Below are 72089 nucleotides of genomic sequence, written 5' to 3' on the forward strand. Positions count from 1 at the left end.
AAAAAATAAAGTGACGAAAATCAATTAGAATAAACCATGTGTCACTGGATTATAGTTAAATTCATCACTATGAATATGTTTATCTAATGTCTATAGATAAGCTAGTACACATATAAATAGTAGTATGTGTATGTATGTATATACATATACAGAGGGCGCCAGAAAAATGTTTATGAATTTTAAGAAAGGAAAACTGTATTAAAATTGTAATACTCAATATATACTGATAACAAAAGGTGAATACAAGTCACGTTTTACTTCTGAAAATACAAGAGGTGCTCATACTGGTTACCATTAGCATCCAGACACGTCTTATTACGGCAAACTACTGCCTGAGCAACGTTGACCAAAGAGTCCTCTTGTATATGTATATATTTTTTGGCACCACCATTGTGTGTGAGCGCTTGCGTGTGTGTGTGTGTGTGTGTGTGTGAGTGTGTGTGTGTGTTTGTGTGTGTATGTATTCTCTATCACCGTCTTCTGAGGAGGCCTAGAAGAAGTGAGACATCAGTAGCAACAATTACTTCCTGTGTCTAGATCTTGTTTTCTAAATTCTATTTTCTAATAAAAATGCTACTATAAGGATCCCTGGAGAAATGATTTATTCTAGAGCTGGGGCTAGAAAAATACAAGATGAATCTGGAACATTTATATAGTCATACATTAAGTGATCAAAAAGTAAATAAAGGTCGGGATCACATAAAACAAACAACAAAATAACAAGAGGCAACCTGAACAGTTTCCAATGCAAACATCTGGAGCAGTTTGATAAATAAAATTAATATCTTAGTATTGAATTATAAGCCAAAGGATAAAATAAATATCCATGAGTTCATACTGATATAAATATATGATTAAATAATACATATCTACCAAAGAAGGAACACATCTTCTGTATAGAATATATCGACTAATTTCTAATTTACACAGACTTCTCCTTTTGGGAATCTATAACTTCAAGTGTGGAATGAGTTTTATGACTCATTTATGAGTTTTATGAGTTTAATGAGGTTTGAAAGAGTAGTATATGGAAAGGAAAACGCAGTGAAGAAACCTGGCATATACCATGTTTCCCCGAAAATAAGACCTAGCCGGACAATCAGCTTGAGTGCGTCTTTTGGAGCAAAAATTAATATAAGACCCAGTCATATAATATAACATAATATATTATAATATAGTATACTATAATATACTATCTGGTCTTATTTTACTACAATATAAGTCCAGGTCTTATAATCTAATCTAATCTAATATAATATTGAGTCATATTAATTTTTGCTCCAAAATATGCATTAGAGTTGATTGTCTGGCTAGGTCTTATTTTCGGGGAAACGGTACTACATTGACTGGGTGATCAAGGTTAATAATTAAAATGATAGGTCATGATGATAACATGTATCTCCTGAATTGATATGAATAGAAAATCATTTTTATGGTATTCTTTCTAAAATTATATACCTAGGTATAGTCATGAGAAAAATATTAGCCAAACTAAAAGAGAGAGACATCCTACAATTTTTCTATAAACTAGGGATAATGGGGAATTTTTTCACCTTGATAAATACTATCTATAAAAAACTTACAGCTGCATCATATTTAATGGTGAAAAAATAGAAGCTTTCCCCCTATAATCAAGTACAAGGCAAGGGTACACTGTCTCAGCACTCCTTTTTAATAGCATACTGGAAGTCCTTGATAATGCAATAAGACAAAATAATAATAATAATAATAATAATAATAATAATAAAAATATATACATAAAAGGAAGGGAGACATAAAAATGTCTTTGTTCACAGATGAGACAATTGTCTACATATAAAATCTGGGAGATGAAGGTAAGGGGGATCAAATATATGGTGATGGAAGGAGAACTGACTCCGGGTGGTGAACACACAATGGGATTTATAGATGATGTAATACAGAATTGTACACCTGAAATCTATGTAATTTTACTAACAATTGTCACCCCAATAAATTAAAAAAAAATCTGAAAGAATCAACAAACACTGGAGCTAATATGTGATTACAGGAAGGTTGTGGGTTACAAGATTTATATATGAGGTTAGACAATTAAGTTAGAGACTCATCCTAGAAAAAGTGCTATATACCTCATTGTTGAATATAACTATGTTCACCTTTGAAGTATTTCCATTGGGAAGCTATGCACTGATGCCAGCGCCTACTCCACCCTTCAAAGCAATTTTGAAACTTTTTCTGTAATGGCCATCAGAGCCATTGTCATATTAACCTTTATGCCCTGAATGGCTTCCTTTCAATATTTCCTTTATCTTTGGGTAAAGAAAGAAGTCACTGGGGGCCAGATCAGGTGAGTAGGGAGGGTGTTCCAATACAGTGATTAGTTTAAAGGTTAAAAACTCCCTCACAGACAGCGTAGTGTAAGCTAATGCATTGGTGTGATGAAAGAGCCATGAATTGTTGGTGAAAATTTCAGGTAGTCTAACTTTTTCCTGCAGCCTTTTCAGCACTTTCGAATAGTAAACTTGGTTAACTGTTTGTCCAGTTGGTACAAATTCATAATGAATAATCCCTCTGATGTCAAAAAAGGTTAGCAACATCATTGCAACAAGTTTGCAAACTTAACTTTGAGACCTCATACAAAAGTGAATTGCTTTCCATTTGTGAACAAGTGAAATTGAAATGAAGAACAAAATACCATTTACATTAAAATTCCAACAAAATAAAGTAGTTAGGTATAAAGCTAACAAAGTATGTACAAGATTTATATGAGTAAAACTACAAAACTCTGTTGAAAGAAATTGCATAAGAATTAAATAAATGAAGAGTATTCCATATGCATAAATAGGAAGACTAATGTTATCAAGATACCAGTTTTCCCCAATTAATTTATAAATTAAATGCAATAAAAATGCTAGCAAGTTATATTGTGGATCTAGACAAACTGATTCTACAGTTTATATGGAGAAGCAAAAGACCCAGGATAATAAACACAATATTAGAGAAAAACAAGGTTGGAGAACTGATTCTACCCAACTTCAAGATTTATTATACAGATACAATAATCAAGAGAGTGTAGAATTAACAGAATAGTAGAAAAATAGATGAATTGAACAGAATAGAAAACCTTGAAATAGACCCACCTGAAATAGTCAACTGATTTTTGACAAAAAAGCAAAGACAAACGATAGAGCAAAGATAGTCTTTTAAACAAGTGTTTCCAGAATAACTGAACATCTACATTCGAGAAAAATAATCGAGACCTGGATCTTATACACCTCAAAAATTCAATTCAAAATGGATACAGTCTTAAATATGAAATGCAAAAATACGACAGTCCTAGAAGAAAACATAGAATAAAATTGAGGTGACCTTAGGTTTAGCAATGACTTTTCAGATACAATAAAGTCATGAACCATGCAAGAAATAACTGATAAGCTTTACTTTAATAAAATTAAAGTAAGAGAACGAAAAGACCAATGAACAGACTGAGAAAAACAAACAAACAAACAAACAAAAAACACTTGCAAAAGAAGTATTTGATAAAGTCTATTTATAAAAACTCAAGAGCAGAGAGTGTTTTGATACTATAGATGGTGATATGCTAGTAGAATTCTCACGGAAGCTTCTCTTCACAAATATGAAGAAAAGTCTTCACTGGAGAAACTGTGTGTCTCTTTTCAATTTTCCAGGTGGAATGCTGACAGATGGCTTCCACTGGCTCAGTCATTTTATGAAAGTGAGGTAGGGAGCATGAGGAAAATTTCAACATACATTTTCAGACTACACGCCAGTGCACCAGCTGCCTTTCTCCAAAATTATTGTATTAGTTTAGTAAATGTGTTAGTTGGATTTTCTTTTATTTATAGTAAAATTCATTCTGTTTTAGAAGATGTATCAACCACAGGAAAAAAATTGATTATCAAGTCATCTGAAAATAAGTAGATATAAAAAGTTCATAAAACAGGGAAAAAAACAAAAGATAGAAAATGTATTTTATGGTAGCAAGTGAAAAAAAATCATAAATTTGAGTTATTGTTGTGTCTGTGCCACTTCGTAAACAGAAATGTTATGCTGAGTGATAAACATTGTTTAGAGTGAAGCTGGGAATATCGTACATGATTGACATTAAGTTGCCTTAAGTTATAACTGATTTTTTTCTTTCCTAATTTCCACAATTTAGAATGTTTTTGAAATTGCATAAAAGCTGATTGTCTTCCAATTTTCATAAAATTAAGAAGTATATCAAGAGCTAACATAGAAAAACACCAAAACTATTATGCTTTAGTAAATATGTTTGAGTAAAAGGATAGAATAAGAAACTTCAGAGTAATTCAAAATTTCTAGAGAAGTTTAAAACCCACTTTCCAGTTTAAGCTCTGATAAATGATTGAGCAATATCATTACAACAACACTGATAGAAAAAAATAAATAAATACAAATCAGAAGCGTTAACAAAGAAACTGGTGAATTGCAGAGGTAAGTTGAAAATGCAAGAAGTTCCTATATCCGTAAATTTTAATTGTTACTCTAATGAAATATAATGTGCAAGTTCATCATCATGAAATTAAGCCAACTTTTAGAGATTACATAAAATCACATCTCTGCACTTGAGCACTTGAAAACTATCAGTGATAACTACCCCTCCTCCAACATTTTTTGTTCAAGTCAGATAAAAAAAATATATTTAAGGTTTTAGTATGTCACGCATACATGATCTGCTTCAATTACATGCATATATAACAATAACAAAAGCATTTGTATAAAGCGGTGGGAACTTCAACCTCTGTTCTGCACAAATGACTTAACTGACTGTTCCTTTATAGTGTTACACCCCTAGTAAAGAGAGGGATATTTGTGTGATTGATCAAAAATCAGTTATTGGGCCATAGTGAGTACTGGGTACTGCTTCTTTTGCTTTAACAGGAGTGAAGTGGAAAGTAGCTATTTAGGAAGTTCTGAATCCAAATTATACCGGATCTTTGTTCTTTTAATTGCACTTTTTTCCTGATGCTTATTTAAAAGAGCAGTTGACCCTAAAACATTTGATAATGCTAGATCTTTGACTAAATAACTTTCAAAATATAACCAAGTCATTTCTTAGTATAGTTGACTCTTGAATAACATGGGAGTAGGGGTGCCAATCCTTGTGTTGCGAAAAATCTGCACATGAGTTTGGACTCCCCCCAAATTTTACTAGTAATAGCCTTTTGTTGACCACAAACTTTACTGATAACATAAACAGTCAATTAACACATATTTTGTATTATATATATATATATATATATATATATGTATATATATATATATATATTACATACTGTATTCTCACAGTATAGTTAACTATAGAAAATATTATTAAGAGAATCGTAAGGAAGAAAAAATCTATTTAAATATTTATTTTAAAAAGGCATGTAAGTGGATCTGTGTTGTTCAAACTGTGTTGTTCAAGGATGAACTATATTTATTTTTAGTCTCCAAGCATTTCGAATGCTGTCAAACAAATAATTAGAAATAAATTATATGTACTACAGAATAATTTCCAATGTTAAGATATACTATTATTTTAATAATACATCTTTAATAGTAATGCATCTTTAATCATAAGTAACCTTTATCCTGTGTACAGATAATAAATTTCTAACAAAAGCTATTCATAACTTACATAATTACAATATTTTTATGCCTATATGATCTATTATGAATTTGAGGTGACTTTGAGGTGAATATATAAGTGTGAACAACCAAACCACAAAACAGTGGAAAATAATTACACAACTAATCTTCACTTTTGTTGTTTAATGTTTAAGAATCTCATTTAGTTCTAAGCTTTCTGCAAATCAAGAAAAAAATGAAAATATGAAAATATGATAGTGTATGCATCTCATTTTTCTTAAAAACAAACAACATTATTTTGTCAAGAGATAACAGTGTTTGAGATATATATATATATATATATATATATATATATATATATATATATATATATATCAGGGGACAAAAACATGTATAGAAGTGGACACTTTGGTCAATGTTGCTCAAGCAATAGTTCACTGTAATCAGAAAAGTCTGGACACTGATGGTAACCACTTTGATCACTTCTCGTAATACAGAAGTCAAACGTGACTTGTATTCATTTTTTGTTATCGGTGTATATTATATATTGTTACAATTTTAATACAGTCTTCCTTTCTTAACATGTGTATGTATATTTTTGGCACCATCTGTATGTACTATAAAATGCGTTTCAAACATTCCAAGAAAAATTAAATACAATACAACAGACAGTTTTCACACTGATATTATGGAATATGTAGAAACATCCAAGTTAAGAGTATTTCTGAGGCCTTCAAGAAAAAGTCAAATATATGTTATGAAAAAAAGATAGTCATAACTCTTTGGGTATCTGTACTGACATTTGTGACTGTTATCTTCATAGTGGTAGGGAAAAAGATAGTAATGGTAAAAGAAATTAATGATTAATATTTTGCAGGCTGGCTATGTCTAGAGTTATTTATAAGATTTGATTTTAAACATTACACATTTATTTTACAATGACAGCATTAAATGTGGCAGCGGAATGTTTGAGCCTACTTTTCATTCCACTTGAACATTGATCTGTGAAAAAGCTGTAGCAGCAATGTTAATCAATGCATAAAGCTAGGACTACCATTCCATAATTCACCAGGATACAGACAAGAAATGGTGGACCCAGCGTTAATAGGTAGCTGCACTCATCTGGATTGCAGTCAGTTTAATTTAAGCAGAAGCTGAGTAGATCATTTATCAGGATTGAATGTATTACTGTAATTCATTGCAGTGATTGTAGGGAAACAGCACCAGTATAGATGTGTGGCTGTAACTCATAATGACACAACCTGGCTGGTTGCTTTCTATCGTGCTATTTTCAGCTGGAACCGTTTTTCTCTAAGAAATTTTAGTATGCCATTGACTTATTAAAAAAAAAAAAGTCAGATAAACAAAGCATCATCTTCCAGAACATACTAGACAAATTAAAAGTCTGTCAATTCATTTCAAAATTAAAGAAACAATGCATTATGCTTACCAATGATAAACCGCTAATCACTAAACCTCCTCCTTCTTCTAATACCATTATGTTTTCCATTCAAGGATGAAAAAAATAAACTTTTATATGGCTTATACATGTCTTAATATTTTTGTAGTTTCTTAGAGAAGTTAAACATTTGATCCAGGTGTGCCCATGATATTTAATATTGAAATCCTGAAGCCTAGGAATGACTTTTGTTGCATCAGGTTGAACTTCTCCTACCAGTTCAGTGGAAATAATTCAGTTATAAAAAAATGTTTTTCTTCCTAAATTAGAATTAAAACAATAATACAACACTAAATTCTGTAAGCAAGTCTCAGAAGCTCTTCAGTGGTTCTAAACACACCCTCAAGTGCATTACTTTTTTGTTTTTCTTTTCTGTTTAGTTCATTCGTCTATTCTTTTCTTTAGATTCCACATATAAGTGAGATCATATGGTACTTATCTTTCTCTGTCTGACTTATTTCACTTAGCATAATGTTCTCTAGGTCCATCCATATTGTTGCAAATGGTAAGATTTCATTCTTTTTTATGGCTGCATAATACTCCATTGTATAAATGTACCACAGTTTCTTAAACCAGTCGTCTATGATGGGCATTTCAGTTGTTTCCATGTCTTGGCTATTGTGTATAGTGCTGCAATAAACATAAAGGTGCATAAATTTTTTCAAATTAGAGTTTTAGATTTCTCCCGATAAATACCTAGAAGTGGAATTGCTGGTTCATAAGGTAATTCCATTTTCAGATTTTTGAGATACCTCCATACTGTTTTCCATAGTGGCTGCACCAACCTGCAATCCCACCAACAGTGCACAAGCGTTCCCTTTTCTCCACATCCTTGCCAGCACTTGTTGTTTGTTGATTTATTGAAGATGACCATTCTAACTGAGGTGAGGTGGTATCTCATTGTGGTTTTTATTTGCATTCCTTTAATGAATAGTGAGGTTGAGCATTTTTTTACATGTCTATTTGCCATATGTATGTCCTCTTTAGAAAAATGTCTTTTCATGTCCTCTGTAGGGCTTTACTTTTTAAATCACCTTGGTGCTCATATAAATAATAAATACAGGTACTTTACTAAGTTTAACTTAATTTGTGTTTTGTTTTGTTTTGTTTTTCATATTCTAACTCATATATTCATTAAAAGCTTTATTGAGAAGTGACCCTTGGCAAGCATATTTTTAAATTATATTTTAACACATATAGTAAAAAAGTACTATCTTAACCAATTTTAAGTGTCTAATTTAGAGGCATGAAGTGCATTTATGCTGTTTTGCAACTACAAATACATTTAAAATGATTAAGTTAATCAATTTAAAATTATTTTCATCTTTTTCTAACCTTTTTAACTATTAGCATCCATATGAATGTATAACCTTTCCATCTCACTAGTCTAAGTTCCTATTCTCCCTTAATTTGGATATTTATACCAAATTAGGTTTCTCTTTGTTTTCTTTTTTAATTTTTATTAAATTTATTGCAGTGACTTTGGTTGTACAACGATATAGGTTTCAAGTGTACAATTCTATAATACGTCATCTATATATTGCATCGTGTGTTTTGATGTGCTTTAAAAACAGCAACAATAACAACAACAACAACAAAAACCCTAAATTCTGCTGATAGGACTATCTGAAGAGTAGTAAGGGGAAAATGTCAGAAAGTTGGGCGGAGTTTCCCCTGTCTACAAGTTCACTACTCTTCAGATAGTCTTATCAGCAGAATGAAGTTTGTTTTTTGTTTTTGTTCTTATAATGAAAGCAGATCCAAGAAGGTGACAATTCTACTTTAAACTCTTTACATCCTGAAACTTACCATCCAAATTTCATGGTGCCCCCCATCTTTAGACTCTGGAATGATTTCTCAGTTTCATTGTCCATCCTTCTCCCACTCATATCTCACTTTTCACACACACTAACTATGCCTTACTGTTTCAGTATTCCTTGAATTTGCATAGGGTGTTCATGCTGCTGGAATAGTCATATACCTTCATTAAAACTTTTACTTAAATGCTGTATACTATCACCTTTAATTTAAGCACCTCTCTAATTGAATTATCTTCTGATTCCAGTGGAATTTTAGGTGACCATACAAATACAAGTGTATCTTCCATGGAATATATTTGTAATTATTTGCGGCCATGTCTATTCTGCTAACTAAACTCAATGTATTTAATTTCTAACTATTTATTCACTCATAATTTCTTCCTTCACTGAAACCACTTTTTTTTATCTGGTTACAAATAATATTGTAGGAACAAAGATAGAAAGCATACTCCATGCTTTCAAGGAGCTGCAAGTTTATTATTACATGTATGTATGTCTAACATATGACATATATGAATCCTAACTAAATATAAATTGAATGAATTCATGGATGAAGAATTTTAATCTTCTACATACCTGCTATTGATTCTTATGTAAGATAATTTGTATGCTTGTAATGATTAAATGAAATAATATATATATATGCACCCTAGTTATTTTCAATAAACATAACATTAAATATATATAATTTAATAAAATTAATAAAGTAATATATTAACAAAAAATATATCTGTAAATACTACATAGATAATATATCTATTTTCTGACATTATTTATATAAAATATTTTCCAACTGTAATAATTTAGCATAATAAGGAGACTCAAATTTGAAAGAATGACTGAGATATCAATTTTGAGATTCCATTAATATATATTGAAAGTATTTAATTTATAAATTCAGACATTGTATATAAATCATAATGAAGATGTATGTGCACAACTTGATTTTTAGAAGGTATAATATATAATTATATGTTATTCTTTCACTTATGAATACAGCCAAAAGATTACATCACAAGTCAAACTTTTGAAAAACTGCATGTAAAAACATGAATTTTGCTATTAAAATATATATTTCAGAAAATCTCATACTAAGTAAACAATTTTTTTAAATTTTTTTGTAATGTTCACTAATTGTATTTTTGCAGCAATGATATGCCTTTGAGTAATTTATAGAAAAAAGTATTCCATTAAATTAAGAGCAAGTGAAAACAAAAATAACTTAATATAAATGAATATTTTGTCTGAAAGTATGCTTTTAAACTTGATTTTATTTTTTAGATATAAAACATTTATTATATATCTTTCTATATATTTAAACAATGTTTTTTGTCAATACTATAGTTTCTTACAGATATTTTTGAATGAGAATTCTCATATAATCTAAATATAACATCAGAGATTGATGAAATATTAAGTCACACATATATTAAAAATTAAAATATTAACAAAAATAATGCAATAAATATGTTACTAATTGCTCTTTTGCACCAAATCCTATGAAATTTCTTCTTTGGTTTTTATTTGTCAATTCTGGAAATATGAATCTCCATTATGTCTCTGTAAAATAACCAACTGAATGGGAGTAGATATTTAAACACTTCCGATAAGGGGTTAATCAAAATATATAAAGAACTCATACAACTCAACAGCAAATAAACAATCCCAATAAAAAAAAAAAATGGGCAGAGGACCTGAACAGACACTTCTCCAAAAAGACAAACAAATGGTCAGCAGATATATCAAAAATGCTTAACTTCACTAGGTATTAAGGAAATGCAAACCGAACCACAATGAGATACCACCTCATACCTGTTAGAATGGCTATCATCAACAAGACAAATAATAAAAAGTGTTGGAGAGGTTGTAGGGAAAAAGAACTCTCGTGCATTGCTGGTCGGAATGTAAATCAGCAGCTACTATGGAAAACAATATGGAGGTTCCTCAAAAATATAAGAATAGAATTTCCTTGTGACTAGACAATCCCTCTTCTGGATATCTATAAAAAAATCTGAAAACATTTATATCTAAAGATATATGTACCCTTATGTTCACTGCAGCATTATTCATGGTGGTCAAGACGTGAAAACAACCCAAGTGTCCTTCAATAGATGATTGGATAAAGATCATGCATTACATATATACAGTAGAGTGATACTACTCAGCCATAAGAAAAGATGAAATACTGCCATTTGTGACAACATGGATGGATGTTGAGATTATTATGCTAAGTGAAATAACTCAAACAGAAAATGTCCAGAACCATATGATTTCACTGATATGTGGGATATAAAATTGAAAGCAACAAAGGAAGAAAACAAAGAAACAGGAACTCATAGACACAGACAGCGTTTTATTGGTTATCAGAGGGTAAGGAGCAAGGGGGAGATATAAGAGAGTAAAGGGGATCAAATATATGGTGGTGGAGGAGAACTGATTCTGGGTGGTGAACACACGTGATATATAGATGATGTATTATAGAAATGTACTCTTTAATCCTATATAATTTTAGTAACCGATGTCACCCCAACAAATTTAATAAAAAAATAAAGTGTAGATTTCTAGTAACAGTCTGTGCAAAATGATTTATGCTTCCTCTAAGATGATTTAGCATTTTAAAGCTTGTTTCTCACTTTCTCCTTAGCCTCCACGGGCAGCAACACTTCAGCATCATCTAACTAACACTTCGTTCAAGGCAATCTAAACTTTTATTATCATCTTTAATGTTTTTATTTAAAAAAATGTCCAGCCTCTACCACTGTCCCAACCAAAACCTTGGCACTTTTCACCATTTCTTACATCAGCATCCCAATTCCAGGTACCAAAATCTGTATATATTGTCTCTTGCTGTGCAACATTATTTTGACTAACTTGGCAGCTTGAAACAACACCATCTATTACATCACAGCTTCCATAATGGAGCATTCCATCACAGCATGATCAGATTCTCTGCTCTTTATCTCACACGGTTCAAATCAAGGCATTAGCTTGCCTGTTTCAATCTGGAGGATCTGGTGAAGAGTCCAATTTCAAGTTTATTCAGGCTGTTGGCCAAATTTTAATTTCTTGCTGTTCTAAGACTGAGGTCCTAGTTCCCCTGCTATCACATAGAGGCTACTGACAGCTCCTAGATGTCTCCAGCATTATTTTTTGTTCCATAATACTCCCTTCATTTTCAAAGCCAAATAGAGAATATCCCTATCATTGAATCCCTCTCACACTCTGAAATTCTATCTTTTGTCTTTGACCTAATTTTCCCAGACCCAATTTAAAAACATCAAGTTGTGAGTTTTTATCTGAGAATTATCAACCTACTTGATAATTTCTCTATCTTAAAATCTACTGATTTAGGACCTTAATTAGATAATCAAATTCCCTTCAAAACTGTACTAAAATTAAGTTTAATTAAAAAATCAAGAGAAAGTGAATGTATATCAAGATCCAAGAATCTTGGGAAGAAATCTTAAGTTCAACCTACCACAACTGCTATCAATGTGATATACCTAATGATATCCCAGTTTTTGCAAAACAGAAAATTATTATCCTTATTAAAGTCTCTTCTAATAAAATCTTAGGCAGCAATTCATAAACTGTTATTATCTTTAAGAAATTTAAAAATTATAAAACCAGATTTATTATGAAAACAAAATATTTAATTGTTTTCACAAAGTATATTATTTAGTATATTTTATAAAATCTATTTACTAGAATTATTAATAAATGCCTCCTACATAACCTGTAAATGTCAACACGCAACTTAAAACATTGCTCCTTTTCTGTGTTAAACTAAATTGTGCAGTTGGTAGATAATACATGACAATGTTGATATTTTCCTTACAAAATAGGGTAAATTATTTTCATATCAGAATAATATTTCTTTAATATTTTATTCTTTAAAATAAATTGCAAACCAAATATATCATTTTGCAATATCATATGTACACTGTTGGTAGAGTAGTACTATCTATTTAATAAACAATATAATAACTGGCAAAGTATACTTATCATGCAGCCAACCTGATATTTATGAGGCTTTTGTGTTGATGAATCTTTATTTCTATGGTATGAACCTTTATTTCTATAGTATGTGGCGAGCACCCATCCATCAAAACTACACATAAATAGCACTCATTTTATGATGTCAGCATACAAAATGTGATTCTTACATTTTCTAGTTTAATTTATACTGAGAGTCCATTAATTGCCCTAATTTGGAATCTATATCCATGGAATGCTCAACTTGAATTCCAATCAGAAAAACACATCTTCAAATGTGGATACTGCATTTGTTATTTTGTTTCTTGAATGTTAGGATTGTCAGAATAATTATGGTGAAAGTAGTGGCTGTGCATTGCAATCATGGATTTAGCAGATGGTTTTTCATTGGAAAAATTAGTGGTGTTTCAGGAAGATGTATTGGGTAATGTGTTTTAGAGACATTTTCTGTACTTGAGAAAACTAGATATAATAATCCACTGAAATCTATATTTTCTTTAAACTGACTCCTAAAACTTAAATATTAAAAGTTCCAGTAACTATTAATTAATTTGGAGTATTCAAACTATCTGATACACTCTATAGATTTTATTGAGTTCTACCCCTAATATAATCTTGTATTTTCCATAAAAAAAAGTTTCTAAAAAAATGTGATGCAGCAGAGAAATGGGACTTCACTGAGCTAAAATAATAATAATGTTTGCATAACATTTTGTCACTGCTTGCTAATTAAATTTAGCAGACTTTTTATCTGAAAACTTTCTATGATTTTACTCATTGGCTAAGTTAGGAGAGAATTAGAATATTTAATTTAGCTCTAATTGTTGGCAGTTACTATGCCTTATTAAGTAGTTCTTCATGACTAAACTGGTATGTTATTTACCACTATTCATGGTCTTTTTTAAACAAGTTGTTTTCTTATTTTATGGCTATATTTTCTAAGGAAAATATTCATTTCCTAAAATAGAACTAATAATTAATTATATAACTAACACAACATATGTTTAATTATATCTTGCTTCACAGCCCTTCCAAAATTTAGATGCCATTAATAATACAGAAGAAACAGTTCTAGGTTTAGAAAGTAGAAACTCAAGTGCTCATAGGTGACTTTAGATGAATAATTATTTCTTTCATTCATTAATTGGAAATATACTTATTAGAAAGCAGGTACATTGTACTCATGAAGGAAGTTATTAAATAAAAAATGACGAAGCAATGTACTACAAATTCTAAGAGAGTTTTAGGAAGAGTCTTGTTGCAAAATCATGAAGAGAAGGATTTGGTTTGTTTTAGAAATTGTAGATGATTTCATAAGCAAGAAAATCATATGAGTTAAACTTAGAACTATAAGTGAGAGTTGAGAAAGGGTTATAGAAAGGGTAAAGGTGAAAAAAAAGTAAATATACACAAATGAAAGCATACAGGCAAATCTGGGCACGCTTATAAATCCATACAATGCGTTTGAAATTGGTACTTTACCCTGTAAGGTGAATTTTATCATTTGAATTCTCCAGAGAAAGCTAGGAGTGCCAGGGTCATTTTTAGCCCAGGTTCTTTTTAGTTCAAGCTTATTGTTTCTTTGAGCTATCACCACTATCTCACAACTTTAGTTGGCTTCTTGTATTTAATTTGATTGCCATTAATTCCATGTGACAATAATCACAACTGTGTCTTGAGACATTTTTTGTATCTGTTACATTATTGCTTCTTTGCCTCTTTTCAAATAAAAGGGGAGATATCTTGGGGTTAAAGGCTTTGGTGGGAGAGCCTCATTCTTCATCTGATGTTTGCTATGTGTCATTGTAGAAGTGTTAACAATAGCTGTGAAAGACATGTCTTAATTTTATTGTTGCCACAGGCTGTAAACTGAACTTTGCATTTTAAGATGTTTTCAACTTTAAAGACTGTCAGCTTTTCCAATATAGCAACACCTCAAACTTCTGCAACTTTTCTATTACCATCATCTTCCCTTTCCAAATCAGACAGTTATTTTTGAGTGCCTTTTTTGTAATATCTTGTAAAATACAATCAATAACAACCAACACACTACATAATATTCTGTATTTGAATTTGTTCCCTTGAGCCACAAGTTAGTTAGATGTATAATCGATATCAAATAATAGTTCTTAAATTATGATATTGATTATATCAAACTGTAACTTAAATTGATTTAAAATTATGGCAAGTACATAAGATTATGGACAGGTAAATAAGATTATTTATTTAAAGAAATATGTTTTAAATGCCAAAATCATTAGCTTAAGAAAGTCACCAGTTATTGCTACATGGATGTATTCTGCTGGTTTTCATGTTAGGAGACTGCAACATAAAATTTCCAGAAACTGAATATTCAATTTCTACATTTAGGGATTCTAAGATTTAATATTCAAGGGCTCAAGTACTAATATTCATAAATATTCAGTGATTCAAGCTATGGGACTATAAAATCAAAAAGTTAACCAGTGCAATATATGGGCCCAATACATGGTTAAGATTTTACACTCTAGATTGATTTGGGAAAGATCATCTGTCATTCAGCGCAATGAGGGTTGTGGGGAGCGAGGAGGGCGGCACAGCGTTAAAAAAAGACAGCCATGAATAGAGTTTAAGCGGGGCCAAGGGACCTGCAGCCATAAGGACTGAGCACACCTAATCAGGCCTATGCATTGGCTTTTATTAGTTAGGTGAGGGTAAAGCTTGTCAATCTCAAGATCCATGAATCCTATACATCATAATAGGAAACTGATTCAAGCCAATCACCCTTGCCTGCAGGCAGCTAGACCTTAAGTCTCAGATGTTTGTACTTCCCAAGACACAAAACCTTTATGCATATGAATAAATGGAGAACACATCATTGAATCTCTTCCCTTGCAGGTTGTGGGAAGGAATGTAGCCGCAGAGGCAGAGGCTTTCCTTAGCCTAGGGAAGGTGGGGGCTGTGCCCACCTCTACAAATCCCGTGAGTTCTCCTATTGGTCCCCACTCGACTGCACCTGGCTTGAGTTGTCCCGCCCGTGGGGAATCTTACTCGTCATTGGCTGACCAGCCATCTTTCTGGGGCCAAACAGGGAGACATAAGATGCAAACACAAAGGTGAAGCAAAGTCCCTGAAAGGATGCATCTCACAGATTCTCCTTTCTTTGGGGGCAGGTACAAGGAGACAGACTGGTAGGCTGCTGCGTGGTCACAATCATCAAAAATAATTAATGCTGCAATTGACAAAAATGGAGTGAATTGTGTAGAATTAAGGAAATTACTTTGCAGTAATTCTTTCCTCAGAAATTAATGCTGAGTTATTACTAAGAATAGTTTGAATTCTTGTTTATGAAAGAAAAAAAAAAACTATTAAATAAAACCTATCTTTGGTATCATTAAAATGTACAGCAACATAAAAACAAAGGAAAGTGACAGATATCAATTTAAGGCCTACTATGAGCATAAAATATGTTAGTTGAAAGCAAATACTTATGGCAACTGTAAATCTAGAAAATAATCAGTACTTCTAAAAGAAGATTATTTAAGTTTCCACAATTATTTATAGTATTAAGTCCCTAAATGATATCATGCATGAAACAATAATGAAAGTACTCTAAATCTGCCACTTTTTAATTCATCACTCTCAAATCTGCTCATATACAAATTAATGCTTTTAATTGCTTCCATACCCAATTGAATTTGAAATATGTTTTAACAGATTTATTAATCTTCTGAGACCAACTACAGCTCTTTATTGCCTTTACTTCTTAGACAAATTTATATCTTTGCTGTGAAATTAACAAATAGCCTACAGCTAAAAGGGGAGTTTTACACTGATATAGTTATGATATAAATTAATAATGATGAATCATCACATTATTAATTTTTTTTTAACACCTGAAGCTGAAATGTTAACAAGTGGAGTAGAAATTATAAACTTGAGGGAAGAGAGGTCTTTAATTATAGTCTGGCCCAGCAGGTGGGTGTAGTTTCTACATATTTTCAAATCACCAAGAATACAGCTGGTATCAAAAGGGAGTTTAAATGGTTACTAAATTTTCTTACGGTGATAAGAAAAAAAAATCAGAAAAGGATTCAGTGTTACAAATAAAATTTTCAGAAAAATATCCTGTGATAACAGTCTAAGGAGAAATGGAAGAGGAAGAATCTAGTTTAGTAAGCTATAAACTAAAACTCTCGCAAATGTTACTGTTCACATTATTAAATATTCCAAATTTTCACATAGCAGATCTAATAATCCAGAACTGAAACTTGAAATAAGTTGGAACGTGTACATTTAAAAATTTAGAATGAAGATATGTGAAAGTTGGCATATCAAGAAGAAATCACCTTTCATCAAGTGTAGTACTCATGATTTTCCAAAAATACAAGTCTAGGATAATGTTCCTAGTTTATGGTAAAGAAATTGTCCCTAAAAAAATTAAAGCAATGATTCAACTATTCTCTCTTATTCTGATAGCCATTCTTTCTCAATTATAAGGTATCAAGTGGCACTTTACCTCTGGAGTTAAAAGTGTTGTTTAAAATCAAATCAGAAGACCAAATCTCTAAATAAATATACTAACTTCTAAGTTCATATGGACATCAACATTATTGATAGCTAACTCCTGTTGAGCTAGACATCAAGAGGTGGACATTTTATAACAGCTGTTCTCCAGCCACCAGATTTGTCCACCACCAGTGAGAGAGAGAGAGAGAGAGAGAGAGAGAGAGAGAGAGAGAGAGAGAGAGAGAGAGAGAGAGAGAGAGATCCTCTATCTTGAAATAAGTTGCTGAGTTTCCACACTAAACAACTTGTAAGTTTAGATTTATGAGGGAAAACGGGTTTTTAGAACCATCCAAATTCTATCTTCTACCTAGATACTGGTGGCATTTAATTAGGGAAATTTGGAGAGGCACAGAGACCTGAGAATACATAATGCTCCTGGGATGTGGAGAAAAAGAAAACCAAGCTATCGCAGCATTCCTTCTTGCTTCTTGTCATGCCATGTATAGAAATGGATACCTTGGAATATAGTAAGGATTAAAAACTTTGCTATTAACTACACTTTGCAGGAAGTTTTTCAGCTCAGCCAGGGATAGAGAAGAGATTATGTGTGGTTGGTTGGACCTGGAAAAGGTAGAAAGTGTTCTCAAAAGCAATGTGATGGTTTCACAGGATTCTAAACATCATGCTCTGTGCACATCAGAGCAAGGCGGCATTTGGGTTTTCAATGACTGAGGCCATTGAAGTCATTAGTCAAAGAAATAGTAAAAACTAATAGAGAACAGACTATCATTTACACTATTAGCAACATTTTATAGTAAGGTAAGGAGAACTTCTATATTTTTCCCATCTTTTCTCTTAGTATTTCTTTAAGAAAGGTCAAATTTGTTGAGAGTCAGACCACAGCCCATCTTTTTCTCGGTCTCCTATTCACAGCTTTAACCTTTACTAAGCCAGGGAAAATATTTGTTTTGAATTAGATGTGAAATAAATTTTGAAAGGAAATAAATGTATACAAATTGCACAAAATAAATGAAAATTTATAGAAATCTGATGAGGTGGTTATGTATGCATCACATGGTTGAGGGACAATTTTTGAAAAATAGTGTTGTTTTTTTTCTGATTTATACTATCATATTGAGATGTTTCAATAAAATATATGTGTACATAATAAGAGTGTACTAGGTATACTCTTCCAATCATTTTTGTTAATGATGCATGCTAATGGATTTTAAAAGTTACTAGACTTGATATTTCATTCTAACCTGAAGAAAACGTGAAGAAAAGATAACCCCTAATTTATGTAACATTATTATTGTTTATGGCAAACATAAACAGTTTTTAAAACCTCTAATTATTCAGGTGAATAATACAAGTTGGGGAAATATTCTGAAAGCAGAGAGATAATGCAGCTGGGCTGGGCTGGGGAGATTTACTTTTCAACCAATGTTTTGGCCTTTTCAAATTCATAGTAACTGTCTCACATTTTTTTTTTTTTTTTTAATTGGGGAATATTGGGAAACAGTGGCTTTTTCCAGGGCCCATGAGCTCCAGGTCATTGTCCTTCAATCTAGTTGTAGAGCGTGTGTTGTGGAAAAGTGGTGAGGACCGAGAGACTCAAGCAGCACACAGAGATCAGGGAGAACACAGCTTTATTATGCCAGCGGGATTGTTTCCAAAGACTGAGCACTTACCCAGGGTCGGGTGCTTTGTTTTATAGGGTTAGGCCTCCGGGTTTGGGGGGATTCGCGCCACTGCTATTGCAACGCTAGGGATTGGTTAAATCTGGCCGGAGTGCCAGGGAAGTCCGTCCCTAACAGCTGTGTCCCTCAACATTGTTTTGACGGGAAAGCTTCTAACTGCTGTGTTTGCAGAAAATTGCTCTGATATGTTATCAGAGGAGGAGGGGGATGGAAGCTCCTAGCGGTGCCCGCAGGAAAAAACGTCCCAACAGGTGCAGCTCAGCTCCAAATCCAGTCGCTGTTTTCAATCTTGAGTTGCAGGGGCGCAGCTCACCATCCCATGTGATAATTGAACTGGCAACCTTGTTGTTAAGAGCTCACACTCTAGCCAACTGAGCTATCTGGCTGCCCCTCACACATTTTTATCTCACAAATTTTTATTTGAATCATCTGCCAAATATTTCTAGGCTACCCATGTAACTGAATGATTCAGAAAATTCTCATTGATCATAGCATGATTGATTACTGCACTTTCAACTTTCTTGGATTTAAATATGGAACTTAAGATAGCCATCTTTATTTTCCCTTCATATTTATTACTGTAATAATCAGTGAACAGGCAATCTCATGCTTTGCCATCCATTTTCCACAGATAGCAATTTTCATAACTTTCAAAAACATGAAAATAGTTTCTTCCATGATCATTTATACTTAAATAACTTATTTAATAAAAGAGAAGAGCCAAATTAATCATAAGCTACATCTTCCTTATTATTTTTCAGTACTTCTGACAGTATAGAGTTTAGAGTGGTTTAGAAGGGGAAGTTTAGCCTGATTTTAAGTGAGAAATTATGGAGTATAAAAAAAGAAAATGATGTCTGAAGTAAAAATCAACATTTGAATGAAGCGTTTTGATTTTATTCTTCTTTTCAGATCCATAGGACTAAATCCACTATAAGTTTAAATCAGAGAGTATAATGTCTAATGTTAGTTTGCTCTTCCCAGATCATTTGTCATGTTCATTTATGTGAAAAAACATAAGCAAGAATCTTGAAATGCTGTTAACAATATTTTTAACAACCTGTTATTGCTCTCAAGCATTATTATCAATAATTACATACATATTTCACAGTCAAAGTAGGAACACTTTCATAATCTTGGAGCACTTGTTATTATTTGTATTTATCACCAAGAAATTGTAATAGTTCCATGTGAATCTATAAAATGAAGATTGGTATGTATAACTCGTTAGCATCATTGCATATTTATAATTTCATTTATAAAATACCCATAAAGAGTTGACTGCATATGAAAACAGTGCATATTTACAGGCCTAAATTTTCTCCTCATTTGAGCAAGTTATGTATTTGGATGATTGCTGAGCATATATTATTCTCACTGTTTTCAGCCAATGATAATAGAAAACATAGCTAGGTACATTCATTATTGCAAATGTACTGCCTATAGATTAGATGTATAAAACCATAGAGTCTTATTCTTTTTAGTCTCACTTCTGACATGGTCAAAATGCTGCATACACCAACAGGAACCAGCACAAATATAGTTTAACTCCAAGATCTAACTGTAATGACATCTACTAGATAGTTCTTTACCCAAAAATATGTCCTAAAAATATTCAGAAACTGATTGAACATATCTGTTCTTAAGATAAGTATATGATTAATTATATGAAAGTATATCATGGTATCTCTTTACTTTGAAAACTTACATTAATTAGGAAAGAGCTGCAAGATTAAAGAGTTCAAAATTCATTCCAAACAAAGACAAACAATCCTTCTAGTATCAAAATGTAAAATTATTTATACAATTTTATTGACAAAATTAACAATGATAATGTGGCTTTCTCTCTAACAATTGAGGGATTTTCTTAGTTGTAACACTTATTAAATTAACTAGAAAAAGAAAATAAGTATTTTTAGGGCTTCAGTTTTATTTTAGGAAATATTTGTTCAGAGTAAATTCAAGTACGCTACTATTTATTTTCCTACCCAATAACTCAAATTAGTTTATATTTATAATTATCTGCATTGAATTATTTCTCCTTTTCTGACTGATACTTGCTTTTCTGGCTCAAAAGTTAACTTTTAGCAATTGTGTCAAAATTATTCCTGATAAATGGCTCAAAATTGCTTATAATTTCAGTTATTTATAATCATTATAACAAATATATATTTTACTTTGAAATGAGTTTAATACTGTCATAGTTTTGTGTTTATTATAGATTAAATTAGATTAATCTAAGTAATAAGTCACTATGAAATACATGAGGTAAATACCATGTTCTCCTGAAAATAAGACCTAGCTGGACAATCAGCCCTAATGCATCTCTTGGAGCAAAAATCAATATAAGACCCGGTATTGTATTATATTATATTATATTATATTATATTATATCCAGTCTTATAGTAAAATAAGACTGGGTCTTATATTAATTTTTGCTCCAAAAGATGCATTAGAACTGATTGTCTGGTTAGGTCTTATTTTCAGGGAAACACGGTAGTCATAGTATATATGATGTTAATTTTTACTTGATACTTTCAAGTACTTCAGGTATATGTACTAAATGATAACTTTTCTGCAGTATTGGTTTTACATATTGTCAATAATAGTTTCCTAAACTGAAGCAAAATATCCTCGAAACAACAGCAATATGGCAAGAACTTAAAGTTAAATTATATTGTATAATCAAAGGTTTTTCCTCTTTGGAATTTCTTAGCCTTGTAATTCAAAGTACTTTGTCCTCATACATGCTAAAATGTATCTATAGAATTAATATATCATATAACAACAATTTATCGGCCACCTATTGTATTGATTTTGTATTGTTTCTGTAAAAATTACCAGAAACTTAGTAGCTTAAAATAACACAGATTTATTATCTAAAAATTTTGAAGTCAGGTGCCTGAAAAATGGATTTCCTAGACTTCAGTCAAGGAATGGGCAGAGTTGTGTTTGCTTTTGGAGTCTATTGGAGAGAATTCATTGCTTTCCTTTGATTTTAGAGGGTGGGTCCCATTTTCATATCTCTTTCTCTTACTCAGATTATCTGCCTCCCTCTTAAAAGGATGCTTGTGATTACATTGAGACCATCCACATATTCTAGAATAATTGACCCACCTCAAGATCCTAAATGTAAGCAAGTCTGCGTAGTCCCCTATGCCATGTAAAGTAACATATTAAAAATCCTAAAGATTAGTATGTGGATATCTTTGGACAGTCATTATGCTGTCTACCGCACCTACTATGAAAAATACTTGATAAGTAATCAAAAACAAAAGTGACGTGTTCCATGTTACTGTGAAACTTGAAGGCCAAAGGAAATGCAAATGTTGAAAAATGTGTTTACAATCAAAATTAGAGTAATGAAACACAAATAATGGATAAACTGACAGATAAAGCAGAGAAAACATACCCTAGGAATCACATGTCAATGGGCTACTAGTAATGACAGTAAGATATATGGGATACATTTCCAAATGTAGAGAAGATTCAGATCTTGATCGTCCTTTAAGTCACTTTTCTTTTTTTTTGAATTTTATCTTCAGGGCTATTTATGATCTTTGGAGAGAACCTTTAAATTTTTATGAACATCACCCTCATTGAAAAGTGGAGAATGGAGTTATCTCATGATGGAGCTCATACTGTTATAGTAATTATAGGTGGTTGCATTCTATATGCAAGCGTTAACCATAGTACAAACCAGCTAAGAACTTAGAAAGTAATAGTTGATACCTTTGTATAAGAAAGAAAAGAGCCATAAAATTTAACAAAACAAATTCAGAAAACAAGTCCAACAATGAAGTATTAACTTAGGTAACTGCTAAAGATAATGAAAGATGAGATGTTTCAATATAATGACTTAAACATAAAAGCACATTTAATAACCAGATGCAGAGATCAGCTTGTCTGTAAATGATAAAAATAGGGCATGGGTAATCGCTTCTGGAACACTGTAGTAAATGACAGAACACCTTGATTTCTGAAGGCAGAACTATGTAATGCACTTTGATGAAAGAGAAAATAAAGGGGGAATTGTACAAAATAGTCTTTAGCTACAAACAAAGAAACAAACAAACAAACAAACACGTATTGTCATAGCTGTGGAACAAAACATTAGCCAGGTTTGAAATCTGGGTCTTCTAAAATGCTTTTAGAATATGATCTTTTCCTAATCCAACTAGTTTTGCTGTAAACACTCAGCAAATTTTAAGTTGTTTATACCTGGTGATCCAACTGACGCATAGCTAGTATATTAAAAACAGTCAGAAAAGAGGGATTTTCAAGAGCATATAAAAATCTGTCTATGAAAACTGAAGAAACCTTACACTTGGCAGAATCATTACTCTGCATTGAAATTATCATCCAGAATGGTAGATCTCTATGGAGAATTTAAGCATCTTCCTCTCAAAATATCACTGTGACAACCATGAAAATCAATGCGAGAATTGAAGTGAAACAAATTTTACAAAATCTAATGACCAAGTAGATTGGGAAAGATATAGAAAACTAAGGGAAAAAATAATCCCAGTGTATGGGAGAACAGTATAATCTTTTCTTTTATTGGGCCTTCAACATTCTATGTTTGGAATAAGAAGAATATATTTTTTCACTGGCGTATTTTTCACTCTGTGTATGGCCACTAGTTCTTTTTTTTTTTTTTTTTTTAACATAAGGCTATGATTTTTTTTTTTTTTAATTTATTGGGGTGACAATTGTTAGTAAAATTACATAGATTTCAGGTGTGCAATTCTGTATCACATCATCCATAAATCACACTGTGTGTTCACCACCCAGAGTGGCCACTAGTTCTTGATACTGGGCTGTATGACGCACTGCAAATTAGGCAGACTGTTTCTCTGGTTACTTATATTAGTTCTGTCTAAAATGGCAGAGACACTTAAAGCTTTCCAGAAGGAAAAGGAACAGAAAATTATTGATCTCATTATTTTAAAAGATTGACTTTCATAACATGTTCTGCTTGACAATTTTGGGTTAAAAATTTATGAGGATGCAAAACATTATTTTATTCTGATTGTTGGCATAATTGACTATTGAAAAGTTGGATCATTGGAATACTGTAGTATGCAAACACTAGCATTTGTCTAAAGAGTTTTTAAAAATTGGAATTTCACACAGAACTTGCTTGTGACAAAAGCTATAAAAGATAATAGCTCTCATGTGAATTAAGAGTGAATGCTCATCTTAACAAAGAGCGTAGAGAAGGAATGTAACTCAACATAATAAAGGCCTTATATGACAATCCCACAGCCAACTTCCTATTCAATGGTGAAAAGCTGGGAGCTTTTCCTCTAAGATCAGAAACAAAACAAAGATGCCTATCCTCTCCATTTTTACTCAACATAGTATTGGAAGTTCTAGCCAGAACAAATAAATAAAAGGAATCCAAATCAGAAAGGAAGAAGTAAACCTGACATTATTTTCAGTTGGCCCCAAAATGGTTAGAATTAATGTACAAATTCAGTAATGTTGCAGAATACAAAAATCAATATAAAAAATGTGTTTCTATGCACTAATAATGAACTATCAGAAAGTGAAATTAAAAAAAAAAAATCCCATTTACAATTGCATCTAAAAGAATAAAATTCTTGGAATAAATGTAACCAAGATGGTGAAAGACCTATACCATGACAACTATAAGACACTGATGAAAGAAACTAAAGAAAACAAAAATAAATAGATATTTTGTGTTTGTGGTGAAATAATCAATATTTTTAAAATCCCCATACTAAATTCATTTTAAAAGTGAAAATCATTAACAGTGATCATTATATCATCTTATTTCCTGCTAAGATAAATGTAAATCCTATTTTATATTGGCTGTATATTATAATCTAAGATGAAATGCAATATGAAGTCTATAATATGAAATTATTATTTAAAAAAATGTAATTATTAATTTAGAACTAATAAAAAAACAAAATGTTCATACTAATCCAAGGAATATACATAATCACTCAATGCCAATTAAAATTCCAAATGGCATTTTCCACAAAATAGAACAATTCTAAAATTTGTTTGGAAAAGGAACAAAACCTGAAGAGCAAAAAGCAATACAGAAATAAAAGAACAAAGATGGAGGCATCATGCTTCCTGACTTCAAACATATTACAAAGTATGGTCATTAAAACAGTATGGTAGGTATTGGCATGAAAAGCAGACACATAGATCAATGGAACAGATTAGAGAGCACAGAAATAGCCCATGCATCTATGGTTAATTAATTTATGACAAAGGAGCTAAGACTATACAATGAGAAACGGACAGTCTCTTGCATAGAAAAATGAGACAAACAAGAAGGCAATAGCTGTCACTGGGAGAGAAAGGCATAGATACCCAAAAAAGAACAATGTAAAATTTTACCTTCCTCTCAACCAAACACAATTTGAGAGAGCTGATTCTGGTAAGAATTCTCACTCTTTACCAGCTTCTGCCAGTTTTCCCAGGGATCTGGAAAACAGGATCTGGAGCTAGTGGGGTTTAAAGTAGTAGTATAGCCTCAGTATCTAACAGAATTTGGAAAAAAATTCCACTAGTATTTTAGTTTCCCTTGGCTGTTTAAGGTAATAAGTAGAAGCAGTTTACTAGAGTTTCCCTCCAAATCCCATCATCCTTGTGAGGGGCGTAGACAGAGGGTAGATATGGCAGCATTTGAGTTGGTATAGAAAGATTTTCATACAACATTTCAGGACAATATTTTTTCCGGTGTCCCAGTTTATTGCAAATGAGACACTGATTTCTGTGCCAGTCTTTTCATGATGGATCTCTGAGAGGGTGCAGTATGGGAAGTACAGGTATTTTAGGTTTCTGGCCTTGGTGATGTTTTGTTTGTTTGTTTGTTTGTTTGTTTGTTTTGTTTTTTATGGTCTGTGGTTACTTCAGAATGGGAAAGCAACTCTGATGGAAAGTTAGCATAATGAGTACTCATGTAAAGGAGGATAGAGAGAACTAGTAGGCATCATGTCAGTTTTACAGTTTCTTGGTTTAGTCTCATGTGTTTTTATTGTTTCGTCAGCCTTTTGAATCTTTTAATGAACCTATTTTGGAATCTTAAAGCCTTTGGAAGCTTCTGCATGCCAATTAAAATACGTATCCCATTCTGTTTGTTTGATTCAGGAAACTTTTCTTTCAAGTGCCCTTCTTCAGTAAACAATCTTGTCTAATTGGAGAGTTCCCCATAACAGCCACTGTAATTCTACGTTGTCTAAGTATGATTTTGTCATTTTTGTAGCTGTCTACAGCTTCCATAACTGTAGCCATTAGACATAAAATTGGCAAGTGTGCCAGAGGGTGAAGTGCTCAATTCCTTGAAACTTGAGGATTCCATTTCTTTAGCTACACTTTTGGTCTCTTGAAGAAAAATTAATACCTAAGAGAGATGTGCTGCCGGGTTGGAGAATTTGTGCTGTTTTTTACAGTGTACTTTGTTACACAGAAATTTTCTTGGGTTGGTGGGTGACCTAATCTCTGTCTAACCTGTTCAATGATCAACTTATCCTATCTTGGGTATGTTAGACTTAGGTGGCAAGCACTCTAACAGCTTTTAAGTGTTTGACCCATGCCCTTCAATTTTGAAGCTCTGGCATCAGAGAGTCCCATTAGCAATAGATCTACAATTCCTTGCAGTGGATTTCTTTATGGTGGCAGACACCTTAATGGCTTTTAATAGTGTGACTTGTGCTTACTTATATTTTGATTTTGATAGAAAAACAATCTGAATTTCTTGACTTAATTTATTACCTCAAGTCTCTAGGCATTACAATGTGGACTTAGACTTTGAGGCTTTGTGAGTCCCCTGACAGCTGCCACCCATTGTGGACATTGGAATTCCTTCTTCTTGAATCCCCTAATTAACTGCTGTCACACATGTGGACCCCCAGTATAACTACCCTGGAATCTTTGTGGGACTTCAGAACCTTTCTGGGGACTTAACAAACCCCAGAACCTTTCCAGGACCCCAGAATCTTTCTGAGAACTTTAACATTTCTGGGGTAAACATAAATATAATATATATATATTTATTAAAGTTTGTTTCTATCAGAGAGCTGTATGCAAGGTAGGAGCTCAACTACCAGAGGGACTTGCCGAGGGTCTCCATAACAATGAGAGGAAGTGTAAACTCAAAGAGCTCAGCATATGCCTCACCTGTGCACATTGTGGTCCCACAGGCCTTCAGCAGTCAACTTCAGATCCTTTTCCTCATCACCAAACGCTGTTAAAAATTATTAAAGAAGACAATTTAGGTGTTACAAACTTATTTAACACTTCATGAAGAGAACAGCAAAATGGGACAGAAGGTAGGGCAGAAGATTTTATAGGATAATAATATACAACAAGGAAGAGAAAAATAGAAAATATCTGATTGGCTGGGGCCACACAACCAACCTTGTTTGGGGTGAGAACAAACAAGTAAGTAAGTACAGTTGGCCCTTGATCAATGTGTAGGCCAGGGGTGCCAACCCCCCGACCCCCACCCTCACTCCCCCTACAACCTTACACACAGAGAGTCAAAAATCTGAGTATACCTTTGACTCCTAAAAACTAAAGTGGCCTGGTAATTGAGAGCAGTATTTTCGAGCTGCTGTTGGCAATCAACTGTTGGGAATTTACAGTTGGAAAGTCACGATTGTGCATGCAAAACTACTGGTTTCAATCTGTGATTGGTTGAACCTGTAGATGTGAAACCCAGAGGTAAAAAGGGTGGGCTTTATTTATTGAAAGAAGTCTGTGTGTGAAGAAGAGACTTGCGCAGTTTAAACCTGTGCTGCTCAAGGGTCAATTGTATAGAGGACAGAGTTGTCTTGACGTTTGGTACTGGTTAACAGGCTATGCTATGCTGTATTTCTGATCAAGTGGAATATTTACAGGAACATGGAAAGCAGCTTGCTGAGGTGGCACCTGGGAAGGAGTGTCACCATCTTGGGACTCGAAATTTATTTCAACACTAGTAAGTACCTTTTGTGTGACAAAATATTTTCTATATAACAATGTATATGGAACCATGCTGATATCTCCTGTGATATATCCTACACAGCAAGTGTTTCAGCAATTCTTACCAGGGCTTTGCCACAGAGCCTGGTTAATCTCTGATCCCAAAGTCAGTTATTGCAGTAGTATAATGTTGGAAAGGCAAATCTGAGGTTGTAGTAGTTACTGGTACTGCACAATTATTACTGTTATAGTTACAGTACTGAGAGCATCACAGAAATAGAGGTACCGTTATCAGGTAAGAGGAAATTTTATGTAAATTTATAAGGCAAGGAATTTAGAAGAGTTTTGTCCCATGCATAATGCTCTTGTCAAATATAACAGTTGTTGTATCATTAAATGTAACAGGGTGCCTCCCACAAATGGAAGTGAGTGTATAATCATTTTATGTCCAGTATGGGACTTTACCACTGGTATTAACTTTCAACTTGTTGATTACATTGTTCTGTTTATTCCAAAACAGAAATTCAAAGATTAAGGGTAATAATCAAGTAATGTTAACATAATCAATTTAAAACAGCATATTATTTTCAAAATTTGAAAATGCTCTCAGAATTACAAGTTTTCTGCATTTTCACATAATGGTGTTTGGGGATTTTGTCACGCGGGGCGGCCTGCGGGGTCTCTGCTCCCGCTCCCCTCATAAGAACGCAGGATGTGGCTAGGCCAAAAAGGAACACCCACGGAGCCATAGGTAGGGGAGTCATACTACTATAGTCTCACTGGAGCCTGGATTCATGCGACATGCGACCTGCTGTCCGCTTTTTCTGCCAACCGACTGACGACTCTCCTCGACTCCGCTCCCCAGTGCAGCCATGGCAGTTATATCAGTGGCCAATGTCTCAAGAGTTACAGCTGACCACCAACTAGCCACAGCTGACGGCCATCTCATACCTGAGCCAGCATCCTTCCACGTGAGGCCGAGAGCCTGGAAACTGCTCTCTGGGGCTCTGTTCCCACAGATTTGCATCAAAATGGAAAGGAATAAAGCAGAATAAGCTACTTGGGGCACAATGAACTTTGGAAATCTAATGTATACACTTGTGTAAGTCAATACTTGTATATTTATATGAACCAAGCTTATTTTGGGCCACTCAGAGGTCTCATACAGTTTTTTTTGGGGAAAAAAACTATTTGAAGTGAGGAAAATAGTTTTTGTGCAGGAACCTGTACATCCTTCAGTGAGAAAGAACATTCTAACCAGCAAGAAAAAATTGGAAGACAATTTGATCATATGAGCAAATAATAAATATAACATATATACACATATGTAAGTCTATCTGTATACTTATATAAAGTTATATATACATAATCTATACATATGTAAGTAAATATATGTGTTTGTGTATTAATACATATGTATAAATATATATATATGTATATTTAATTCAGCAGTTTATCATTTTACCTAATAAATAGTTATTTCACTCAGGAATTTCTAATGTCTCCAAAATATTCTTAAACAGAAACTCATTATAAAATTGTAATTTGGTTGTATATTATTTTGTTTATTTCTAAATTGTTTCATTTTTGTCCATTCTAATTACATCACTGCAAAAGCATAAAGTTAATAGTTGGTTTGCATCTCATAATTTGAGAGGAGGTAGTTTTATTGTATATTTTCTTGAGGTTAAAAAGCAGTTGAAAGATATTTTGTCACTTTTAAATACTAAAGATTACCTTCAAGTTTACCCAAAAAGAGCCAGATCCTCTCCTCAATATGTCACCTTCCTTTGTGATGACTTTTGATTTTCTCTAAAATGTTCAAACTCCCATTGTTTCTTTCACCATATTTATATTCATGTGGCGACATTGTGACCAGACAAAACAGACTAGTCTTCTCAGTTGTTGGTTGGTTCAGGTAACTGTGTGTAGTATTGATGGATTTTTCTCAAATTCTAAAGTCTTGGCGTTCCCCTGTAGTGTGGATGGTTAGGAGTACATGGTGGGATCTTTAAAAAAAAATTAATGAATAAAATGTGTCTTGATCTTGAGAAAGGTCCCTTTGTTGTTTTGTAATCTGACCAATGTTACTTCAAATAGCTGATTTCAGAGGTTGTTGGTTGTGTCTGAGAAAGGCTTATAGACTGAGTTAAAAGAGCTTAACTCCTAGGGGCTTAAATCATAAGGGTGCAACAACGCACGTGGACTTTGCAATAGCATGAAACATTACCATAAGGGAGATGCATTGCTATTCGTTTAGCTTAATAGATGGGATGACAGTCATCTTGCTGCTTTCTGTTCTAAATTTGTATGCATTCCAAAAATTGCATTTATTAATGTATTGGCTTATTTATTTCTGTTTGGGACATTACAGGGCCAATAGAGTAAAGAAAATTTTTAAAGCCACTTAAGGTTTGCCTTTTCAACATGTTGGTCAATTGATTTTTAGGACCCATTTCTTTTTTTTTATTACTCCAGTAGTGTGGTAAAAATGGAAAATGTATAAGTGATTTCAATCTGGCATAACAGTGATATATCTTTACAGATTTCTTAATGGAATATGTAGACTCTACTTTTATAGAAGGAGGGATAGTCACATTTTAAAAAATCATGTGCTAATCATGAGAGGAAGATGGTATGTGGATAGACTGGATGTCAAATAATGACCGAAGTCTAAAAACACAAAATATTATAGCTGCAAATATTCACTGGTGAAAATTACATAGAAAATCTTTAATAAGAAATAGGATATATGAGCAGACAGCTGTTTGTTTGTTTGTTTGTTTTTAAACTGAATGTTGCATCATGGTTTGAATACCAAGATCCCTGACAAATTCAGAAGGGAAAGGAAATATAAGAAAAGGAAATCTATTTGACATATATTTGCTTTCTCCAGTAGCTATCAAAACCTCAGTTTTCTAACCTGCACTGGACAAAAATTAATCATTTGGATTTACAGATACAAGCATGACTAAAGATAAATTTGACTTCCTATAAGCTCTTCTAGTATGTTTGAAACAAGATCATTGCTGGATTTTGTAACAAATCCTTTATTAAGATTTAGAATGCTACATTTTCTAGAGTCCTTCCTGCTGAAAATAATGACCTATTTTGGAAGGATCTGAAAACTAGTTGTCTTTTTATCAGTTTGATTTGTTTTGCCCCTGTGTTGAATCAACTCTCCCTTGTCCTTAGATGCACCCGGTTCTCAGTAATTATTTTAGAAGGAATTCTGAACATGAACTTCTTCTATTTTGAGATGGCATTTATCATAGCATTTAGTTATTTCTGAAGGCTTGATCAGGATTTCTACTTCCCAGATAAGGCAACATTTTTGAAATACTCTTAAAATCAGAGAGAAGCAGAGGTACTGGAACCACAGAGCCTAGAACAAGACTTTACTACTTAGTAATATTTGCCTTGGTCTTTAGCCTGTTAGAATTGTTATGTTGTAAGTAGGGTAAGACTGATCCTGTGACTTTCCTGGTGCTAGAATAAGGAGAAAGGGAATCATGAAATTTAGGGGATGGGACAAGATAGTTCTTCTTTCCTTAAATTAAAGACACAACAGGGCAGTGGAAAGTGTAAGCTTTATTTCAAAGGCAAGTTTGCACACACTATTTTTTTTATAAACCTAAATTTATTTAATAATTAAGTTTAAAAGGTCTATAAAGAGTGGTTATTCTCATTAAAATACTGAGTTAATTCAATGTCTTAAAACACTTGTAAGTTATTCATTAACTCAATTCCATTTTAAGTATTTCAGTTTTCTGACTTAATAAACAAAACCTCCTGAGTACTACATACTGTTAATACATTTAATAAAATAGCCTTACAAATAAAGAAAACATTAAATCTCTTCACATATTTCAGTATGTTGAGGATAAATGTTGTAAGATTTCAAATTAAAATGCTTCTACATAAATAGTCTATTAAAAATTACAAATTCCTCACAGTGTTTTCACAGTAAATGAGTCAACTGCATGTACACATTCTAAGTAGATCAAATAAAAATATGCATAAGTACTTTTTCAATCAAAAATATTACTCTTCTAATTATTTTAAAATCTGGCATATCTTTAAGCCTCTGAGATCTCCTGTTGTTGGATATTGTACTACCAAAGTTTTGAATGAGATATGAAACTTTACTTAACACAGAGCCATTCTTCTCAACAGAAACTAAGGGAGATATTAATTATGGTATCTCTAGTAATTTGGAATTACCTTCTAAACTCTTTGTAGGGGAAAACTATAGGATAGGATACTGACTTCAGTGAATCTCCCACCAAATGGTTTAGTCTGGGGTTTTGATTATATACTAATTGATGTTTTTATTTTGAATTTTAGAGCTTGTTAATAGGTAAAAATTTTAAATGCTTGGAATGTGCCAGCTCTCAGTGTCTGGCCTGTTTTGGTGGTAACATTCAGTTACCAAAGGATGACACTCTGACAGTCTTCCTTGGAAGCTAGGGGAAAACTCTAGAAAGTCAGTGACCAAACGCTGTGTATAAGTTTAATTCTGACTATTTTTGACAACCTGTCACAAATGAATGATTAGGACCACAAAATTTATATTAAAATTTCTACTAGACAATTCTGTGTTATATTTAATTTCTAAAAATATTAGTACTCAAGATTTTTCTTCGATTCATATTATTTTAAATTCATTGAATCCTATTTTGTTTAGATTTACTTTTTTTCTTCTTTTTCCTGAGTTGGAAAGCTTGGTCTCTGATTTAAGATCATTCTTATTTAATAGAGGCAATAACAATTATAAATTTTCCTCTGATTATTGATTTTCATACATTTTATAATTTTTGCAATACTGTTTTTTGGTTTTATTCATCATAAATTATTTTTTTAATTCTCCTCATGATTTCTAATTAATATATTTTAATTTGAGTGGAATCTTTGACCTATATTGTTTCAGTAATAGAAAAGGTTCATTTACTATTTAATGTGCACAGTCTATTATTAACAGTGTATTTCAATGATCTTTTTTCATGTTTTCTCTCATTCTCTACCCAGAGATATGCTCAGAAAGTAAAAAAAAAAAAAAAAAAGGGATTTAATTTTTAAAATGGCATTCTAATTTATTAAACCACTTTTTCTTTCATGCAGAACATGTGCTTGACTTCAACTGTTAATCTTGTGGGTTTTTTTTTATTTTTGATTTTGTTTGTCAAGTTGAATATAATCATTAAAATCAAACTGAAAATCTGGAGCAAAAACATCTTTCAATAACAATAGTTATATGATACTTTGGCCTGCAGTTTGCTGATTATGCAAAAATATCTAATTAAAATTGAATTTGAATATTTTTTGATTTGTACTTATTATCTAACCAAAAAAGTAAATGACATATTTCACTGAACTCTTACATTTTTATTCTACATGCATGATAATAAGTTTCAAAATAAATAACTTCTGATTTGAATTTGTAAATGAATCCTCTGTTTGCACATTGTAATAAAAGAAGCTCTTCCAGAAATGTCTCCAGAGAAAACTTAAAGAATTTTAACCATGATTATAAACTCTATAATGTTTTGTATAAGCGTTGATGGGATGAGCCTGTCAACATAATTTTTAAATGGGTGATTGACTTCCCTTCAATTATCCTACATTTAGTAAAGTTTTATCATTTTATTTTTATTTGCCTCTTACTCATGCATTATAGGAATAATCCCTTAAGGAGCATGAGCTAATTATTTGGAATCTTCAGGGAGTAATCTAAAGTTTTCAGTTAAATTCTGATTAAAGACTAATTAGGAAGTCCTTTTTGTTTCCATGATCTGCAGAAAAAAGAATGTCTAAAACAGAACATTTTAATGGCTAAGGAAAATATGATTAATAAATTATTTACAATAATTGACTAAGTTATATTTCTGTGATCATTCTTTACATGACTTTTATAGACAGAAGAATATGTAAATAAAACTTACAGATATGAATGCATACACATTTATCAATAATTAACAAAAGCTGTTTGATTATAATATGTATTATATTAAAACAATCTTGAATGGACAATGCAGTTAATGCATATTTCATATAGCTAAATATTTCATTTAAATTTTCACCTTCTTAAAATAATTGTTTTAATGACCCTTTTGATTTTAGGTATATAATTGTTAATGAAAAGTAAACCTACAAATGTTAATTTAATGACCTACAGATTTCATAACTTAACATGTTAAATAGAGGTATATAAAATGCCAAAACTATTCTGTTGCATTATCATAAATTCAAAGCAACGTATTACTTTTGTCAATGTGGATCTGTGATTAAAAGCAGGTGGGTGAATTTATACAATCTATATATAAGAAAATACTCTTATTTATTAAAAAATATTATAGTAAAAGAAAAAGTATTCTGATTATATTGATAGAAAATCATTGAACAGTCATACATATTTTGATTAAATTAAAATAATACCCGTGGTTTACAGTGATTCTTCCTATCTGATATTTGCCCAATAAGATTATCTCACTTCCTCTCAATTTCTACACTACCTTCTTTGTGTTCCTCCAAACTTACAAACTAATATCCACCTTAAGTACATTGTACACTTTTTTCTTCATTGTTCAGGGATCTTCTTTCTTCCTTTTAAAAATATGTCAGCACAAATGTGATATCCTCAGAGAGGTAATTTTTTGACATAAAAATATGAAAGTTCCTTCATTCTGCCTGTTTATATCTATGCAGTTATCATATTTTATTTATTTATTTTTTTGTAATGCTTTTTCTTACCTGAAATAGCCTTAACAGTTACCAGTTTCTCACTAAAGGAGAAGCTTTACAATTGCTATTTCCTTAACTGGTTATTCAACTTTTTTATCCTCGGTGCCTAAAATAGCTCCTGACAAAATACATGTATGCTTTGATCTTCAGTTTTATGTGTCAACTCATCTAGGCTGGAGTAAACAGTTATTTAATCAAGCACTAATACAGATGTTCTGTAAAAGTATTTTATACATGTGATTAATAGCTAAAACCAGTTGATTTTAAAGAAAGGGAGATTATACTGAATAATCTGGATGGCCACAATCCAATCAGTTTAAATGCCATAAGAGCAGAACTGAGATTTCCTTGGAGAAGAAATTCTTGATCTGGAGTCTCATCTCACGCCTATTTCCAGCCAGCCTGTTTTGGTTATCTTCCAGATGTTATTCAGAATTACCTCGTTAGCTATAATCATATAACCCAATTCCTTGCAATAAATTAGTATCTCTCTTTTTCTGTCCTACTGGTTCTATTTTTCTGATGTATATACTGTTAATACATTTAATAAAATGTAACTCTGACTGATACACACGTGGTCTGACAATTAAATCCGTGACCTTGCCAACGGATGCTTACGTTGGCAGCACTGTACAAACAGCTCGGTAAGGTTTCATAACCTTGTTATATCAGTGTCCCACAGATATGTCTGTGTGGACGTATGGCGGTGTCTTGCTGAGTGGCATTCATTATTGTTGCAGGTTTTTCTGTGCCGTCGTGAGAATGTCTGAGGTTGAATTACAGTAATGAACAAACATTAATTTTCTTGTTAAACTTGGCAAAAGAGGAAGTGAAATCAGGGACATGTTAGTCCAAGTTTATGGGGATAATGCCATGAAGAAAACAGCAGGTTACAAATGGATTAAACATTTCCTGAGGGGAGAAACCGCATCACTGATGAAGAGAAGTCAGGGTAGCCAGTAATGAGCAGAACTGATGAAAACATTGCAAAAATTTGTCGAATTGTGGGTCAAAATCATCGGCTGACTGTGAGAAGCATAGCAGACCAACTAAACATCGAGAGAGAAACAGTTCAGAAAATCTTAACTAAAAATCTTGGCATGAGAAAGGTGTGTGCAGAAGTGGTCCTGAAGGAGCTCTTGCATCACGACAATACACCAGCTCACAGGGCACAGTCTGTGAGGGAGTTTTTAGCCAGTAAACAAATCACTGTATTGGAACACCCTCCCTATTTACCTGATCTGGCCCCCAGTGACTTCTTTCTTTACCTGAAGATAAAGGAACTATTAAAAGGAAGACATTTTGATGACATTCAGGACATCAAGGGTACTACGATAGTGTGCTGATGGCGATTCCGAAAAAGAGTTCCAAAATTGCTTTGAAGGGTGGACCAGGCACTGGCGTCAGTGCATAGCTTCCAAAGTGGAGTACTTCGAAGGTGACTGTAGTGATATTCTGCAATGAGGTATATAGCACTTTTTCTAGGATGAGCTCACAAACTTAATTGTCAGATTTCGTATGAATACATATAATTTACTAATTATGGAATCTATTCTATGTCTCAAAAGAAAACTACGTGGAATAAATTATAGAATGTTGGTAAGTACTATAAATTCTACTGTCATATACTATAGAATTGAAAGGAGGGTTTTATTCTTTTGTTTTCTTTTGTTTTTTTTAGAGAAATAAATATTTTTTCCCCTTGGCATTAAAACAAAAACATGAGTAAAATTAAGATGCAATTATAAGATAATTAAAAAAAAATTCTGATATCTTCTCTAAGGAAATAAACAGTACGAATATAAGAAAATGTGTAATAAAATAAAGTTTAGATAATAAAATATAGGGTGAAAAAATAAAGTAGATAAACAGAAAAATATAGTTGATAAAAGTTTTGTCAGGCACACAGTATTTCTATGCTGGCTGGTTTTCTTTCTAAGATTTTTATTAAAGTATGGCTAGCATACAATATTATATTAGTTTCAGGGGCACACCATAGTTATTCAACATTTATATATCTAAAGAAGTGATCACCATGATAAGTCCAGTAACCATCTGGCACTGTACCACGTTATCACAATATTATTGACTATATTCCCTATGCTGCACATTACATTCCCGTGACTTACTTGTTTTATGCCTGGATATCTGAACCTCTTATTCTCCTTTACCTTTTCCCCCATTTAAAATTTTTCAACTACAATTAACATTCAATATTATTTTATATTACTTTCAGATGTACAGCTTAGTGGTTAGACATTTATATAATTTAAGAACTGATATCCCTGACTAATCTAGTACCCACCTGGCACTATACATAGTTATTACCATATTTTTGACTGTATTCTCTATGCTTTACTTTCCATCCCCATGACTGTTTTGTAATGACTGATTTGTATTTCATAATCCCTTCAGCTTTTCACCCTGCCCTCCCACCCTCTTTCCCATCTATCACCCTGATAAATCTAGTGCCCGTCTGACACCATACATAGTTATTACAATATTATTGACTATATTTTGTGTGCTCTACCCTACATCCACAGGACTACCTTATAACAACCTATTTGTACTTAATCACTTCTCCTTTTTCACCTGCTCCTAACCCCCCTCCCATCTGGGAACCATCAAAATGTTCTTGTATCTATAAATTTCTGTTTTGATTGTTTGTTAATTATGTTTTTTAGATTCCACATATAAGCTAAATCACATTGCTTCTGCCTTTCTCTGTCTGACATACTTCACTCAGCACAATACCCTCCAGGCCCATCCATGCCACTGCAGATGGCAAGAACCCATTACCTTCCATGACTGAGCAATATTCCATTGTATGTATGCACCACCTCCTCTTTATCTATTGATCCATTGGTGGACACCCAGGCTGCCTCACATCTTGGCCATTGTAAACAATGCTGTAATGAACATATGGATGCACACATCCCCTCAAAGTAGCATTTGGGTTTCTTTGGATAAATACCCAGAATTGGAATTACTGGGTCCTTCTTTGTCTCTCGTTATAGTCTTTGTTTTAAAGTTTATTTTTTAGACTTTAAAATTTTCCCAAGATTTTCCTGTTTTTTTTTTTGTTATACCATGTCATTAAATATGTCTTTCCATTGCTTTACTCTCAGTCTGCATGTGTCTTTCAATCTGAAATGAGTCCCGTATAGGCAACATATATAAGGGTTTTGTTGGTCTTGTTTTCTTTTCCATTCAGCCACCCTATCTTTTTTTTTTTAATTTATTGGGGTGACAATTGTTAGTAGAATTACATAGATTTCAGTTGTGCAATTCTGAATCACATCATCCATAAATCACACTGTGTGTTCACCACCCAGAGTCAGCTCCCCTTCCATCACCGTACATTTGATCCCCCTCACCCTCATCCCCCACCCCCCAACCCCCTTACGCTCTCAGCCACCCTATCTTTGATTGGAGCATTTAATCCGTTTACATTTAAAGGAATTGTTGATAGATATGTCGCTTTTGCTATTTTATTCATAATTTTTATTTTTTTAATTTTTAATTTTTTTAATATATCTTTTGTCTCAAAGACGTTCCTTCAACATTTATTATAATACTGGTTTGGTGGTTATGAATTCCTTTAGCTTTTTCTCTTCTGGGAAGCTCTTTATCTGTCCTTTGATTTTAAATGATAGCCTTGATACATAGAGTAGTCTTGGTTATAGGTCCTTGCTTTTCATCACTTTGAAAATTTTGGCCTTATTCTGGCTGATTTTCAGAGAGAACAGATTATGTATTACACACACTAATACAAACATACATTGTGTTTGCATATGTGTAAGTATAGCCCCCTACACTTAATTAACTAAAATTAACATTAGAGAAAAAAAGTTAAATGATAAAAATTTTAAATCAAGTCTAGCAAGTTACCGATACAGATAATATGAGAATTACTTTCTTTCATCAATCCCTAAAAATACAGTAGCCTGGATTTAGTTTAATCAACATTTCATTATATTCTAGAAATTCTGTGAGAGAAAAGGTTGTGTTAAATGCATCTAAATTCAACAACTACATAGAGAATAAACAAAAAAGTAAAGACATAAGATAAAAGATAGCAATAAGATGAGTTGATAACTGAAGAAAGGAAAAAAAGTAAAAGAAATGCAAGATGAGATTTAAACTAATCTGAATATTTAATGCAAGGTTCTCCAAAGAGAAACAATCAATATGATGATTTCAAAGTATCTGGACCATTAGTACCGCTTCTTGAATTGAATTATTGTAGTTCTCCAATGACTTTAATCACAGGCCATGGTAATTTGCACACACTCTGCACCCCAGTCACCCTAGCCTAGCTTAGCTGGTCCCCAGATATGTAATCATATATGACTAAAGTTTTGGGGTTGTTCGTTATGTACCACATTATGGCAACATATTGCTGATTTAGCCAGCATATGTCTGGATGTAAACAGCAAAATTCTAAATGTGTGAGACTTTCTTACTATGTAGACATCGTTCAATTAAAATAATAAAAGATTTGGTACAACAAAGGAATACTGATCTAAATTTGCAGTTCAAGTACATTTTTTCAGAGCCTAAATGTATTTAAGGAAAACATTCAATTTTTGAAATGGGTAATTCTTCATGGGTAATTGATGACAAAAAACATAATTATTTTCTGTATAGATACTTAAAAATAAATACTTGTAATGCTCCCGAAATTTTTAGGAAGCAAGCCAGTGTAATTATTATTTGCAACATCAACAGGGTATAATACAGCAGGTCTTTGAATAATGTCGTTTTGTTATAAGATTGATGACCGAAAAAAAAAAGAATGATTCCTGGGAAGGGCCACTGTCTGTGTGGAGTTTGCATGTTCTCCCCTTGTCTGCGAGGGTTTTCTCTTAAGTCCTCCAGTTTCCTCCCACATCCCAAAGATGTGTACATTAGGTGAATTGATATAGCTAAATTGTCCCAATCTGAGTGAGTGTGGGTGTGTGAGTACACCCCTGTCATGGAAGGGTGGGCATCCAGGGTCAGTTCCCACCTTGTACCCTGATCTGCCAGAAGAAGCACTGGCCACCTGCAACTTGGAATTGGAATAAACAGTTTGGAAAATAATTATGTTACTGGCTTTAATCAATCTTTCTTAAATGTGTGGATAGCTCACATTTATTTCAATGTTTATAAGTGCTTTGGGTCTTCAGAAGTTTTGTGATTTGTCTGTGTGTGTATGTGAGATCAGAAATATGCTTTAGGTACTTTTATTTCTATCAGTCTATAGTAAAATTGGTTTGTTATACATTGTCTCTTAAAGTTGCAGTTTCCAAGAAATTATGGACCACTTTATGTTAAATGAGGACTTACTGTTATGTCTTTTTAATGTTGTCACTCCTTTCAACCTGGATCAGAGGAGAGAGAATACACACAAGTTTATTTTATTATAGTGCTTTTAAAAATGATATGCATATGTTTAATTATTTAAACTTCATGTTTTTAGTTTGCTTGTCTGTGTCAATTAATATAAATTTTAATGATCCAGAAAAAACACTACTCTGACAAGAATTTGGACAGTTGAAGTAATTAAATTTAGAAGTAGATTGAGGGAAATACATTAATAGATTTTCATATAGATCTTATACATAATTTAAAGCAGTTTTTTTATACAAAGCAAATTTCCATTTATAGAACCCGTTATTAAATAGCTGTACCAATGCTTTGGTCATGGAGTTTACTAAATCATAGGTCAACATGTTCTAATGTAAGTATCCTCACATTTTATACATTCATCTTTTTTAGACAGATGTTTTTTACTTGGATTAGTGAAAAAAGGATTTACTTAGCATTTGAAATATTTTATTGCCTGAAGTATCTTAAAAGAAAAGGGATTATAATGGTGACAGCACTGTGTTGGGAATAAATGATTAAATTCTCCATGACAGAGTTTATAGAAATACTATTAGTCAGACATCCAAAAATATAGAATCATTTCAGACAGTACGGAAGAACTCTTCTATTAGAGTTATGTAGATTTGGTAGAAATTATGCAGTAGAAATGAACCCTTACCCTTATTCTCACCATGAGCAAGGGATTCATTGTTTAGTTTCTTTCATTCTCATTTACATAAAACCGCTCCTAACAGTAAACCAGGTGCTGATGATCATTAATCTGAAAAAATGCTGAAGCATGGAAAAATAAGGAGACTAGAGGAACTCGTCTGTGGGAGTTCTAGTGGAGCTGCCTGCTTTGCAAATGTTTGGTGTGTGAGAGAGACATACTGTTTCTGAAAGTTATAGGGACACTAGTGCAGGTAAATTGGACTTCCATAGTCTTGCCTGAGGCTTCCAGACTCACGCTTCTGGTCACTGAGTGGGTCACACACCAGGCAGGTAAGCAGAGCCTGGATTCCAAAGGCAATGTAAGTGACCATGCACGACACTAAATAACTGACTCTGTGCTCACCTACACTAGCATCTGTGCATCCTGCAGCCCTCCGGAAATTGTCAACGCATCCTTATGTGACAGCCAGATTTTGTAAGCCTGTCGTTCAGAGAAAACAAATTCCCTACCAATGCTATACAGAAAAACTGCAGATCCGTTGATGATTATGGATAGCTACATTAGGAAAATAAACAATAAACACCTTTTTCTTTCAGTACAACTGAGGAGCAAGAAAAAGGGAGTAGTGATAAAGCATAATGCGTCTCTTTTACCCCATTCAGAGCTGTTGGGACCATATATCTAGTCTTTGTGGGAAGAATGAGAGAGATTAAGATATGTTGACATTTTAAATAGACATTAAGTCTTATTATAATAAACTAATATATCTTAATAATAAAAATGTTATAAGCACTATTGAAAGCAGACTGAGATATCAATAAAAGAGGCCTATTACTTATCAGAAAAAAAAGTGGTTTAACAGAGAGTAGTTGATAACTGTTATTAAAAAAAAATATGACCAAATCATATTTATATCACAACAAGAAGAGGTTTTGCAAAACATTTATTTTGCCGTGTGTGTGTGTGTGTATTTTAACCCTTTTTTTGCACCTTTTTGCTCCTTAAAATTTGCTATAGATATTAGGATATATAACAGAAATCTTAATTGATTTAATATATACAATGTTATACAATATTATGTATTTAATATATCATTAAATATGAACTTTTTGCATTGATATTCATGTGATGAAACTGTCAAAATAATTGTCCAGTATTCTGCTATTATTTCATTGTTACTTGCGTGAGGCATCACTCTCTCACATAGGACATCATCTCCTAATGTAGGACATGTTTAATCTTTCACACCACAGGCAAATTTGCCATGGGGACATCTGACCAAACTAAGGGTACAAAGTTCTAGAAGCTTTAAAAACACATTGACTTTGTCAGTTTTCTCATCATCCCCAAGGTCATAATTATTCAGAAACTTGACAAACACATTACCTATGGGATTGATAGAGTATCATATAGCCTACTCACTTAAATATTAAAAGGTTTACTTTTTTATTAAACTAAAAACTTTCACAAAGACTTAAATCAACAGAAGAGATATATTCAGGTGAAGTTACTAAAATTGCCCTACAGCCATCATCTGTAAGATTGGAGTCTGATGGGAATTAAATGTGTCACTTCATACTTTATCTCAGTGTTCACATTATCTGAATTTTTAATGTTAAAACAAAACCTAGCCTAAAACTTTACATTTGAATGTCAGTAGAAGACATTTTAAATCTTTTATAACACTGTGCAATTTCAGAAATTTATTTAAAGTGAGAAGAGCTTTCAAATAAAACAATTTTCAGCTAATTTATTGTTAAAATATTGCTTTAACCTGTTATGAAAGAGAAGCTACTTTGTTTTACATTAAATGATCATTATCCCTTAAATATATATATATATATATATAATATATCATTATATATATATATATATATATCTTTCTATCATGAATTTCTCCAACAGAGGTAGTGTAGGGAGCAACAGTGATGGAAATATATTATTTAGAAGTTATTTTCTTCTTAGTTCATTATCTCGTCTACAAGTATTTTTCTTCTTTTTTTTAATTAAAGTTTATGGGGTGACAATTGTTAGTAAAGTTACATAGATTTCAGGTGTACAATTCTGTAATACATTATCTGTATCTCACATTGTGTGTTCACAACCCAGAGTCAGTTCTCTTTCCATCACCATGTTTATCCCCCGTTTATCCTTTTCTAGAACCCTCCTTCCCCTTAACCCTCTGGTAACCCCTAAACTATTGGCTATCATTTTTTGTTCCTTCATTTGTTTGTCTTGTACTTTTTGATGTTTTCAGTTTTATATACCACATATCCATAAAATCATATGGTTCTCTACTTTTTCTGACTTTTTTCGCTTAACATTATAATCTCAAGATCCATCCATGTTGTCACAAATGGTACTATTTCATCTTTTCTTATGGCCAAATAATGTTCCATTGTGTATATATATACTACAACTTCTATTTTATTTTCAATTAAAGTTTATTGGGGTGACAATGGTTAGTAAAGTTGCATAGATTTCAGGTGTACAAGTCTGTATTACATCATCTGTACATCACATTGTGTGTTCACCACTCAGAGTCAGTTCTCCTTCCATCACCATGTATTTGATCCCCTTTACCCTCATCTACAACCCCCACGCCCCTTACCCTCTGGTAACCACTAAATTATTTTCTCTGTCTATGAGTTTTTGTTTCTCATTTGTTTGTCTTGTTCTTTTGTTGTTTTTGGTTTATTTATCACATATCAGTGAAATCATATGGTTCTCTGCTTTTTCTGTCTGACTTATTTAGCTTAGTATTATAATCTCAAGATCCATCCATGTTGTCACAAATGGTCCTTTTTCATCCTTTCTTACTGCTGAATAGTATTCCATTGTGTACATATACCACAACTTCTTTATCCATTCATCTATAAAAGGACATTTTGGTTGTTTCCATGTCTTAGCCACTGTAACTAAAGCTGAAATGAATATTGGAGCACATATGTCTTTATGGATAATGTTTTCAGATTTTTTGGGTAGATATCGAAGAGAGGGATTGCTGGGTCATATAGGTAATTCTAAATTTTTGGAGGAACCTCCTCACTGCCTTCCATAGAGGCTGCATCAGTCTGCATTCCCACCAACAGTATATGAGGATTCCTTTTCACCACAGCCTCTCTAAAACTTGTTACTATTTGTCTTGTTGATGATAACCATTCTAACCAGGGTGAGGTGATATCTAATTGTGGTTTTTATTTGCATTTCTCCGATGATTAGTGATGTAGAGCATTTTTTCATAGGTCTATTTGCCATTTGTATGTCCTCTTTGGAGAAATGTCGCTTCAGGTCCTCTGACTGTTTTTCAATTGGGTTGTTTGTTTTTTTTTGTTTATTTGTACGAGTTCCTTGTGCATTTTGGATATTAGCCCCTTATCGGAGGCACTGTTTGCAAAAATCTTCTCCCATTCAGTTGGTTTCCTTTGTTTTGTCAGTGGTTTCTTTGGCTGTGCAGAAGCTTTTATGTTTGATATAGTCCCATTGATTCATTTTAGCTTTTGCTTCCCTTGCTTTTGGAGTCAAATTCATAAAATACTCTTTGAACACAAGGTCCATAAGTTTAGTACCTATGTTTTCTTCCATGCAGTTTATTGTTTCAGGTCTTATGCTTAGGTATTTGATCATTTGAATTAATTTTGGTACATGGTGACATATTCATTCTTTTCTACGTGGTTTTCCAATTCTCTCAGCACAATTTATTGAAGAGGCTGTCTTTTCTCCATTGTATGTTTTTTGCTTCTTTCTCAAAAATTATCTGTCCATATTTATGTGCATTTATTTCTGCATTTTCAATTCTATTCCATCGGTCTGTGTGTCTGTTTTTCTGCCAATACCATGTTGTTTTGATTATTGTTGCCCTATAGTACAAGCAAAAGTCAGGGAGTATGACACCTCCAGCATTGTTCTTTTTATTTAGGATGGCTTTGGCTATTCAGGGTCTTTTGTTGTTCCATATAAATCTGGTGACTTTGTGTTCGCATTCTTTAAAAAATGCCATTGGGATTTTGATGGGGATTGCACTAAATCTGTATATTTCTTTGGGTAAACGACATTTTAACTATGTTGATTCTTCCAATCGATGAGCACGGAATGTCTTTCCATTTCTTTGTGTCTTCTTCAATTTCTTATAAAAATGTCTTATAGTTTTCAGTATATAGGTCTTTCACATCCTTGGTTAAGTTTATTCCTAGGTATTTTATTCTTTTGCAACTGCAAAAGGAATTGTTTTTTAATTTCTTTTTCTAAGATTTCATTGTTAGTGTATAGGAATGTAATGGACTTTTGTGTGTTGATTTTGTAGCTGGTAACTTTACTTTATTCGTTTATTGTTTCTAATAGCTTTTTGGTGGAGTCTTTAGGGTTTTCTATATATAGCATCATGTCATCTGCAAAGAGTGACAATTTATCTTCTTCATTCCCAATTTGGATGCCTTTTATTTCTTTCTCTTGCCTGATTGCTCTGGCAAGGACTTCCAACACTATGTTTAAAAGCAGAGTTGATAGGGGACAGCCCTGTCGTGTTCCTGAACGTAGAGCAAAGGGCTTCAGTTTTTCACCATTAATTATGAGATTAGCTGAGAGTTTGTCATATATGGCCTTTATTATGTTAAGGTATTTTCCTTCTGTACCTATTTTATTAAGTGTTTTAATCATAAATGGATGTTGTATCTTTCAAACGCTTTTTCTGCATCAATTGATATAATGATATGATTTTTGCCCTTTATTTTGTTTATGTGATGTATCACATTGATAGATTTGCACATGTTGAACCAGACTTGTTCCCCTGGGATGAACCCCAGTAGGTTGTGATGAATAATCCTTTTAATATATTATTGCATTCAATTTGCTAGAATTTTGTTTAGGATTTTTGCATCTGTATTCATCAGAGATATTGGTCAATAGTTTTTGTTTTTTGTGTTATCCTTAGTCATTTTTGGTATCAAGGTAATGTTGACCTCATAAAAAGAGTTAGGGAATATTGCCTCTTCTACAATTTTTTGGAAGAGTTTGAGTAGCACAGGTATTAGATCCTCTTTGAATGTTTGGTAGAATTCACTAGTGAAGCCATCTGGTCCCAGACTTTTGCTTTTGAGAAGGTTTTGGATGACTGATTCAATTTCTTTACCGGTGATCGGTCTATTTAGAATTTCCAGTTCTTCATGATTCAGCCTAGGAAGGCTATATGTTTCTAAGAACTTGTCCATTTCTTGTAGGTTATTGAATTTGGTGGCATATAGTCCTTCATAGTATTCTTGGATGATCCTTTGTGTTTCTGTGGCATCCATGATAATTTCCCCTTTCATCTCTGATTTTGTTCATTTGTGTCTTTTCTCTTTTTATCTTAGTGAGTCTAGCCAAACATTTGGCAATTTTATTAATCTTTTCAAAGAACCATCTCTTTGTCACATTAATTTTTTCTAGTATCTTTTTGTTCTCTATTTCATTTAGTTCTGCTCTGATTTTTATTATTTCCTTTCTTCCACTCACCTTGGTTTCATTTCTTCTTCTTTTTCTAGTTCTCTAAGGTATAACGTGAGGTTGTTTATCTGGAATTTTTCTTATGCTTTCACTGCGACCCCAAATTTTGCTAGGATGTATTTCCATTCTTATTTGTTTTTATGTATATTTTGATCTCCCTCTTATTTCTTCTTTGACCTGGTCATTCTTTAAAAGTATGTTGTTTAATCTCCACATATTTGCGGCTTTTCCTGTTTTTCTTTTGCAGTTGATATCCAATTTCAAAGGCTTGTGATCAAAGAATATCCTTGGTATGATTTCAGTCTTCTTAAATTTGCTGACTCTAGTTTTATGTCCCAGTATATGGTCTATCCTTAAGAATGTTCCATGTACACTAGAAAAAAATGTATAGTCTGATGTTTTAGGATGAAGTGCTCTATAACCGTCCATTATGTCCATTTCATCTAATGTGTCATTTAGGGCTGCTATTTCGTTATTTATTTTCTGTTTGGATGATCTATCCATAGCTGTCAACGATGTATTTAGGTCCCCTAGTATAATTGTGTTTTGGTCAATTTCTCCCTTTAGTTCTGTTAGTAGTTGCTTAGTACATCAGTGCTCCCTGATTAGGGGCATACATATTGATGACCGTTAGGTTTTTTTGTTGTATAGTCCCCTTTATCTTTATGAAGTGTCCATCTATGTCTCTTGTTACCTTTTTTTATTCTGAAGTCTGTTTCATCTGATATCATTATGGCTACACCTGATTTTCTCTGGATACCATTTGCTTGGAGTGTTAATTTCCACCCTTTCACTTAGAGTCTGTGTTTGTTCTTGTAGCTGAGATGTGTCTCTTGGAGGCAGCATATGGTTGGGTTTAGTTCTTTGATCCAATCTGCTACTTTTTGTCTTTTTATTGGTGAGTTTAGTCCATTTACATTTAGGGTGATTATTGGTATGTGAGGATTTCCTATCATTCTATCTTTGGTTGTCTGGTAAGACTGTGTCTCCATTGTTTCTTTGCCTTTTTGTTGTTGTCTATTATTTATGTGTGATGGTATTTTGTGATTTTTCCCCTCTGTTTCTTCTTTTATTATGTTATATATTTCAGTTCTGGATTTTATTTTATTCTATGTATTTATTTTGAGTGGTTACTATTAAGTTTATGTAAAGGAAAGTTTCATATTTAGAATATTCCATTTTCTTCAGCATGCTTACTTTCTCCATTCCCAAATTCCGGTTTTAGGCCTTTATTCTCCCCCCATTTATGTTTTGGATGTCACAAATTATTCCTATTTATGCTGGTTGAATAGCCTCCTTTAGTATTTCTTGTAGTGCATGTCATGTGTTAGAAAATTATCTCAGCTTCTGTATGTCTGGAAAGGTCTTTATTCTTCCTTCATCTCTAAAGGATATCTTTGCTAGATATATTATTCTTGGCTTATAATTTCTCTCTTTCAATAGTTTCAATATTATGATTCCCACTCCCTCCTGGCTTGTAAAATTTCTGCTGAAAAAATCTGATAATAATATATTGGGCTTTCCTTTGTAGGATATCATCTTTTCCCTGCTGCCTTGAAGCATCTTTTTTTGTCGTTAATTTTTAACAACTTCAATACAAGGGGTTGAGGTAATTAAGTGTTCTAATTTGCTTCTTGGCTTCGAGGATCCAGTTCTTTCCACAAGTTTGGGACGTTTTTGTCAATTATTTGTTTGAATATACTCTCTGTTCCTTTCTCTTTTCCTTCTCCTTCTGGTATGTCCATTATTCTTATATTGCTCTTTCTGGTGGCATCAGAAAGATCTTGTAGAGCTCTTTAATTTTTTTCAGACTCAAGTCTTTTTCTTATTCCATCCATGTCATGTCCAGATTTCTATCTTTGATGTCACTGATTCTATCCTCCACCTGGTCAACTCTACTACCTAAGCTGGCTATTTCATTCTTCATTTCTTTTATTGAGTTCTCAATCTCCAGAAGTTCTATTTGGTTCTTTTTTAAATTTTTCATCTCTTCAGTAAAATGTTTATTCTCTTCTTTGATTGTGTTTCTGAGTTCATTAAACTGCCTGTCTGTGTTTTCTTGCATCTCATTCAGTTTCTTCAGAACTGCAATCTTGAATTTTCTGTTATTTAAGTCACATATTTCCATATATTTAAGTTCATTTTTTGGAGACTTTTTATTTTCCTTCCGAGCTGTCTTGTCACCTTGGTTATTCATGGCAATTAATGATTTATTATTTCTCTTCTTAGACATCTACAGGAGTGGGTTATGCAACAGGTTGATAGAAAGAGGTCTTTCTTTTGTTTTTTAGTAGGTGTTGGTAGAACGTTTTATTTTCTCTCTGACTGCAGCCTTTTATTTTCTCTCACACTGCAGTGTTATACTTTCTCTGCACTATTCTGGCTTCTCACACAATGGGGGATTTCCCTGGAGGGAGGGCTTCTCCTCTGTGAACAGTTTGCATGGGTCATAGGGTAACACCTCTGTGGGGGGATGTGTAGAGCTTCTGAGGTTCCAAAGTTCTTCCTGCACCAGATTCAGAACCTGTGTGTTTCAGCAGCTCTGTTTTCTCCTGTAGGAATCTGCCCAGATGGGTGGGGACAGGGACAGAGTAGGTTGTGAGAGGTGGCTAAGAGCAATGGCTATGAGCACCACCACAGCCGGTCCTGCTTCCACGGCTCCCTCCCCTTTGCTGGAACAAATTGGGCTGCAAGTCTGTGTCTGTGGACTATAGTACTCAGAACTGAAAGTATTCTGTTTTTTGATCTGATCCTGCTACTGTTCTACTTCTAGCACTGTGCCGTTGGGGGTGGGGCGAGCTTTGAGAACGTAAGGAGGGGGCAGCTAGGTTCGGTGCCTAAGGTTTCTGTTCTCTGCTCAGCAGTGAGGACTTAAACCACCGTTTTCAGCCTTCTTCCCTCAGTCTTTGCTCCGAGGTCTCTGCCATGAGCATTGGGTTCAGCCGTGTTATATGCTGTCTCCTCAGCCCTGGGGCCATAATCGGAGCCCTAGCAGTCTGAGTTTTCCCTCTCCAGCAGCTATGGTTGTTCTGGAATGCGACCTCGGAGCTGATCTACATTTGCATCCTGTGCCCACGTGTCCCCGTCTCTGCACTTCTCCCTTCCCTCCTCCCCCACGCATGCAATTTGACCACCTTTAGATGAATTCAGTGGTGTGCCTCTTAGTCTTGCCTGTCTGCTGTGCAGGGAGTCCTTTGTGGAGTTATAGTTCTTCAATTTGTTGTAAATTCCAGGGGAGATTTCAAGAGGCTCACCTCACGCCTCCATTTTTATGATGTCTAACCAAGTATTTTTCTGAGTGTCCATTACTTTCAGGTACCACTCAAAGTGTTCTGAATGTGGCATTAGAAAAAAAAAATGTTACTACTTTGGTACATAGCTGGGGATAAAGTGATAATGTCCAAATACATGAATGACATGCTATGTCCCTTTAAGTGATATGGATATGACTAAACCAAATTAAGAGGCTAGAAAATTAGAAATGGTGGGGTGACGGTAAGACTAGGGCCAGTTTCATGGACATTTGACCTGTGCTATCACATATGGCTCCACATTCAGAAGGACCTTGTGTTCAGCTCTGCTTTCACAGTCTTGAAATTCTTAATGCTTTTTGAATAAGAGGACACATATTTTAATTTTGCTCTGAGCCTCACAGATTATGTAGCTAGTGCCAGGGGATATCATTTTAGGTCATGTGGCTCAGGTAAAGTATATCTTAGTAGAAACTAAGAAATATTGGAATATTTTTTGCAGCAGTACCCTCCCCCTTATCTATAGCAAGAACATTTCAGAAGGAATAACAAGTGAAACATCTTTTAAAAAGTAGAGGAATAGCAGAAAGGTTAGTAGGGGTGAAGGAGAGAGAACAATGATAGAGTCTTGGAAGCAGAGACTAATGGCGGATCTTAGCCGGGGAGTATGACCCTCCTGTTCAATGTAAGAACTTTGTGTTTTAGTTTGAATTTGATAAAAAAAACTTTTGAACGATTTTGAGGGGAGTAACATGATCTGAAATACTTTTGAGGATTTATTTAGTTGTGTAAGGAGACTATTTCACTAATCTAGACAGGAGTTGATGTATGGAAAGTAAACTGTAATGGGATAAATATGTAAACAAGAAGACAGGAGACTAACAACAACTGTCTAAGGAAAATGAAACAAATAGAATAGAGTTGAGCTTAGTTGAAGCTTAGTTTCTGCAGTTGTCCTATAGATAATTCCAGAACTGCCATTACACATCTAGTGGGAATATATGTGTGAATGATTTTGTTGTGTTTGGTGTGAGATGTAATGAAAGATAGAGCATAGGAAGAATGACCCATGAAGGGTCTTATACACTGTCCTTAGGATACTGGGTGAGAGCTTTCTCCCTAAATCATGTTGCTTTCTTGCCATTCTTGCCCGATGTCACTATCGAGGTAATGCTTTGACTAAGCCTCAGTTTACCCTCTCCCCCAAAAAAGGAGGGTTTTCTTATTAATACCACCTGTGAAGTAAACAATTCCAGATTTGGGAGCCTTAACTTTTCTTGGGATAGACTGTGGGAATTCATATATCTATAGAAAATATTTCCTGTGCTTCTTTTCTTTATACTAGAATTTCCTTGGAGACTTTTTTGATAATCAATAGGCCACATAAGTCAGGGTCTGTTTTTGGATGCTCTGGTCCATTTCGTTGATCTATGTGTCTTTCATTATGCCAACACCACATTGCCTTGATTGCTATAACTTTATAATAATTATTGAAATCAGTATGTCAAAATCATTCAAATTTGATCTTCATTTCTGAAATTGGTTTAGTTTTTTAAAATCATTTACCATTTCATAGAAATCTTAAAGTAAGCTTTTTAAGTTATTAAAAACCTTATTAGGATATTGATGGTATTGCATTACATATATAGAAAAACTTTGAGATTATTGATATCATAACAGTATTTAGTTCTCCTGTCCATAACCACAGTATATTTCTTATTTTTTTAGGACTTCTTTAAATATGACTGCAATATTTAATGCTTTTCATTGTACAGATTTTGCAAATCTCTTAAATTTATTCCAATATCTATTTTAATGATATTGTAAATGAAGCTTTCAAAAATATTTGTAATTATGCATTTCTTGTATATAGTTATACAATTGATGACTTTATATTGGCCTTAGGTCCTGCTATCTTGCTAAATTTATTGACTTACTTTGTAGATTTTTTGTGGACTCCTTAAGATTTTTATACACATAACCATGAAGATGGCAGGAGTGTTTTATTTTTTTCTGTACAATTTATATGACTTTTAATTATTTCTTTTGCCTTATTACACTGGGTAGATTCTTCAATATAATGTTATATACAAGGTGAGTTAAGAGCAGACATCTTTGCCTCTTCTCTGATGTTAGATAGAAAAAGTAGTGAATCTTTCACAAATGAATGTCATGCTAATAAATGATGTGCTAGTCAGCCTGTAAGATTCCCCATATGTTTAAGATTACAAAAAATTACAAAAAATAAATTGTGTTCAACTGAAACAATTATAATGATGGATACATTTTAAAGGGATTTAATCCAATAAAGAGGTGATGGTTTCTGGGATAATTTTATTTTTATCTTTTAATAAATCTGATATGGAAGTGTTCACCATTTCTCTTTAAACCTGAGATATTTATCATCTATTTTCCTTATTGTGAGTCATCAATCTAAATATCATATCAAGATATGAGTGAAAGTCCCTTACAGAAAAAGAGATATATTTGAAGAAATATTTAGGAAACAACACTGCAATGTTAATTCATATTGTGTATGCATTCACATACTGAGAATCCATAGGAATACAAAAGCTCTGATGATAAACTTGTAGAATCATATTTTGTGTGTGTGTAACAAAAAAATGTAGGACATTGGAACTATAGATAATTCAAGTTAATGATTTCTTTTATTAGCAACTGATTGTTTAGTAGTGTGAGGGTAAGGCGGGATTGAAGGGAGTCAAGGTTTTGCCACCCTGAGACTGTTTTTTGGGATATTGATTTTAAGTTGTTTATTAAGAACAACAACAAACAAAAACAACAAAAAACTCAGAGAGAAACTTTGATCCTCCCTCTTTACTACCCAAGAGATACAGAGAGAGAAACCTGCTTCAGGAAGGGAATCAGCATGTTGCTGTAGCCTAATTTGAATTAAGTACAGTAAATAGGAGGTCTTTAGGCAGGCGCCTGTTGGTGAAATACCCCCAGCATCCCAGTGTTTCTGAGATGCCCAGCAGGAATGTTCCTGCCACGTGTGTGCCACTTCCTCAACTCCCTATAAACGGCCCATGCTCACTTCTGAAATCTAATACCCTCCTCCATTTTCTCCTTTGTCCAAAATGTCTAATATGCCCGATATTGCTTCCAATACTGTCCTTGGAACTTTCATGCTATGTGAATTCCCTATATGCATGTATTAAAACTTTGATTTTCTCCTGTTAAAAAAAAGGCAAAAAATGGGAGCTTCAAAGGTTCTTTCTGAGACTTTTTTTTTTCTGAATAGAAACTTAAAATCAGTATCCCCGAAACCAGCTCTAGGGTGTCAAAACCTTGGCTCCCCTCAGTAGTATGCAATATTATTGAAACAAGAAATCAAGGCTGTGCCCCTGGGTAAACACTTCATGCAAATTGAAATTTGTTTGCCTGGTATGCAGAGGAGAAAGTAAATAAACACTGTATTTGATATTTCAGAACTAGAATGCAATAATTTAATGCAATCACTGAGTAGACTTTGTGGTTTGTGAACTGGGAAATGCAGCCATCTTCATTGAACATGTTGAATTTTGGATAGTATATAAAGTAATTCAAAATCATTATAAATGATACATGATATTCTCTAATATCTATGGTATATTACATAACATGCATGTATTTCTGAATGGAAATATTAATCACTTCGTAGCTTCCCTAATGGATTATGTTTCTCAAACCTTTTCTTTTGTATAGACTGAAACTTCTATAAAAGGTTCAGTCATACTGAACTACCTGACTTGGCTTTCTATCATTGAAAAAAAAAGAAAAACGAATGTTCCATTCTACTTTTATTCCTAAATTATTTGTTAGCATTACTTCATTTTTTTGAGTGAAGAATTGTGGGAAGGGAATGCTACTCACAGTATGAGATTTTTGTATACATATATTATAATATAGTATATTATAGCATATAAATAGAATGGATTACTATGTAATATTAATTTTGTCATATAGAAATTAATAACACATTTGTACTTGGTTTGTTTGTTGTTGTCTTTTGAAACATTTATTTATTCATTGTTTACTTATTGAGGTAACATCAGATAACAATATTATATAAATTTCAGGTATATGACATTATAATCCAATATCTGTGTACTCTATTAAGTTTAGTATCAGTTAATCACGATAGCTTTTTGTGTGCTGCTGAATTAAATTTACCAGGAAGAAGCAATTGAGCCTATGAGTGTTTGGTACTCATCCTCAGTGAAGCAAATGATCAAACCAAAGGATAACCAAAGTCATACAGTGAAGCTAATTAAAATATCAGCTCCTCAACTTTGTGTGTGTGTGTGTTTGTGTGTGCGTGTCTGTGTGTGTGTGTGTGTGTGTGTGACAGAGAGAGAGAGAGAGAGAGAGAGAGAGAGAGAGAGAGAGAGAGAGAGAGATATAAAGATGAGGGTACCTGAAATCCACTTTCTTAAAATATTTTCAGTATTCAATGCAGTACAATTAACTACAGTCATTATGTTATATATTAGATCTCTAACTTACTCATCCTTCATAACTGCAACAATGTACCCTTTGACCAACATCTTTCCATTTTCCTTACCTTGCTGCCCCTGGCAACCACCATTTGACACTTTTCTGCTATGTATTTGACAATTTAAGATTCCACATATAAGTGGGATAATGCTCTCAATTGCTGCATCGCCCACTTTATTTAGCATTAATGAACACCACATTATGTACTGGTGATTTTTAAAGAAAGATTACAATATAAAACTCAAATATTTGTAACGGATGTGGTCATCAAATTAATCAAGTGATTTTTTTTTTCAAAAGAAAATGTTTCATGCTCTCACATTTACCAAGTATTGCTGCATTCTGTTTGAAATAGACAGGTATGATATCCCCTGTGGATTTAATCAGAGCAATCTCTTACACAAGACAAACTTTTTGAAATTTGCAGTCATTTTTCTCATTAAATGACTGGTAATAGCTCAACAATAGCTGAGATGTTTACTTGTTAATAGTATTTTTTTTCTGGTTAATGAGTGTTTCCAACTATTCTTAGTATATTTCTCAATCATATCTTGAAAATTCAGGTCAAACCTATTTTCAGAAAAATGAATTTCTGAGCATAATTAAAAATTCATGATAAATGAATTTCTGAGCACAAGAAAAAAACCTGATGATAGAATTGGCTGGCATATGTGTCCAGATTCTGTAAAAACAATCCTTGCTCTAATTAATTCTGTATAGACTCTAGATCACCTAATGCTTGATTGAGCTGACAGAACAATTCAATTTTCACCTTTTGAGTGAATGGTCCTATAAAGTCATGCCAAACTGAATTAATTTCTTACAATTATGTATATTATAATTAACAATAGATAGCATAGATAACAATGAAACATATCCCCTATAATAGAAATACTGTGTAATGAATATCACTAATCCAAAGTATAGATAGAGTATAAATAATGAATATTTACAGTTTATACTTTTATACTCTGAGTATAAATAAGTATTACGCATTAGCACAGCTGACTAAACACACCTACCTCCAGATGTTTAACAGCAAAATGGGATGATTCTATGCTTTAGTGTATAGAATAGTAACTGATCCATACTAATAAGGCTTTAAATGAGATATTATTTTAGTTTGACTATAAATATATGAACTAATTTTTGTATTTTGTAAACTTAGAAATAATTTAACCCAATATAGGGAATATCAATTTACTGTAAATATTATATATATATATATATATACACACACACATATATATATATATACATACACACACACACACACACATATATATATATATATATATACAAACACATATACATATATACACATATACAGTGTGTGTGTGTGTGTGTGTGTATATATGGAATATATATATTTTCCTTAAGGTGTTTCTAGAGAACTTTGTTTCAAAATGTATAATACACACACACACACACACACACACACACACTCACATGCATATATATATATATATATATATATATGCACATAAGGACATTCACGAATGCATATGTATATCTGTATTTATTTGTGTATGGGGTATATGCATACATATATATGGTGCAGCATATATAAAATGTATGTGCGATGCAGTGCACAAGTTTCCCCTTATTCTACACTTTGATACAAAGTTCTTTAGAAGCATCTGCAGGGATTTACATTATGGATAGGAAATCATATACATGAGTCAAGTCAGTTTATATATATTCTGCTTCAAATGGGGCTAGTTCCACAATGATTTACATCCTCAATTGACATAGACTGACTTTGATCCAGTTATCCTGCTGCTTTAAAAATGTAAAACCAATATGTAGTATAGAAAAGAAAAGAAATATATTAAATTACCTTCCTGGGGTATCCATTCATTGTTCATATGCCTTAGAGAAAAGAAATTTGATAATCTGCTTATTTCTCCAGATTGTCTTGAACGATCAAATGTGTAATCACAGTTATCACTGAATTCCTCTCTTTCATTTACCATGTGTTCAATTGGTCACCATGTTGGTCATTTTTCTTCTTGAATATCTTTTTATGAATTATTTTCTTTCATTCTCTGTGCCACATGCTAACTAAGGTCCTCATTATTTTGCCAAATTATTCTAACAGTCTCTGAAAAATCTCCATAAATTAATGGTCCACAGTACTAAAATATATAAGGTGAAAATCTGGTCATACAAGTCTTCTATTTAAAATCTAAGACATCTCATTGATTACATCTGAATGATATTGTAAATAATATCATATGAAATAATGTCATTATTACATATGATATATGAAACTTTTCATTGTCTACTCCTTGAATATTTAACTTCAACTATGGCAATGCTTGAGGTTTGCTACATTAACCAAACATTTTAAATGACTGTGCTCCTTTAGGGTTACCTCCCTGAACATCATCCCTACACCCTTGTTTCTCATTTCCAATGAGCCGTCATTGACAGACCTCAAATGCCACTTGTTTATGACATCCCCCCAATTTTATATGCTGTTAGACTATGTCTACATTTTAGTCACATCTCTATTTTTTTATATTTAATCATAATAATTTTAATGTATACTAAGTACCCACTTATAGCCATCCCTTTCTGCTTAAGAACTTGGCCTGATTCATCCTTGAATGATTAGAACAGGGCAATGTTGCTTGCAAATTTTCTGTTGAAACTGTACATTTTAGTAAAGAAAAAGAGGTAATTAATTGTTGTAAATGTGCACGGATATTTAGAAAATGTAATTATATTTATCTAGGGAGTGTACCTTTCTACATATACATGCATATGTGTATGCCAATATGATTTTATTATATATTTAAAGATGAATTTTTAATACTTAAATGTGGTTTTTCTATCAAATGTCTTTCAATTTTCTTATAATGTCTGAGCTGCAGCATTTCTATTTTCCTTGTAATGGTCTTAGATATTAAAATGTTAATACTCATTATGTCTCCAGATAATGTCTTTTATTTGTGCATTATACTTAGAAAGACATTTACTTTTCTTATCAAATACTCCATTGCCAAGCTTTCACTTGCTTCCCAGTATTAAACTCATAATCATTTGCCTTTAAGAGATCTCTGAAATGCTTCAAATATGTTATCATGTACTTAGTACTTTCCATATTATGTATCTTTCAGTGATCATTTAAAGTAATGCAACTTTAAACCAAATTGACTCTTCTAACATAAAAAAAACACTGGTTGTATTATTGACTGATTAGACTAGAGGATATCTGTGACGTCACTTCATATATTATGAAATGTTAACTTGGACCTAATTAGAAAAATCCCATCTCCACTATAGAAACTGACATCGTAGATATTTATTTTTTTTTAAAGAGAGCTATGTAATGCAGTTTGAAAATATGATAGCAAATCATCAGCATAGAGTAAGCAAAAAGATTCTCCTTTCATTTCTCAAATGTTTATCTTATTAGAAAAACATATGCACATGCATAGTATGCCAAATTTATGCATTATATATGTATATGTACACACACACAAAGACACGCATATATACATATATATCTATATCTATGTCATCTATATGTATCTATCTATATATCTATATCTATATCTATATTTATATCTATATATGAGAGAGAGAAAGAGAGAGAGAGAGAGAATAAACCTACTAAAAGAAACATTTGGAGGGCAAAAGACATAATGCAAAATTTGAAATATTTCGTTAAGAAATAATGCAATATCTAAATAATACACATTTTAATTTATAGTTTATAATTGTTAAATTTAGTTTGTTTTATATTATACTGCATTGATAAATACAGTTTTTCATATGAATAAACAAACTGGCTGTATATTGAAAAAATTAGTTGTGTGAATTTATCATTAAACTGTTATAGGAAGAACCTCTTTGGGCTGTATTTATGCATTTATGGTAGATCCGTGGTTAGAATTCATTGAAGGGTGAGGTGTACACCATGCAAACCACAGTCTACCTTATGAGATATATTTACAAACCAACTCTTTAATAGCATATATGTTGTTATTACAAAGACCTTTGGTCGTCCATTTTACATAGAGAGGCCATGCATGACATCACAGACTAGGGTGTAGCAGCAGTTATTGCCATATCCTTTTGCTTTAATTCATAGCTGCCCTAGGCCATCTATGACAAAATAAATAAAAATCAATTATCAGAATTATGTCCAATGTGGTTATGTTGTTGTGGACAAATTATCATCTATGAATAAGATGTATTTGATAATGTCTACCCATATATTGGAGTCTTAATTTATATGGAATGTGGGTCATTCTTCAAATATATATTTAATAAATTGAAAAAATGTGTGAAGAATGAAAACCCATAAATTACCTTAATTTTAGATTATCTAGTGTGGTCTATGTGAACACAGGTATTTAACAAATGACTTAAATATCATAATACAACTGATTGTCACTGTTTAGGACTATTTTATTTGTTTAATTTTAGCTTTTAACAGTTACAAAAATGTCTATTAATAAATAAATACATTGAATTACTGATTTTTTGAAATTGATATGGTTTTCTGTTTAGCAATATAACCTGGAAGGATTTATATATATATATATATATAAAGTCTTATATATACATAAATTCTTATTATATATACATGAATTCTTATTATATATATAGACATTTATTTAATAAATATTTATGGAGCATCTATTATGAGTCAGGCATTTTCTAATACTTTGTATTTATGATAAGAATATAACACTTTCTCTTGATTTCAAAATGTTGCCTGACTATCAGGAGGTTAAAAGTTATACAAGATTTATTAATAATATAGTGTGGTATCTGTCATAAACCAGTGGTATAAATAATGTGCCATCAAAGCATTAAGAGTGGTTAATTCTGTTTCTTGGATGATTTAGGAAGGATTTGGTGTTCTTGAACTGGATTGTGAAGGATGAGAAGTACTTAGTCTAGAGGAAAAAGGGGGAACCAATTCAGGTAGGAAGGAAACATTATCAATTGTCAAGTGAAACAATAAGCTTCTTTAAATAATAACAATTGATCATTCTTTAAATATTTGTATACCACATGCACAATGAGGAAATATTAAATTTCTCCGATATTTAAATATATTGGAAATGTCAGAAGGGATCATTATAATCTTGCCTAAGATTGTTAATTCATGAAATGTTTTAAACCCTTTAAACATAAAAGCATATATACAATGTTACAATGAACATAAATCAGTAATCTTGAGATGATATCATTAACTGACTCTAACCATCATGGGTTTAATTAAATAAATATACTATTTTTTTCTTATTTTCATGGAGTTAAATGCATTTTGTAATATATATTTTTTGTATATCTAGTTTTTGATTCTTATAAATCAAAAATAAACAAAACCAAAGTATCAGACAGTGCAGAATCTGATTTATTCCTAGTAAGATCTTACTCCATTCCCAAGCACTTGCTTCTCAGTTCAAGGACTCTCCGAGGACCATGTCTCTTTTGTTGCAGAATTTTACTTGTTATAAAATGGGGCACTTTTATTCTATGATTAATATACTATCTGTCAAGGTATCTATCATCTGTCTATGTATCTATCTATCTATATATTGTTCATCTATCATTTATCTAACTTTATTTTAAAATATATCCTTTATTAAGAATTTATTGTAATTGATGGAGCTACCAGGAATTTTCATCTCTAATGAAATAAGGGGTTCAGTTTACATAGTTTCTTTTCTTTTAGGATATTTTGTTAATTCATCTTTAGTGAACATACTATTGCAATAATCTTTTTAATTGGACATAGCATACGACCTTATTGCTTTCTATATACTTATCATATGTGACCTTAAAACTGACTATCTTACTTACAAGTTTCATTTAACTGTTTTCTACTTATACAAAAAAACAAGAACATATTAAAACAATCATATATTTTACAAAGAAAACCAAATATCTCTATGCTAACATTTTATTACTTCATAAAATCAATAATTATATATATATATATATAATTATATATAATTGTGTGTGTATATATATATATATGATTATATTCAAACTCCTGCTTTGTAACTGCCTTATATCTGTACTATATGTTGACATTTATAATACAAAAAAACCCCAAATATCTCTATGCTAACATTATACTACTTCATAAAATCAATACATATATACGTGTGTGTGTGTGTGTATAATTATATTCAAACTCCTACATTGTTACTGCCTTATATCTATACTATATGTTGACATTTATAGTATATAAAATAATATTATGAATTCATGAGGTTTTACCAAGTTACTTTACTTGTTCTGATTGACTTCATCATCATTATTACGATTTAATGTTCCAAGTATTACAACCTACTAAACAAATGCCTTTAGCAGCATACATGATCTTACCATTGCCTTGTGATTTTCTTCAAAGCAAGACAGTATGTTTCATATCCATCATGATTTTTTGTTTGTTTGTTTGCACTAAGACACGAGGTCAGCTATCATCGAAGGATTCCTGGTTTCCTTAACAATTAATAATTTTAGGAATCACAATCTGAAAACTACTGGTTCTCCAGAGTTTGATGGTGAGCAATGTGTTTTTGCAGTTGCTATTTGTTCACCTTAACATTGATAGAATAAAAAAAGTACATCTTTTAAGGTAAGGTAGTGTCAATTTATTTATTTCCCATGTTGAACTCCTTTTCTTGAAGTATGTAGTTGCATAAACGAATAAGATTTCTTCTACTTTGACACTAAGAGTTTCTGAAGTTAATTTAAACTGAGATATGGATAAAAGTAGGAGTTAGATTTTCAAAAAAAAGGAGATTTCACAAAGCAGAATAGTACTTTTAAAGCATAGTGTATTTAAAGAAGCGTAGTATCAGTATTGCAGGACAAAATCGCATGAGATGAGGCTGATGTTGATAATGGTGTTAACATACAAGGTTTGACAATTAAGATCATGAACTCATCCTAGAAAAAGTGCTACACACCTCGCTGATGAATATCACTATGGTCACCTTCTAAGTACTCCCCTTGGGAAGCTATGCACTGATGGCAGTGTCTAGTCCACCCTTAAAAGCAATTTTGGAACTCTTTTTCTGGAATGGCCATCAAAACTGTCCTCGTATTACCGTTGATGTCTTGAATGTTGTCAAAATGTCTTCCTCTCAATATTTCCTTTAGCTTCGAGTAAAGAAAGAAGTTATTGGGGGCCAGGTCAGGTGAGAAGGGAGGATGTTCCAATGCAGTTATTTGTTGACAGGCCAAAAACTCCCTCACAGACAATGCCTTGTGAGCTGGTACATTGTCGTGATGCAAGAGCCATGGATTACTGGCGAAACGTTCCGGTCATATAACTTTTTCACAAAGCCTTTTCAGTACTTCCAAATAGTACACTGGGCTAACTGTGTGTCCAGTTGGTACAAATTAATAATGAATAATCCCTCTGATATCAAAAAAGGCTAGCAACATCGTTGCAATAGTTTGCGAACGTAATTTTCATACCTTCTATCGCCTTTTTGTTCATTTTTAAAATACTTGGTTTTCTTAGTATTGGTTGATTAGTTTTGTATGTTTAATTTTTTGTTTGTTCTGTTTCATTTTTTTTCTTGTTCTATTTTTTCTAGGAACAATCAGAATTGATAGGCAACTGACAAAAACAGGAATTGTTCAAAATTGACTGAGACTAGCAGACTGGCCAGTAACTAGGCAAGAAATGAAGGGTTATTACACTAGCACTGTTAAGGAGATGTGTTGACTTGGACCAGAGTGGTGACATTGTTATTATAGAAGCAAATAGATTCAAGAGATATTTAAAAGGAAAATGCAAAGTGATTTTGCATTGAATTGGACAAGTAGTCAGAAAAGGAAAAGTGAAAAAGATCAGTGTAAAATATAAATACCACATTTAAACCTTTTGAACTTGGTAGATTTTGATACATTCACTGAAACAGAAAAGACTAGAGAGGAGGAAGATGTTGTTTTATTTTTTTTATTAACATTGGTAACCTTCAGATATGTTTAAATTAGAATTGTCATTTTGAATGCTCATATAGAGGTACACTGTATTTACTATGTCTTCTTAAAAAAATGGAATCATAAAGGATAATAAACAGATGTTGATCAGAAGTGATAGGTTTGGACACTTTAAATGAAGGGAATATTATAGGCAAAGAGTGTAAAATGTAGTGTATTCATAAAGATTAGCAAATATTTTGTTTGTAGTGTATATTTCACAACTATAATATTACAAAATGCCTTTATAAATTACTCAGAAGCACAGAAATGCGTTTAATGTGATCAAAACAGATTTTTGTTAATAATATGTTTTAGAAATATTATATCTGTTATTTGTAAACATGGCATATTTAAGTCAGTGTGAGTAACAAAAATAAAGGCTTCCTTTAGTAATATTTTCATCCACTTGCATAAATAAAATGCTGAAATAGATAATATATTTTAACCACTGATATCCAATATCTTTTATTGAAATCAGTTTTATTTCTTTTACCAAGAGAAAAGCTGATGAAAGGATGTGTTACATACAAAGGAGATGTCAGGCAAGACAGGTGATCATCACCGAGAAAACAAATGGACATTTTCTTGTCAACTTTTGTCTCTTTTGTCAGAGAAATTCCTCTGAGTTTTCAGTCCTTCACAATATTTGACATACTATTTTAGAAATGTCTAACACTGTTTCAGAACTCTGTGTAAATATGTGAGATTTATTTCTAAGTTTCCAATTTGTGTATTTCATTATTACTTTTGCTCATTCAAAATACAAAGATTATTGCTTGACCTGAGTATTCCTCTCAATGATAGTTTTACCTTAAAAATTAGATACATCCTTTTTATTTAGTTCTCTGATTAAGTATAGCAAAGTTCTTGTTTCATTATAAAATGTATTTTATTTATTTTCTATGTTGTATGAATTATTTTGATTTTTTTAAAGTAATCTGATTACTCAATTTATATCATAAAATGAAATGTGCTGGGAAATTAGGTGGTTGTCGAGTCTTTTATGGTTTCTATGCCCATTATCATGCTTGCCATCTCTTTGTTGAAGTCCTCTCTGAGTTCCTTGAGCATCCTTATAATCATTGTTTAGAACTCTGTCTCTGGTGGGTTGCTTGCCTCCATTTTTTTTTCTGGAGTTTTTTTCCTGTTCTTCCATTTGGGACATATTTTTTTTTTTGTTTTCTCATTTTGGCTGCCTCTCTGTGTTTGTTTCTATGTGTTATGTAGATCTGTTACATTCCCCAGTCTTGGCTTGATGGCCTGATGTAGTAGGTGCCCTTTGGGGCCCTATCACAGTCTCCATGGTTATTTGTTCAGGGTCCTCCAAGAGTGTCCCTTTTGTGGATTGTGTATGCCTTCCTGTTATAGTTGATCCTCGATTGCTATTGGCACATCAGTGGGTGCAATTGACCCTCAGGCTGATTGGCCATGGTGTTTGGCCACATCCATAGCTATGGGCTGCTATGCAGGGATCTTACCCCAATGAGTGGGATTTGCTCCATCTGTCTTTGGGGCTTGTTGAAACCACCCTTTGTGCGTGCTGCTTGTGGGGCTAATTGGGTGGTGCTCTGTTGTGGCCCGAAGACAATCTCCAAGTATGTTGGTTTGGGGGCCTATTGCAAGGGGATCTTTGGCAGGCCCAAGTCACCCACTGCCTTTGACTAGCCAGGGACTACCTGGTAGGAACTACAAGAGATCCATAGTTGTTTGCTGCCTGTGCTAGAGGTGTGTAAGAGAGGCCACACTGTGATGTGAGGATGGCTGCCATGAGTACCGGGACTGGGGCAGCTCTGCAAAAAGCCAGGACACCCAGACGCTTTCTGCCACATGCTGCCTCCCTTAATGTTCAGCCACTGATGAAGCGTCATATGGTATGTACTTGGTTGAATCAGGATCTCAGGGAGTCACTAGATTGGGAAGTGTTTTACCAGCTTAATGTAGCTTCTGGTTTGGTGCCAGTGCTGAGCCTAGAGCCAATCAGCAAAAGTCTTAGAGCACACTGAGGCCAGTCACTTGCCCACCTAGAGCCCTAAGGCTCCAGTAGTTTTCCAAGAAAGAGTGCAATGCAGGCAGGACTGGCTGCTCACCCAGAAAGTTCCTCTAGCATTGGGGGTTGTTGGGTAGGGCTGGGTCCCAGTTTGTCAGCTAGAAATAGCAGTGGAGTGCATCAGACTAATTAGATTCAGATTTGGCCATGAAGGAGAGGGCTCAACACTGGAAAGATGGTAAATGCCTGCTGGCTGCATGGGAGCAGAACCCCATACAGGGAAATGCCAACTGTCCTCCAGCCCTCTCACGGTGACACACCTCAGTATGCTCTGCGTATGTCTCTGATGCCTCCCGAGTCACCATCCCTCGCTGGAGCCCTGGGTAAATGCCTTTGAACAAGTCAGTCTGTTATCAGGCTATTCAACAGGATGTCTGAGTTTCCCCACAGCCTTCTATCCACTGTTTTTAACAACCAATGGGGGCTCCTCTTCCTGGCACCAGTACTCCAGGCTGGGGAGCCCCTGTGGGGCTGGGATCCTTTACTCCTCTGGGGGGAACCTCTGTGGCCCAGATATCCTTTCTGATTCTCAATTGCCACATTGAGATTTGAGGCTAGCTATTTTTGCATCTCTGCCCCTCCTACCAATCTCAATGTGGCTTCTTCTTTATATCGTTAGTTATAAAACTCTGTTCAGTTAGACTTCAGATGGTTCTCCAGATTGATTTTTCTATAATTTAGTTGCAATTTTAATGTGTTCATGGGAGGAAGCAGGCACAGTGTTCTTCTACTCCACCATCCTGGGTCTCTCTCCCATGCTTATATAGCTTTAAAAACCTGTAGTGAGTTCTGATTATAAGACATAATTTGAACTAAGGTGGTTTATAATGTTTTAAAACATTTTAAATATGTGAGGAGTTCATAGTTTCCATTAAATAAACCCAAATTGAATAATTTAACATTTGAATTTTGCCATTGTACATTTGACTTTCTCATTCACCCAAATCAGAATACCGAAAAACAAATCAGGACAATTTCAGCTCTTATTCATAAAGAAATATTTGTATGTTTTCTTACAAAAATATTTTTAATGTTTAGATAAATTTGCCATTAAACTGTGATCAAAAATGAAATCCTATGGTTGTTTTTTCCCCTCATAATTCATGTTTATCTTATAAGGTTTAGTGTATGACTTTTACACCTATCTTTGTGGCCAGATATATGGTTAAGTGTCAGAAACTGAGTAATCTGTTCACAACCAAAATCTATGTATGGGAACTGTAAAATAACAGAACTATATTTCTGGAACAAAAATATTAACTAAAAACCACATTACAACAAACTCTAAAATATAAACAGTAAATAAAATTATAATTTAAAGCAGTTAAAATTGAAAATGATAGGACTTATACAGTGGCATCACAATGGAAACATCAAAATGCATGCACTGGCGAGTGTAAGAAGGTAGAGTAAATCCAGAACTGAGAGTTCCTTCTGAGAAAAATTAAGGAGTTGAGCAAACTAAAGTGACCAAAAAAATGAATAAGAAATATCACATTAGAAATAAAAGCTGTCATCAGATTAAAATGTGATAGCTAACAAATGTTTCCCATGATATGTAAAGCTTAGTGCATCTTGACATAGCTCTAAACTCTACAGTTTATAGAAACACAAAAGAGGTTAACAGAAAACTATATCTTGAAAATTTTATTATGCTTATTGTAAATGAGAAACAGTGTAAGCATTATGGAGAGGAGAAGGGGAAATTTAAAGGCATAGGAGACCTCTCATTAGCTTTTGGCTCAATAGAGATGAAAAGATCAGTATTTTGTGTTTGCCATCTGTGAGAAAAATAGCAGAATGATGAGAGAAGGATCATAGGGCTCCAAGTTAACTGAATTCTTAAATGGCAAGCACTTAACTGAAGTGCAAAACATGGATATGTGGATGGATGTGCAGATAGATAGATTATAAATGGATGGATGAATAGATAGATGATAGGTAGATAGATCGATAGCTAGCTAGCTAGATAGATAGAAAAAAAGACTTACTCACAAAACAGGCAATGGAGGACATAGAAGAACAAGAAACTAGTAAAGAAGCTACTGAGAGCCCCACCTCTGGTTTATTTTTCATAGGATGTGCCCCTAAATGAAGAAAAGGAGCCTGTACACACACACACACACACACACACACACACACACACCCTTCTTTTATAGTGGGAATAAAGGAATGGCCTGGGAATGCCTATTGTAGAGAGCTAAAATGCTGGCATGTATATTTGGAGGGGGATGTAAAAGTCTGGACAAAAGACGCTTCAACAATTGGAAAAAAAAAAAAGAAAAACACTTGTGACAGTGAAAATTAATATTTGTTGTAGGATCCGGAAAATGTGTGAAAATTGTTCACAATTATTGAGGAAGTATCACATCAAACTTGCTATTTTTCTCAAGTATAACTTTATTTCTTTACTAAATTTCTTCTTCACTAAAGAAATGAGGAGACTATTCACTAGCCAGAATCTAAGCATATCCTATTTCGTTTGTTGTTTTTTTTTTAATTTTGATTTTATTGAGATATAATGGACAATAAATTGTACATAGTTAACGCATCAAATCTAATAAATTTTGACATATGTTCACATCCATAAAACTTTCAACACAATTTAAAAAATGAAAATATCCATCATGCAATGTCTAGACACACATTTGGTTGTCACACTGAGGAGGGGACTCCACTGGCATGTATTGTGTAGAGGGATTCTGCTATACATCCTACAATATTCAGGACAGGCCCTCCTTACAAAGATTTTTATATATCAATAATGCCAAGGTTGAGAAATCAATCTATAACTCTATTTTATGTTTTTTTAGTGGTTGGTCTTAGGTTTATAGTATACATCTATATTAGTTTTAGTTTCTGCATAACAAGGTACCATGACCTAGAGACTTCACTAAGCAAACACCCATTTATTATCTTGCCATTTTTGCAAGTCAAATCCCAGATATGACATAATGGGGTATTCTGCTTGGGGTCTCAATAGGCTGAAAGTGAGGTGTCAGGAAGACTGTGTTCTCATCTTGAGTTTGGGGGTCTCTTTCAAGCTTATTCAAGTTGTTTGCAAAATTCAATTCCAAGAGACTGTAGGACTTGAAGTCTTGTTTTTTTTTTTTTTTGTTCATTCGTTTGTTTTTTTTTTTTTTTTTTTTTTCTCAGTCATCATTCAGACTTGTTCTCAACTACAAGAATCTGTCTTAACTACCAATCTGGATGGACCAGCAGGAGAATCATTCTATTCTGCTATGAAGAAGTCATAGATAACATCATGTTACTATTTCATCATTTTTGCCACTTAGATTTGGTCTATCCTCAAAATTCCTCTAGTCTATAGTCTCTGCTTGCTTCCCACTCCACTTAGATATTTTTAGATATTTGTAATGACAGCTTCCCACTTCAATATACCACAAACCTAACTGCTTAAAACAACACTAGTGTATTATCTTGTACTTTCTTTAATTTAGAAATCTGGATATGGTATAACTGGGTTCTCTGCTTAGTCACACGTGGTGGAGATTAAGTTGTTAACCATGCTGAATTCTTGTGTACACCTTAGGCTTTCTTCAAGCTCATTTAGATGTTTTTTGCAGAATTATGTTCCATTTACCTTTAGAACTGAGATCCCTGCTTTCTTGCTGGCTGGGTGTTTCTGTCACCACCTAGAGACTGCAACTTGGTTCTTAACCATCTGTTCCTCTTGCAATATGGAAGCTTTCTCTTTCAAAGCCAGTAGGGGGTCTTATTCCATTTTATTATAAAGAGTATCTAGTATAATGTAATCATGGGAGTGACAATCCTATAACCCATTCCATATAACGTAGCCTATTCAAGAAAAAAATATCCAGCATATTCACAGCTCCTGTCTATACTCAAAGGTAAGAGATTTTATAGGGTGCATACAACAAATGGTAGGAAACTTGGGTGCTATGTTAGAATTTCATCTACTAAAACATTTTAAACTTTTCAGTTTACTTTCAATTAATTGTACTATTTAACCTCAAGAAAAAGAACCTGACACCAGTGACTTATTTGTATTATTGTATTATTGGAGTATGCATGACAATACTGCATATATTATAAAGCCGCCAGTACACTGTATTAGTAATACTTTTATTTAAAACTGTCAATTATATTTTCAATATATTTAAACAATAAGAACAATAAATCTTTTATACTTTTCTATATATTTATCACTTTTGCCACACTTCATTTCTTTGTGTAGATCAGATATCTTTGGTATCATTTCTATTGCTAACTTTGCTTATAGTGCAGATCTTCTCTGAGTAATTCTTTCAAGATGTGTAGGCTTAAAAAGTCTTTACCTTTGTAGTTGAAAAAAATGTTATCTGTGGATATAGGATACAAGTTGTCTGCATTTTAGGTTTTTTTTGTTTTTCCTATCAATATTTTAAATATGTTGTGCTACTGTTTCCTGCCTTGCATTATTTCTGAGGAAAATTCTGCTTTTATTATTATTTTTGTTCCTTTGTATGTGATTTTATCTTTTTTTAATGACTTTTAAGGTATTCTATTCATCAGTATTTTAAGCAATTTGGTTATGAATTTGCCTTAGGGTAATATTCTTCACCCGGTTTTTGAGTTTTATTAATATTCTTGGATCTATGAATTTACAGTTGTCACCAATTTGGAGAATTCTCAGACACTATTCAAATATTTTTATGTTTTCCTTTCTCATCGCCATCCTTTAATGACTCCAATTATGTTTGAAATATTTAAGTACATTTAAGTATTTCAATCCGCTTTAAAAATTTCCAAATTATACTCGTGCTTTGTTTATTACTTTTCAGTATGTTTTTTCCACTTTCAGGTCCAAATTTGATTGTTTTTTATTTTTGTCTTCACGTTCACTAATTTAACTTCTTTCTTATAGTGTCTAATCTGCTGCCAATCAATTTTAGTGCACTTGTAATTTCAAACATATTTTCTATCCATAGACTTTCAAATTGGTTATTTTAAAAATATGTTCTGTTTTCCTACTTAGCATACTAAATCATTATTTGTCTGCCATCTTTAACGTATTCAATGTAATTATAGTAATTTTTTATATCCTTGTTTACTAATTCTATTATCTGTGTTATTTCTGGGTCTATAGTTATTGACTGATTTCTATCCTCTTTATGGAGTATATTTTCAAGCTTGTTGGCACGAATGTTTATGCATTTGATACGGGACATTATTATCTCCTACACTCTAAGTCACTCAAATATGTGTAGATAGGATGTAAAGACATTTTGGATCCATTGGTGTCAATGGCAGATCACAACTTGTAATCAGCTCCTTTAAAAATAGGTGACAATTCTTTCCTCAGTGAACACTTGTATAAATGACCTACAATTCTTTTGGGAAAGCCTTGGAGAAATCCATACTTTATATATATTGTTATATTTCATGGTCCTTCAGTGGGCCCATTTACTCCTGCAATCAAGGGGCTTCGGGTATGAAAACTGGCTTGAATCTGGGACAAGGTAACGGGATGGTGTATTTCTCACTATGGTGGCTAATATCACCCTTTTCTCACCAACACTTACTGGATTTTATTATATAGAAAAAGGAAAATGCAGAATTATTCTAGTTAAAGTACACATACATTATTTTAATTTCCCTAAGTCTAGAGATAGAAAGATGAACACATACTAAATTGAATTTTAAAATTCTATATAATGTTGTACATCTCAAGATGTTAGACCATATTATCAAAAATGACTTCAGAATAAGGCCATGGCAAAAGAAAGACTGGGAAAAAACGGTGTTATCATTGTTCATTTGATTATTAAAATACTCATAGAATAGAGAGTAGTGTTTTTATAAGCTAATTAGTGAGTATATTTTAACATCCTCATTATTTTTAACAGGAAATACAATGCCTAAAATAAAAATTTTAAAGCTACCTAATATATCCAAAAGGTTAAAATCATTAGTGCATACATTGAAAGTTGTTTAGCATGTCTATTGGTGTTTGTGTTATTTTTTACATTTTAAAGTAAATTCTTCATTCTTCATTAGCAACAAAGTCAATTGTCTTGAATTATAAAGCTTCTACATATTACCTTGATTTCAGCTTAGTAACTGGGACACCTAAAGAAACAATAATGAAAAGTCTTACTGCCATTCAGAAATTTTTAACCTCTGACAATATATAGAGTTAAATAAATTAATTTTACTGATTATAGGCATAAGCATGCTTTTAGCTATAATTTAGAATCAAAACAAAGTGTTAGGTTTATTTATCAATATTTATAGGAAAATACTAACAAACATTTTTTAAATGCTAAACTTTAAACTCTTTGCTAAAATGTATTCATATTTGAAAGCATTTGATTTTCCTTTTATGTCATAATTAACTATATGAATTCTAGAGGAGGAAGTGTGTCTAATGAATAATAAAGTGATACAGTGTGCAAACAAAATAGTTTGACAGTGTACTTTCATAGAACCCAAACTGTATCAAAATTTATTTTCTTCATCCAAGTGAAATGTTTTAGTAATGCCAAGTATTTTAAAACATTATACACTGTGTGTTACATTATTTTAATCTCAGCTGCTTTCCTATTTATACAATCAATATCTATGGCACACATTTCATACACACAGGTCTTATTAGTGTGTTTATATTTGGTTCATGCTTTTCTTCTCCAAGATCAATCATATTTATACGTCAAGAAGTTGCCAATATTTAATAAGACATCATGCAAGTAGTTGAAAATACATGTATATTAATTGATCAAATTTTGTTGCAATCAACAAAATATTTTGATAGAGAGCTTTAATAACATTTTTGCAAAGCTGTAACATTTTGTTACATTGAAAAAGTAAGATACGTATATTACATAGTAGATTTATTATCCATATTTATTTATTAAATTTGTCCAAATAAGTAGAATTTAGAAGTCATTAGTGTGCCTTCAAAGCTATTTCAATTTCTAATTAAAACTGAGCATTTTATTTTTTGTTCTTTTTTCAAATTTGATTACCTTAATTTCTTAAGGCCCTTAAAAATCCTGTTATAGAAAGTGGGAAAAATGGTGCTATATATTCCATGGTACTAATTAGTTCTCTTTTTCAAACCAATGTGTGTGTAATATACTGACTGCAAATGTCTGTTTCCACATAGCTAATTAGAAAGTGCTTTTGAAGGAATCCATTTATTTTTCTCCTTACCATTTGCCTGAAGACAGGAGAAATTTCCACATTGATCAAAGGAATGATTGCAGCTGTTTCACATGTCTGTGAATTATGACAGTCTTTATAGGCAGCTGGCATAAACACATTCAATTTTTGCACAGTTGATGTTTTTGAATGCTTCACATGCTAGGCCTTAAATGATTTTTAAGTTAATGTACAAGCTGTATTGTAAATTATGCAATTGACCATTTTGGAATTTCCAATAATATAACTCATTTAATAAATAATGTATTATGATATAAAGGCATATTTTATTTTACTTTTATCATTAACATAGCCTACTTTAACACCATATCCAGGTATCCATATCATGTATAATTTTAGAAATGTAATTCTCATTATGTTCTTAACATTTTAATTATTCAAATGATCGTTTCACACATAAAATACTGTTACAATTGAAACAGATTTAGTGGCACACCTCAAGCATCCAATATCCTAAAATAAGTATCCATATGAAATATGTTTGATGATACTTGTAAGTTTAAATTTATAATATTAATGTAGAAAATTATGAATTAGGACAGAATATAGTCGCTTATTATATAGTGATCTATTTCCAGTTTTGTACCACTCAGAAAATCTTGGCATCATAAAAATATACCTTAATTGATTCATTATGTATAATAAGCATTATTTTAATAAATGGTTATTTTATACCATAACAACAAAATATAGTGAAAAGCACTATACAAACACTCAAATGTATGTTAATATTATACACTGTTTTAACATATTAGGAAGTGATATTTCATTACCATTGACCAAAAGTCCAGAATTTCTTACATGGACAAAATTATCAAAAAGCCTTCCTCATATCATTTAACATTTTAAATCTCTAGGCAATATGAACATTTCTAAGTAAA

This window comes from Rhinolophus ferrumequinum, chromosome 4 (assembly GCF_004115265.2).
Source record: "Rhinolophus ferrumequinum isolate MPI-CBG mRhiFer1 chromosome 4, mRhiFer1_v1.p, whole genome shotgun sequence".
NCBI lineage: Eukaryota > Metazoa > Chordata > Mammalia > Chiroptera > Rhinolophidae > Rhinolophus > Rhinolophus ferrumequinum.